The sequence below is a fragment of the Oryx dammah genome, unplaced genomic scaffold, assembly GCF_014754425.2.
Source record: "Oryx dammah isolate SB20612 unplaced genomic scaffold, SCBI_Odam_1.1 HiC_scaffold_21, whole genome shotgun sequence".
In the NCBI taxonomy this organism is placed as follows: Eukaryota; Metazoa; Chordata; class Mammalia; order Artiodactyla; family Bovidae; genus Oryx; species Oryx dammah.
This window is the reverse complement of record NW_024070205.1, coordinates 57,752,751-57,824,839: the sequence shown is the minus strand read 5'-3', so window position 1 is coordinate 57,824,839 and position 72,089 is coordinate 57,752,751. Positions and strand designations below refer to the sequence as shown.

The 72,089-nt window shown below is 37.7% G+C and overlaps 1 protein-coding gene and 1 long non-coding RNA gene across 2 annotated transcripts; one reads left to right on the top strand and one right to left on the bottom strand.

The window, feature by feature from the left end:
- Positions 1 to 20,704: 20,704 nt before the first annotated feature.
- On the bottom strand, positions 20,705 to 39,164 carry LOC120880129. The gene is made up of 3 exons (XR_005724963.1): positions 39,077 to 39,164; positions 37,904 to 37,994; positions 20,705 to 22,498 (listed from the first exon to the last, which is right to left on the bottom strand). It is a non-coding gene; the product is annotated as an uncharacterized LOC120880129 (long non-coding RNA).
- On the top strand, positions 38,669 to 70,112 carry LYPLAL1 (lysophospholipase like 1). Its single transcript, XM_040263263.1, has 5 exons — positions 38,669 to 39,375; positions 44,212 to 44,311; positions 58,395 to 58,564; positions 67,148 to 67,263; positions 68,056 to 70,112. The coding sequence occupies exons 1-5, from the start codon at positions 39,093 to 39,095 to the stop codon at positions 68,272 to 68,274; spliced, it is 888 nt and encodes a 295-aa protein (XP_040119197.1). The 5' UTR covers positions 38,669 to 39,092; the 3' UTR covers positions 68,275 to 70,112.
- The last annotated feature ends 1,977 nt before the right edge of the window (positions 70,113 to 72,089 follow it).

Genomic DNA, 72,089 nt, shown 5'->3' with positions numbered 1-72,089 from the left:
GATAACAGTGAACACACCAGTGCCTAATAAGTGCCAGGCACTCTTTTAGCCACTGTGAGTGTATAAACAAAGTGGCTAAATATACACACACACACACATACACAGGCTCATTTGCTCTTCATGCAAGCATTGTGCATAGACACTTATTGGCCACCTTTTATAGACAAAGGAACACAAATACCATGAAGTAACTTGCCTGGTCTCACACAGTTCACAAGTAGGAACTCAAGGCCAGGCAGTCCCCAAGCTCATAAGGGCCTTCACCCAACCTGCCTCTCAGCAGAGCCTGCTATAGCAATGTACATGTCTCCTGGACTGCCAACAGCTGAGGGGTTTTCTCTGCTGGTTTTCCTTTAATGATAGACTAGCTCTCATCCGCTGCATGGAGGAAATGTGGTGGTTTCCTCTCTTCCCAAGACCAGGAGGGAGGCAAGGTCACAAGTATGGCCCCCCTTGGAGCTGTGACTGCAGAATTAAAACCAGCATTGATACTGCTGAGCCCTTGCTTCCCCTAAATCCCTCTCTCCCTCTGTTCTCAAAGACTGCGGAAGCATCAGAGGAACTAGAAGAGCAGTTGTAAGTTGTTAAATCCCCATTCTAGTGGCCAAAAAAGTTACTGGTTGATGTGCAGTGTAGATTCAGAGGTCTAGCTCAAAGGAGGCTCACAGAGCTGCTGAATTCATTCATACACTGACTAGTGTGCCAGGTACTAGACTGGCTGTTGGCGTTCAGCAGGCTTGTATGTTTCATTCCATGACAATCTTTAGTTCTTCTTTTATTCCTCTTGGGTTATTGACTCAATAATTCATTTGACTGTCATTAAACACCTATTGGATAGCATCAGGTAAGTTTCTAAGTTGGAAGATATGAAGTTGAAATATAATCTCTAGGCTACAGTTGCTCAGGTCAACTGAGGAATCATTGCATGATGCCTCTCACTGTACTCAATATCCTTTTTTATGGTAATGTATGTGTCTTTGTTCATCAGTTCAGTACAGTCGCTCAGTCGTGTCCGACTCTTTGCAACCCCATGAATCGCAGCATGCCAGGCCTCCCTGTCCATCACCAACTCCCGGAGTTCACTCAGACTCACATCCATCGAGTCAGTGACTCCATCCAGCCATCTCATCCTCTGTCGTCCCCTTCTCCTTCTGCCCCCAATCCCTCCCAGCATCAGAGTCTTTTCCAATGAGTCAACTCTTCGCGTGAGGTGGCCAAAGTACTGGAGCTTCAGCTTTAGCATCATTCCTTACAAAGAAATCCCAGGGTTGATCTCCTTCAGAATGGACTGGTTGGATCTCCTTGCAGTCCAAGGGACTCTCAAGAGTCTTCTCCAACACCACAGTTCAAAACCATCAATTCTTCGGTGCTCAGCCTTCTTCACAGTCCAACTCTCATATCCATACATGACCACAGGAAAAACCATAGCCTTGACTTAGTCAGCAAAGTAATGTCTCTGCTTTTGAATATACCATCTAGGTTGGTCATAACTTTTCTTCCAAGGAGTAAGCGTCTTTTAATTTTATGGCTGCAGTCACCATCTGCAGTGATTTTGGAGCCCCCCAAAATAAAGTCTGACACTGTTTCCACTGTTTCCCCATCTATTTCCCATGAAGTGATGGGACCGGATGCCATGGTCTTCACTTTCTGAATGTTGAGTTTTAAGCCAAATTTTTGGCTCTCCTCTTTCACTTTCATCAAGAGGCTTTTTACCTCCTCTTTACTTTCTGCCATAAGGGTGGTGTCATCTGCATATCTGAGATTATTGATATTTCTCCCGGCAATCTTGATTCCAGCTTGTGTTTTTTCCAGTCCAGCGTTTGTTCATACAGCCTCAAAAAAAAAAAAAAAAAAGAGTAACTTCTTGAATACCAAAGCTTTGAACATTAAGAAGCCCTTTTAATACTAAACTATAGCCAAGGCTTGTATGATTTATCACTTGGGCGCTTTCACCTCTCTGACATTTTGCAGAACTCTCTATTTAAACTTATTGAACTTATTTGCAGGGCAGCAATGGAGATGCAGACATAAAGCACAGACTTGTAGACACAGTTGGGGAAGGAGAGGGTGGGACGAACTGAGAGTGGAACTGAAACATATGCGTTACCATAAGTAAAACAGAGAGCTGGAGGGAATTTGCTGCATGATGTAGGGAGTTCAAATCTGGTGCTCTGAGACAACCTAGAGAGGTGGGACAGGGTGGGAGATGGGATGGAGGTTCAGGAGGGAGGGGACATATGTATACCTATGGCCGATTCATGTTGATATATGACAGAACCCAACCAACACGATATTATAAAGCAACTATCTTTAAGTAAAAAATAGATAAATTTTTAAAATAAAATAATTTTATTGTTACTGAAGCAAAACAGAAGAAAGAGTATCTGTGTATATATATGTTTTAATGCTTATCCCAAACCAGTATCTCGTGGAATCAGTTTGAGAAACTAACCTTTCAAGCTGCAATTTCCTCATTTGAAAAATGGTATAATGATGTCTAATTTGAAGACTGTAGTGAAGTTTAAATGGAATAATGTGCATCAGGGCCTGTATGGAATAGATACTGAAAAGGCAGTGGGAGAAGAGGAGTGAAAGGAGGAAGGAAGCACAGTTTATGCCATGTGATTTCTATAGGAGTAAAATAATAGTAGAGAGTAAGCTCTTTGAAAAATAAAGTACCAGGATGATGACTTTCTTAAAGAAATAAAGTTTCTATCTTTGTTTTATTTTTGGTTTGTTTACTTCAGAGGTCTTTTTAATGAAGTATAAGAATCTTTATTATATTTGTAAGTTCTTTAATTAAACTCTTTCTTGGTTTTCTATTTTCTTTTAGCCTAAATCTGATCCCCCTCCCTATTATTTGGGAAATTTTCTGTAGCCATTGTGTAACAGGAGGGAAAGGGGCAAGGCACAACTTTGAAAGAATGACATAGCCCAAGGAGACCACGAAAACAGATTAAAATCAAATGGGACCAAGATGACAGACAAGACTAGAACTTGATCTTCAATCAACAAGTGAAATGACATACCCAGAGATGCCATGACAGTTCCAAGGCACTGTCAAAAGACCAAGAAGTGAGTGGTGGCCCAAATTCTGGAAATCTGCACCCCTTTCCAAAAATAGTTTGGAAGCATCACTACAAACAAAGCTAGTGGAGGCCATGGAATTCCAGTTGAGCTATTTCAAATCCTAAAAGATGATGCTCTGAAAGTGCTGCACTCAATATGCCAGCAAATTTGGAAAACTCAGCAGTGGCCACAGGACTGGAAAATGGCAGTTTTCATTCCAATCCCAAAGAAAGGCAATGCCAAAGAATGCTCAAACTACTGCACAACTGCACTCATCTCACACGCTAGTAAACTGATGATCAAAATTCTCCAAGCCAGGCTTCAACAACACATGAACCATGAACTTCCAGATGTTCAAGCTGGTTTTAGAAAAGGCAGAGAAACCAGAGATCAAATTGCCAATATCCGCTGGATCATCGAAAAAGCAAGAGAGTTCCAGAAAATCATCTATTTCTGCTTTTTTGACTATGCCAAAGCCTTTGATTGTGTGGATCACAATAAACTGTGGAAAATTCTGAAAGAGATGGGAATCCCAGACCACCTGACCTGCCTCTTGAGAAATCTGTATACAGTTCAAGAAGCAACAGTTAGAACTGGACATGTAACAACACAGTGGTTCCAGATAGGAAAAGGAGTATGTCAAGGCTATATATTGTCACCCTCCTTATTTAACTTATATGCAGAGTACATCATGAGAAATGCTGGGCTGGAAGAAGCACAAGCTGGAATCAAGATTGCCGGGAGAAATATCAATAAACTCAGATATGCAGACGACACCACTCTTATGGCAGAAAGTGAAGAACTAAAAAGCCTCTTGATGAAAGTGAAAGTGGAGAGTGAAAAAGTTGGCCTAAAGCTCAACATTCAGAAAACTAAGCTCATGGCATCTGGTCCCATCACTTCATGGGAAATAGATGGAGAAACAATGGAAAGAGTGGCAGACTTTATTTTTGTGGGGCTCTGAAATCACTGCAGATGGTGACTGCAGCCATGAAATAAAAAGATGTGTATTCCTTGGAAGAAAAGTTATGACCAACCTAGATAGCATATTAAAAAGCAGAGACAATACTTGTCAACAAAGGTCCGTCTAGTCAAGGCTATGGTTTTTCCAGTAGTCATGTATGGATGTGAGAATTGGACCATAAAGAAAGCTGAGTGCCAAAGAACTGATGCTTTTGAACTATGGTGTTGGAGAAGACTCTTGACTGTCCCTTGGACTGCAAGGAGATCCAACCAGTCCATCCTAAAGGAGATCAGTCCTTGGTGTTCATTTGAAGGACTGATGCTAAAGCTGAAGCTCCAATACCTTGGCTACCTGATGTGAAGAACTGACTCACTGGAAAAGACCCTGATGCTGGGAAAGATTGAAGGTGAGAGGAGAAGGGGACGACAGAGGATGAGATGGTTGGATGGCATCACCAACTCAATGGACATGAGTTTGAGTGAACTCTAGAAGTTGGTGATGGACAGGGAGGCCTGGAGTGCTGCAGTCCATGGGGTCACAAAGAGTTGGACAGGACTGAGCAACTGAACTGAACTGAACTGAATCCTCTCACTCATTAGCGTATGAAATTACCCTGCCTATAAAAACTGACCACAGCACATTTTGAGACCACACTCGCCCTCTGTGGTGGCCCACATTCTGTCTGTGGAGTGCACTTCTCTCTGAATCTGAATAAATCCATATCTTACCTATCACTTTGTCTTTGAATTCTTTCTGTGATGAGACATCAAGAACTCAAGCTTCATTAGGCCCTGAAACCAGGTACTGTGGGTTTGGGCTGGGTTCAAGTCCCAGCCATGTGGGTTTTAAGTCTCAAGCAGGATTTTGACTGGGTTTGAGTCCTAGCCACGTGGGTTCGAGTCCCAAACTGGGTTTCAGCTGGGCTTGAGTTTCAGCATGTGGATTCAAGTCCAAATCTGAAGTAAATGGTTTCAACTGGCCTCTCAATTCCCTCACAGGAATATAGCGCTTACTTTTAGCATGTAGTAATTTTTTTTCATTTTAAAGTATCCCTGGGTAAGAATCAGCTCATTTCAGTTCAGTTCAGTCACTCAGTCGTGTCTGACTCTTTGCGACCCTATGGACTGCAGCACTCCAGGCTTCCCTGTCCAGCACCAACTCCTGGAGCTTTCTCAAACTCATGATGAGCCCACATATTTCTGCTCACTAGAAAAAGCATTTCAAAAAGCCATGGTAACAGCTAGACTGAGAAAATGCAAGCTTCAGAGGCCCAATTTTACATTATGTTAAAAAGTATTTGAGGTCAAGAAACCACAAGAAAAGAGAAACATAAATATATTTTATCCAACTTATAGGAAAATATACATAAGATAACTAAGTATGTGTCCAATAGCCCCTTCCAAATATGTTGGGAATATTTAGAGAACTGACTTTTAAAGAAAGACAGAAGACCCCGATCTGGTTTTCTGAGGGTTCCTGGAAAGCCTACTATATAAAGATGAAGTACATTTAAGAAACTGTTAAAGATCCAGCATTTGAAAATGTTTCAAGCTAAAACTAACCAGAGTAAGAATAATACAGGCCACTACAGTAACGTGGGGAAAGGGATATAAAATTTTTATATGCAGAAAGCCTTCAAAAAATGTATAGAAAGCTAGTACAAGGGTCTGGAGGTGCCATATGTAAAAATAAGTAGAAGCAAAGCAAAAGATTTTTCTTTAGCAGTGAGTGAAAGGATTATATGCCAAACCACAGGAAAATATTTCAGTGAAAAATAATGGGCTCTTGAAATAAATTTTCAGAATAAAGGAGTAAAGGTAAAAGCTGTTTTCCTGACAAAATATTAATGAGAAATTAGAGACAGGAGAAAAAAAATAATAACATGAATACCAATTCCAGTGATCGTTACTTCCTTGAGGAGGAGGATCAAGGAAAAAGGGAGTTGGCCAGCACTGGGAACTTATTTCCTGGAACAACTGGAAAAATGTTTTAAAGTGAGATGATGGAAATTAAAACAGCAGTGAAAAGGCCAGAAACAGATAAGGCAAAATAGACACCAGGTCTTAATACGATACCCTTATTATTACTAGATCAATAGCATACTGTTCTACTATGTCAACATCTTTTGGAGCAAAGGGGTCATATAAAAGGATCAATAAAACAACCCTTTAAAACAATAAAGTAAACATATTCCATGTGTTTTAGAGGAAATGAAGAAAAAATTAGTTTAGATGTAAGCTTGTTTAGGTATCTTATGCCAGATTAGATTAGTAAAAATTCAAACCAGAAGTAAACACTATTTTTCTAAAGAGAATCTAAAATCAAAGGAGGCACCCAGGCAGTGTGTACCAAAGATCTGGTAATTTTCTGGTAATTAATTTGTTTAATGTGGGTAGCTTCCAAGTCCTTTTTTTTTTTTTAACTTGTACTATTAAAATTATCTTTCTATAGTATTAACTGTGTAATACCAGGTTCCTCTTTGATATAGCACAAGAAGTACAGGTATTTGATTAAGACTTTTCAGCAATATTTATATACCAGTAAGTTATGAAATAAACTGTACAAATATATGTATTAAATTCATACAATGATAAATCCGAGAAAATACATACAGATCTACATCCTATATATATATATATATATATTGACTCAGTTATTCCTTACAAAAAGCCTGTAAGTAGATTTCTTATCATCCCAATCTTATAAGTTGAAAACACAACGGCTCCAAGATTTGAGTGACTTGCCCAAGATCACAGAGCCAGTCACTCTGATTTGAATTTAGGCTACTTGAGGCCATGGTCACTCAGCCACTATGTTATGTAGCTATCAAAGAAACAGGGAGGTACACAGCCTTATGAAGTTGAGCTGTTAAAAGTATGAAAAACGTGGTGTGAGAGCAAAGGAAGGCATCTCTAACTCTGGTGGGAAGCAGGTTTAGGAAATTCCTTGAAAGGTAAGCAGGAATTCACTTAGGTAGTATTGATAAATTGGAGGCCATCTCTTACAGAGATGGTGTGAGAAAACATTCATCTGAGGAAGGGTGAGATAACTAACAGGTAAACGTCAGTGGCACACAAAACAGAAGCATGTACATTCACTAACGCTTATTAACTTCTTTTTGCAACTTCACTGCAAAGCAAGTCTTCATATGCCAAATGTATCTTTCTTAATCTAAAGCCAAAGATGTATTTCCTTATGGAGGTAAAGTAAACTTCCATATTAACGTCAGGAGATAACTAAGCAATTGTTTGGTGCACTTGAGGTAAATTTCATTTCATCAGGATGGCTTAAGTGACTGGCTGATCATTATAAATTCCAAGTATTGTGACTTTACTGAACAAAAGTCACAGGAAACTAGATAAAATATTTGATTCAATTGTTGGCAAGTCTAAACTGTATGGAGACAGAGAATTCAGAAAAATCATTTTTTTACACCCTCTTCTGTAGAATCCAACCTTAGAAATATTTTGTCTTCCTACAGAACACAGCTCTCCTTGTTTCTATTAGCATTAACTGGTTCTACAATCCCTGTTTTTAAGTTGAGAAAATTTTTAAATGCCACACTATGGTCTGTTTTCTCACAGAATCTTTAGTGAAATGAGTAAGAATACAAATATATACAATGCTATAATGAAGCAGCTTCATCTATTATAAAGACAGACCAGCCTGTTAACAATTAGAACATCTTTCTGTTAGTCCCTCCCATCCTTAAAATCACTGAGATCTTTTTTATTGTATTCTCAATGAAATATTAATAGGTTTCTTAAAATGCTTTAGAATTTTCTCGGAGTTAATGTTTAACATTTTATTGGGTAATTCACATCTTAAATAAACAGAATTAGACAATTTTGCAACTGACCAAATTTCACATTCACTTCTTACTACTATCCCGATACTCTAATCCTATTTGAATTCCTTGCCATTTTCTTGGAATGAAACTAGACCTTAATTTTGAAACTATGGTTGGGCCACTACATTCCCATCACTATTTCTAGCACTCCCCCAATCCTGCCATACCACAACTCTTTTGCTTTCAATGATTCACACAGTTCTTCCTAATTGATAACCAAAGCTCCATGAAGATTCAGCTCTCCTGTACTTACTCATACCTACTGCTGAGATTGCCTACTGATGCCAGACAAGCCAGAATCAGAGTTAGTCATGTTTTTTAAAAGCCCACAGTTCCTGCTGCACTGTGGATTTTCCAGGCAAGAGTACTGGAGTGGGTTGCCATTGCCTTCTCCGCCATTCCCCACAACTCCCCCTAAACATCATTCTCATAAGTCCTGCAAATGACACACTTTGTAGCTAAAAACATACTAATCATGAAAAACACCCAACACCCTGCCTGATTCCCACCACAGACTGGGAGTTCTGGTACTCCACTCCTCTACTCTTCAGGTCTACTCACAGCAATACAAGTTGCTCACTAACTTCCTAGCACACACATGCTCCCAGATGCCAGCCATAACATTGAGATTTCCCTGACACGTCCATCTCTCCAATGGGATTGAACTCAATCAGAACATCTATTTCAGGGACCCTACCTACCTAGCCACTGCCTAATGGCAGGGACCCTAAATTACCATAGCTCCAGGATAAGTTCAGATGGAGGGAGTTGCCTCTATCAAGGACCATTTGTAATGGGGAAGAACAAATCTAACTCTATATTAGATCTGTTCCTTTTGCTTTAATCTTTCTGCTCTGTTGCCCGAGCTTCTTCATGCTGGCTCTGTATCTTTTATAAACAATGTTGCCTACAGCCTGAAATATACAGGATAGTCTATTCTCATGACTCTGACCTTTAAAAGTCCATTCTATAGAGATGAAAAGTTGCAGAACAAATAATGTTTGTCTTGCTGAAGGTTTACAGGAACATTTGTGAGCTGACCTACAAGGACAAAGCAAGAACAAAGGATTCCTACACCAAGAAGTTTGCAACAACTCACCACGCCCCTCCTTCACCTTGCATTTAAAAATGCTTGTGGGGTTTTACGGAGAAGGCAATGGCACCCCACTCCAGTACTCTTGCCTGGAAAATCCCATGGACGGAGGAGCCTGGTAGGCTGCAATCCATGGGGTCTCGAAGAGTCGGACACCACTGAGTGACTTCACTTTCACTTTTCACTTTCATGCATTGGAGAAGGAAATGGCAATCCACTCCAGTGTTCTTGCCTGGAGAATCCCAGGGACGGGGGAGCCTGGTGGGCTGCTGTCTATAGGGTGGCGCAGAGTCGGACACAACTGAGGCAACTTAGCAGCAGCAGCAGTGGGTTTTAGAAATCAGTGTGGGGTTTAAAACTGAGTATGGGGTTTTGGGGGCATGAGCCACCTGTTTCCTTGCATGGCCCTGCTTAAATAAACCTTTCTCAGCTACAAACTCTGATGTTTTGGTTTATTTGGCCTCACTGTGTATGGGGCACACAAATCTGTGTTCAGTAACACATTGACTGATGGATATTGTCAGCCTAAGATGTTGCCTTTTCCAAAAAAAAAAAAAAATGAGGAAGAAGGAAAATGGTCTCTCCAAGGCATCTGGAAAGTCTGAAAATGATGAACACCATAACAACTGTATTTTTACGTGAAGGTAAGTCCTTCAGTTGCAGCCATGAACTTAAAAGATGCTTACCTCTTGGAAAGAAAGTTATGACCAACCTAGACAGCATCTTAAAAAGCAGAGACATTACTTTGTCAATAAAGGTCCATCTAGTCAAGGCTATGGTTTTTCCAGTGGTCATGTATGGATGTGAAAGTTGGACTATAAAGAAAGCTGAGTGCCGAAGAATTGATGCTTTTGAACTGTGGTGTTGGAGAAGACTCTTGAGAGTCCCTTGGACTGCAAGGAGATCCAACCAGTCCATCCTAAAGGAGATCAGTCCTGGGTGTTCACTGGTAGGATTGATGTGGAAGCTGAAACTCCAATACTTTAGCCACCTGATGTGAAGAGCTGACTCATTTGAAAAGACCCTGATGCTGGGAAAGATTGAGGGCAGGAGGAGAAGGGGACGACAGAGGATGAAATGGTTGGATGGCATCACCGACTCAATGGACATGGGTTTGGGTGGACTCTGGGAGTTGGTGATGGACAGGGAGGCCTGGTGTGCTGCAGTTCATGGGGTCACAGAGAGTCTGATGTGACTGCAACTGAACTGAACTGAAGTCCCTCAATGGATACACCTACATAAAATTTAAATAAAAAATATAGCTTGATGAGATTCTTTTTTAGAAGTATCTTGTATTAATTTCTGATACCTAAATGAAGATTTCCTTTTCTTTTTATGGTTTGGATAAAACATGGTTCTGAGTGATTTTACATTGTGTGTGTGTTAGTCGCTCAGTCGTGCCCGACTCTTTGTGATCCCATGGACTGCAGTCCACCAAGTTCTTCTGTCCATGAGATTTTCCAGGCAAGGATACTGGAGTGGGTTGCCATTTCCTTCTCCAGGGGATCTTCCCAACCCAGGGATCGAACCCGGGTCTCCTGCACTGCAGGCGGATCCTTTACCGACTGAGCTACAAGGGAAGCTTGCTTCGGCAGCACATATACTAAAACTGGAACGATTTTACGTTAGTGTTAGAAAATAGATAAGAAGTTAAGTTGCCCTCTCCTCACCATGTATTCATTTCTGCATTATTAAATGCTTTAGTGGAATTAGAGACTTTCATTCAGGATTACTCTAAAATGCCAGTGACAAGAATAAAATGTAATTGATCCAATCTTCCCTTTCACTCAGATGACTATTACTTGAAAATTCAAACCATCTTTAAGAATTTTATATAGAGGATAATTTCCACTTATGTTTAAAATGAGAAAAGATACCTTTTAGAATATGCTAGATTACAAAAATATTAATTATATGAAAGTTTGTCACTTCTGCACAAACTTCTTCTGGATAAGATTCTTCCTCACTTTAGAAGAATCACTTTACAAAGAAATCCTACAATATTGCTTTAGCTGTGTAGTAGGAATACCATGTACAGCACAGACTAAGTCTTGTATATTCCTTGAGAGCATGATCCATGTCTGATTTATTTACTTTTTAAAATTTTCCTGGTCCCAAAATACCTAGGGACAGTGCCTTAAACACTGCTAAATACTGATGTTGAATTAAAATAGTAAAGGTACTTGAAATGATTTAAGTTCAATATATTAAATTACTTTGACTTTACCATTTCACAATGTAGCCTCTTTGCAATTGACCCAAATTCCCCAGAGTTTTCAATATACTTGAATTATGTCCAACTACCACATCATTAGCTGAGATAAATTTCATTACATGGGATTAATATAAGGAAGTAGATGGGTAAATTCACTGTAAGATATTTATTTGCAGATTTATCACATCACATGAAAATGTGAGTTTAAGGCAATTGAGAAAATCCACTATTAAAGAAGAAGAATAAACTGGAACAGACTCACCAGAAAATGTTAAACTATTTTGGTGGATTTTGGTTTTGTCAAATTCTTAAATATGTTTGGCCTAACACATTTCCCTTTAATTCCCTTAATATACCCTGTGGATTTCCACAGAAATGTGAACCGTATGTTTCTGATTCATTTATACTTAACTCATCAACATGTTTAGTAAGAATGATTTGAAGCACAAAGCCTCATGAACAGTTTCTGTGGGCTCTTTCACTTTACTTAGTAAACAATGAGAATCTGAACCCAGAAATCTTGGGGCCTCATTTAATACTCAGATTCCATAAAGAATGAGAGAGTTCTTAACTGGATCAGGCACACTTTGCCTTTGACAGCACCTCGCTCCAAATCTTGCAGCTGGGAGGAATTATTTTGATAGCTGGCTCTATTTTTTGTCACTTTTATTTTAGAGACTATAAGCCTTTGATGGTGCAAAACTTGTTGGAGTTGGGACCAGCTGACACCCAATCAGCTCTGTTTGTTTACGCAGGATGAGGCTCCAACTGCCAGGGAAGTCTGTTCATCCACAGAGTCTGAAAAGAAGGCTTTCCTCTACCAGTAGTAAATTAAAAGGATCAAGCAGTATAATCTTATAATCTCTCATGACCCAACCACTACAGTTATTACAGTTTGCTTATCTATATATAGAGAGACAAATTTTTACCTGATTCTCTATAGGATATGAGTGAACAAGTACAAAATTATCTATTTAATGACTTCATCAAGCTGATAATTCCTTGGTTTTTCTCATCTAATCCCAGTATATTAGATAAAGCATGGGGACACATACATTTTCTTTCTTTACCAACTTGGAAAAACATACACTAAAGGTCTATGTCTGAGTAATTAATGAGAGATATTTTGCTCCCCCATTGGCTAGTATGTCTCTTAGCCTACCATCACATGGGATTTTATTTTTCTCATTAAAATGGCTCACATCTGGGTTTAGGAAATTAGCAACCATACCTCCTGTTCCTCCTCCTCCTTCATGGGCATTCCTCCAACAGCTTGTCAGATTCCAGTTTCCCTGTGGTTTGTGTTTATAAAAACCCTTATGGCTCTGTAATATATTAGAGATAATCTGCTTGTACTGATATCTACTTTTCCCTCCACCTACCCCTGCTATGTCCTTCTTCACCAAACCCCTTGTTTCCCTATTCCATCTAAGGACTCTTTTGGAGACAAAATCTTGGTCTAGAGGCATTCCTTTCTTCTGCTCCTCATTGAAAAACAGAAATAAAAGTCCTCTGGCTATGAGATATATGTAATTTCTGTAGAAGAAACTTAAAAACAAAGGATTAGCATACTGAAATAAGAATAATCTGAAGGAAATTCCTAGGGAGAAAAACAGCTCTCTTTCATCAACTTTCTCTGGAATTAGAGAGAGATGAAAGAGATATGTGTGGTATTTGCAGGGGGAAAAAAAGTGTTCTTTTCAATACAGAGCACAAAATGTACCTCCTGAGTTTCATAAATGAAGGTCCTGAGCTTTTCTTTTATCAAATGAAAGAGTGGAAAAAAATTTTATCAGGAAAAAAATACAGTGAAAGAAAATCGTGCACAGTGGGTCCTAAGCCACTCGTTTAATAAAACATTCTTGGACAAAGGTGTTGTGGAAAATAAGGCACTAGGGATGGAAGTGTGTTACCCTTCATTTATAATCATTAAGAACTTTTTATTTCACCATTTACATAAATCATTCTGCCTTATTAAAATTAAAGTCTGCCTTATTAAGATCAAAGTCCAAAGTAGGGAGAAGAAAAAATTCCTAGAACTTCTAAATATTTTATTTTTTAACCTCCTTTATTCTGAAAGAGATGGGAATACCAGACCACCTGACCTGCCTCTTGAGAAACCTATATGCAGGTCAGGAAGCAACAGTTAGAACTGCACATGGAACAACAGATTGGTTCCAAATAGGAAAAGGCTGTATATTGTCACCCTGCTTATTTAACTTCTATGCAGAGTACATCATGAGAAACACTGGGCTGGAAGAAGCACAAGCTGGAATCAAGATTGCTGGGAGAAATATTAATAACCTCAGATATGCAGATGACACCACCCTTATGGCAGAGAGTGAAGAAGAACTAAAAAGCCTCTTGATGAAAGTAAAAGAGGAGAGTGAAAAAGTTGGCTTCAAGCTCAACATTCAGAAAACAAAAATCATGGCATCCGGTCCCATCACTTCATGGGAAATAGATGAGGAAACAGTGGAAACAGTGTCAGACTTTATTTTGGGGGGCTCCAAAATCACTGCAGATGGTGATTGCAGCCATGAAATTAAAAGATGCTTACTCCTTGGAAGGAAAGTTATGACCAACCTAGATAGCATATTAAAAAGCAGAGACATTACTTTGCCAACAAAGGTCCGTCTAGTCAAGGCTATGGTTTTTCCAGTGGTCATGTATGGATGTAAGAGTTGGACTGTGAAGAAAGCTGAGTGCCGAAGAATTGATGCTTTTGAACTGTGGTGTTGGAGAAGACTCTTGAGAGTCCCTTGGACTGCAAGGAGATCCAACCAGTCCATCCTAAAGGAGATCAGTCCTGGGTGTTCATTGGAAGGACTGATGCTGAAGCTGAAACTCTAATACTTTGGCGACCTCATGCAAAGAGTTGACTCATTGGAAAAGACTCTGATGCTGGGAGGGATTGGGGGCAGGAGGAGAAGGGGACGACAGAGGATGAGATGGCTGGATGGCATCATGGACTTGATGGACGTGAGTTTGAGTGAACTCCAAGAGCTGGTGATGGACAGGGAGGCCTGGCGTGCTGCGATTCATGGCGTTGCAAAGAGTTGGACATGACTGAGTGACTGAACTGAACTGAAGTGAACTGAAATGTTCTTTTAAAAATAGAGTGTATAATGTGAATATACTAGTTGAATAGTACATGTATACATTTCACAGATACACTGGTATTAAAAAAAGAGGTTCTAAATGCCCTTTGTTTTGTTTTACTAACAGAGATGCAAAATCAAAAATAGGTTTGGGGTCTACTAACTTATGAAAATAAATCCTATCTGACAGAGATGAATAAATACTGTAAGATATCACTTGTATATGGAATCTTAAAAATACAATAAACTAGTGAATATAACAAAAAAGAAGCAGAGTCACAGAGAACAAACTCAAGGTTACCAGTGAGGAGAGGGAGGGGAAGGGGCAATTTAGGGGTAGAGGAGTAAAAGGTACAAATTATTAGGTATAATAAGCTACAAGGATATGTTATACAACATGGAGAATATAACAAATATTTTATAATAACGATAAATGCAGTATAACCTATAAAAATTGTGACACTATATTGTACACCTGTGACTTTGATAACATTGTACAGCAACTATATTTAGCCTATCAATCAATCAATCAAATCAAATACCAGGCTGGTAATTCTGGACCTGAGGCACAGTTTCTGACCTGTGACTATTCAGCTGCTTTCCCTTGGACAACTTACATAGGTCTCTGAATTTCCATTTAAAAGGTCCACAATTAAATTAGGTACTGCCTGTGGTCCCTATTGGCAAAATGCCACCTGTACATTGTACACGTTAGAACCAGGGACTTGAAATTCACAGTGACTTGCCACTGAACAGGTGAATAAGACTGGGAGTCTAAGAGCAGAAGAAAATTTAAAAGCTTAATAAAGTTTCTGATTCTGCTACAATCTTTATAATGAGGGTACCAAAACAGCTTGTGCTACTTCCTAGACAGGGACACGTTGGACATGGCCGTGTCTCCTTTTCAAGAGAAGTTTTCGAGTTTAAAGACACAGTTGAATAAAGTGGCTTCAAACTGAGAGCAAATAAAGGCTCAAGGTCAAAACTGAAGAAAGAAAGAAAATAATTAACAATTTAGAGTCAGCTTTTGTAAGTATTCCTCTAAACCTTCCATAGTTATATCTTCATATTTCTACCACAGAGAACTTCCTGGGTTGTATGGTTTATTCAAGACCCATTTTCTTAATATATTATGATTCATAGTCTTAAATTAAGATTCTTGGATGTGTCCCTTTGGAGTTTAGAGAGTCAGTTTTTATGTTCATCCAACTAACAAGTTCAACCAGTTAATTACACTGCTCAACTGCAAACAATATGGAGTATTTTTATTAAATTTCCTTTCAAAATTAAAATATCTTTATGGGACATACCTTCCTTAGTATAGTTTTGGTTTCTTGAAAAAAACAGAAGTAGTTTTTAACTCATCTTGGATCCCACAAAGCACCAAGCACGATTTTTTTTTACCACAGAGCAAGTGCTCAAAACATATATTGAATGAATGAAGGTACATGAGAGAGAAAGGTGGTAGTAACTTACCAAAATCAAGAAGAGTTTTCCAAAATGCAATTGGTAGACTGTTTATATCATTCACTCTTTTGAGGCTTTGTTTAAACACACTGTATTGGGCTCCACTTCAAACCTATTGAATCTCCCATATTTTCATAAGCTCACCAAGAGATTTTGGGCATGCAAAGTTTGAGAACCACTGCCCAAGAAGAACGTCAATTCCTCGCTCTTTTCAATTTCTGGTAACTATCAGGGGCATGAAGGATAGTTTCTATTTTGAAATTTCTTGAGACCTAACCTTTCCTTTTGCTTCTTAGTTTGTTTTGTTCAGAATCCATTCTGAATCCCAAGACTGCATATTTGTCATAATTTGACAGTAGGGATCTTATTATAGAGGTAGGAGGTAGGGGGACTGCAACTAATGACTACAATGTATTGAGTACTTGAAAAATGCCAGGTTTTGTTTTAAGCATGTTTTATATAGATTTCTTTATTTAATACTCGTATTAGTTCCTATTGATTAGGTATTCTTATTAGGTCCATTTTACAGATAAGAAAACTGATACACCTAAACAAATAAGTAATTTCCCTATGGCCACACAATTAGTAAATGGTAGAGCTTGGGTTCAAAGCCAGGCAACGTGGTTCTAAAGTCTGCACACTTAGCCACTAGGCTAAACTGCTTGACAAGAACAAGTGATAAAGAACAAGGTTCTAAGGAGTTCAAAGAAAGAGATGATTGTATTGCCATAAAAAGAAGACTTCTAACTGAGAAAATATGAATGTTGCGTGTCTCTGACTCTCAGTTATGAAAGCCATTGTGAAGATATAATTTGATAGTCTTTTCCTGAACAATAGTAACTTAGCTACAAGCTTCCTTGGTGGCACAATGGGTAAAGAATTTGCCTACAATGCAGGAAACCTGGGTTGGGAAGATCCCTTGGAGAAGGAAACTGCAATCCACTCCAGTATGCTTGCCTGGGAAATCCCATGGACAGAGGAGCCTGGCAGACCACAGTCCATGGAGTTGCAAGAGTCAGACACAACTTAGCGACTGAACAACAACGGAAGTTTAGCTGCTCTCAAACCTGCTACAGCACAGCCACAGATGTCATTCTTGAAGCTGGTGGCTCTGGTTGATCTTAGTATTAGCTGTCACCCAGGAGACTTGCGTTCTCAGTGTGGGGGAAGTCTCAGAGTTATAGGGAAGTTTAGATAATGGAGTAGATATCCAAGTGGAACTGAAGATCCCATATAGGGCATCAATAAAAATACAAATTTAAGGGAGCATAAATTAACATATTCTTTGTGGACACACTAGAAAGTGGAAGCAAGGAATTTCTTACATGCCTTGATGCCAGCCCAGGATATATGAGACTTCTCAGAATCAAAGGAATATGGAAGTACAGACTCCAGACCAAGTCATTCTCACCAGCCTGAAGTCATTGTCTTAGAGAATCTGGTTTCCTTGGGGTTGGGAAAAGTCACCCCCTTAGATTTAGAATAATTGTACAGTCAGAGTAGGTGATGACAAGCACTTGACATTTGTGTGTGTTAGTCACTGAGTCATGTCTGACTCTGCAACCCCACAGGCTGTAGCCTGCTAAGATTCTCTGTCCATAGGTTTCTCCAGGGAAGAATACTGAAGGGATTGCCATCCCCTTCTCCAGAGGATCTTCCTGAACCAGGGGTTGAACCCAGGTCTCCTGTACTGCAGGCAGATTCCTTACCATCTGAGCTACAGGGAAGCCCTACTTTACATTTCAGTACTTTTGGAAGAGGAAGGATGTGGTCCATTCACTTTCTTCGCAGATTAAGACAAGACAGAGCTAGTTGTGACACCAAGTTGTCATCAACAAGAAGAATATAATGTTAGATATGTCTTTCTGAGACAGCTTCCTAATGCTCTGCTTGTTCCCCAGAAGACATGGGAAACATGATCTTAGCAGTAAGGGGAACGGGTTAGTTTAAAAGGAAGCCGAGACCCAGAGCTACCTGTGTTAGTGAGATGGACACACGTCAGGTGTTTATCAAGCACATTCTGAATGCCCACTACATGCTGGGCATAACGCTAGTCTCTCATGGGAGAATATCCTGCAGATCATATGGAAGGGTCTGTCATATGGCAAAGAGTCATGGGAATAAGACAGATCCTAGTCACTAGATCTGGTGAACAAACTCAGGAAAAAAACAAAGTAGATCATTCTTCTGAAGGATCACTTTGAACATTGATTAAAATCCCATGATAAGGTTAAGAAAAGAATAAAAGAATTTTTCTCTCCCTCAACAAGATAGGATAATTTTTCAAAGCAAATCCTAAACATAAAATTGACAAAAGATCTCTCAAAAAATATGCAACAAAAGTAGCTTTCAGCAGGAATATCATCACATATATAAAATGAAATGTGAGTTATTCACTATCGAGAAAGTTCAAAGCGCTTCAAATGAATTTGTTTAACAGCAAAATAAATATGATGGGTGGTCTGGTTCAGGCACCTGTCCAAGTCCAGTTGCATTACATTTTCATAGCACCAATACTTAAAAGCCTCCTCCTTGTTGCATCAACAGCAGTGCATGGGATCATCTCCAGAATGCATGGCAACCAACATGTTATACAAACACATTTGCTTCATGAGCTAGACTCTGTCATTTTCCAGGAAATACAAACTAAGCAAATAAAAAAGGGATTTGCCTGTTACAACTCAAAGCTCTACTACTTGAAATACATTACATGGGCTTGAGGGGTGAGAATTTATCTCATGAATAGTCAGGATACTTTGCAAAAGCATGAACATCATTTTCAGGCTCAAATGGCAAAGAAGAGGCTAAAATGCAAGTTTTCTGACTTTTAAACCAGTATATTTTCCATTCCACAGGATGCCTCTCAATTCAATTTTCCATATCACTGAAGCCTGGAACAGAGTTACTGAATATCCACCACCGTTTTTCCCCTCTTTTTAATATTTAAGGTGTGGCCAATAGGTCATTTAGATTTGAGTGCATACCTCTGCCATTAACTTGCTGTACTAAACAAGTCAACTAACTTCACACAAGTCCGCTTTTCTAGCCTATAACTATATTGACTAAATTGAAGGGGTTTTAAAGAATTGGAAGATTATACCAAGCTATAAGTACCATGTAAGTATGTTTGTATTAATAACAATAATCTCCCTAAAGTTGAGGATTATATAAACACTTGTTCAATTTAAGTACCTTGCATAGAGTAGTAAGAGTAATTGAACATTATTAAACACTTGCTATGTGTCAGGCACTGCTCTAAATACTTTACTCATATAAACTGATGGACTCTTTACTACAAGCCTATGAAGGAGTTCTTTTTCTTCTCATTCTGCATGTATAATATCCGAGGCTCAGAGAGGTAAGTGGAGGAACTGAGACTCCAGGCCCAGAATCTCTATTTCATGGCCAGTAATGCACAGCATGTTTGATATAATGTACAGCATTGGACCAGTGGCCAGCAAACCTTCACTATTCTACTTTAGGGACGTCCTAGCCAGAGCCTAGAACCAAACGCATGCTTAATAAAACACTTGCTGAACTCACTTGAGCAACATGGTCTTTCACAAGTCTGTGTCTCCTGCTTCAGCCACCTACCTCAGTGACCTGTGTGAGTCTCAAAGAGAAAACAAATTTCATACAAGTGTTAAGAGGCTACCTGATGGCTCAGCAGGTAAAGAATCTGCCTGCAATGCAGGAAACACAGGAGATGCAGGTTTGTTCCCTGGGTCAGGAAGACCCCCTGGAGGAGGCAATAGCAACCCACTCCAGTATTCTTGCCTGAAAAATTCCATGAATAGAGGAGCCTGGGGGACTACAGTCCAAAGAATCCCAAAGAGTTGGACACAATCGACTACGCATGCAAGATGCTACTAGCAATACTCGTTAAGAAAGAAATGATAGCCTTGCCTAGATAGCTAAACTGGTCTGCTCCATTATTTTCTTCTTGGTCTAACCCAGTATGTCGTGAATTAGGTTTAGACATCAGAGCAGAAGCTGCTGACTATGTGCTCATGTAGGGAAGAGCGATGAGAACTTGGAAGACTTTCACAAGGCCAAGGATCTTGCTGCAGCCCATTCAAATTCCATCATGGAACATGCAAGGCCTAAGGGACGGCTTGACTGCCAAATCACTTCCCGCGCTATATCCTGAGGCCTCCACGTTTTTGGCCACTCATTTCGGCAGGCCCTCCCCGCTACAGGTGGTCTGGCTGACCACTTTTAAGACATGAAATAATGCAAGCCTGAGACATGACTATTACCACTTATCACAGGTTTGAATATTATCCCCCCCAAATTAATGTCTATCCAAAACTTCAGAATATTAGTTTATTTGGAAAAAAGGTCTTACAAATATAACTAGTTAAGGGTCTTGAGATAAAATCCTAGTTTTTGGAATCCAATAACCGAGGTCCTTATAAAAGAAAGGAAAGGGAGATTCAGACCCAGAGACAAAGAAACAGAAATGAAGGCCATGACTCACCAAGGATGGTAGGAGCTACCAGATGCTGGAAGAATCAAGAAAGAATGACTCCCGAGAGTCTTAGGAGTGAGGGTGACTCTACCGACACTTCAGTGTCAGACTTCAGGCCTTCAAAACTGTGAGGGAATAAACTTGAGTCTTCTTATGCAATTCTGTTTATGATCATTTCTTAGAATAGCCCTAGAGAACTAATCCACCACTCACTGCTTATTCCATAAAGAATTAGAAAAGGTGTTTCAATGGCTTTAGAATTTACTGAATAATCAGATTCTAAATCTAGAACTAAATTTTAAAATTTATAAATTGCCCTCTATATGGGGAGAAAATTCTACTAATCACATTCCACATGGAAAAAACAGAAGTCATTACCGGGCAACATTTATTTTCACTCTTGATGGTTCAATAATGAGAACAAAATCTAGTTAAGAGTTGAGGGACTTTTTTCCCTTGTGTAGCATACTTCCCTGTAATTATAAAACAGCATGCTATTAAAAGACACAGTCTATTAAAAAACTTAAAGGAAATATATTAGAAAAAAATGAATTTCAAAAATATAATAAAATACTGTCATATTTCTGCCATTAAACAACCATTTCCAGAAATATTTTCATTACTCTCAGTTACTACTGATCTATCTAGCCCAGTTTTGCACTTATTACATGGTAAAGTTTATTTAAAATATTCATTAATCCACATTTTTCCACAACCTAAATAACTAGGGACCATCAAAGATGATATTTTAAAACATATTTTTAACTGGGCTCATTTATGCATTTTTGACTATTTTGTCCTAGATTATTACCCAAGTGTAACACAGAAGAGACCCTCAAATTTGAACTTAGTAGGAAAAAAAAAAACCTGTAAAAATTTTATGCTTTTCAATCAAAGGTAGTGCTCCCAGCATGGTGCTCACTATCCGTGTGCAGCTGTAACTGAAAAAACTCAAGGTGTGATTAAACAGTCTTTTCATATAATCCTCCCTTAAAGGTTTTTTAATTGGAACGCGGCCATCATTAACAGAGCCTGTTCACCAGAAGTCTTTGCTCCAAGTGACGAAAGGAGCCACCCAACTTCTGACTCCTTCATGCCAGGCTGATGCCTGCTACCGCCACCTCTCAACAGGGCACTGCTCCATCACACGTCAGTTTTAATAAAGCAAATAACATGATGATAGCTATGTTTATGAGCCTTTGACATCCAGTGGCTTCAGAAGGACCTTATTTTCTCACAGCACAAACAAGAAGCACTGGGGCAGGTCTTCCTGGATGGAAAACTCTCCTATGTACACATGCCCCCGTCTCTGCATCTCCATGCTGCCCTCCTTTCCAGTTTCCTGAGATCCCTCAGCTGTAGGGCTATTTTCTGGTGTCCTGGCCCAGGAACTTGAGGACCACTTGAACTCTTTCTTCCATATGTTCCCTGCCTCTAGTTTGTCACCAAATCCTTTCACTTCTTGGCTGAAGCCACCCCCTTTCGTGTCATGGTTCCAGCTTCTGTCTCCTGAGCCTGCTCAAGGACACCCTTGGGCACACACACCTCCCCTCTGAGATCCCTTCCACAGCCTCCATCCAGGCAAATGTGCCTAAATTACTCGCTTCACGGCATTTCTTTGCTTAATATTTTGTTATGGCTCCCAATTGTCCACTAGATCAAAGTGCTAATCCCATAATGGGTTTTCAAACTCTTCTATAATGTAATTCAGTGTATCTCTCAGTCCGGCTTGTTCTTGTAAACTCCAGGGCAGCAGTGGGCCTTTCTAGCTGGGGGAAGCATGATGACTCTCTCAGTCTGCCCCCAGTTCTTCTTGGATTTTGAGCACAGAATGTCCTCCTTCTTCCCCACTGTTGTGTCAAAAAAACAAATAAAAAAACTCTACTCATTCTTACAGATCCTGCTCAGTCTTAACTTCCTCAGGGAATCTTCTCACACTACTTTACTCCACATAATAATATTCCACCTCTGAAATAATTAACTCTCAAAGTCCTTAATTATATGTAACTGCCTGTCCTTCCATCTTTCTCGGTCCCTCATTCTCACTAAACTGGCTCAGAGACCTTGCTGGCACCTGTGGGCTTTATCCTCTCGTTATCTTCCCAGTCTACCTGCTCTTTCTCAGCTTGCTGCTGTCCCTACATACCTTATACAGTAGGACAGTCTCATTGGTTCAATCGATAGTCCCATCTCCCCTTGACCCTCTGCCTTGCCAACTCCAACACAAGGTTAATAAATCATTCCATTTCTTTGGTTTCTTTTCAGTAGCTACGGGTATAAATTTGATGACAATGTATATCAGCTCCTTTAAATTTTCTATATGCATTTATGACTACTTAGTAATTCTTCCCCATTCTTATACAGCTGAATTTTCCTTTCCTTTACAGATTTTCTTAAATCCTATTCTTTTCATTCTTAGAAAATGGCCATTATATGGTACAGTCAGGCACGGTTTCACGATCCCCACACTCCAAAGTGCCTATGCTCCTTTCCAGTCTTACAGGGAAGAGCATTCCTACTCTGTGAGGCTCTTCCCATCCTCTTCCATCTTCTTTGAGTTCTTGCTCAACCCATTGTTCTCCCTCTCCTGGCATCTCGTCAACTTGTATAATATGCTCAAACCACCCCCATATTTTCAAATACCCCTTTTTAAAGCTTTGTCTCCCTCTGGATGTGACAAGTAACCTTTTCAAAGACTACACTGGCTGTGTTCACTTTTCCAGTCCAGATTTCCAATCTGAGCAACCTGATCCCTAACCTCACTGCTTCATGGAAAATGCTGTCCAAAATGTATAAGTGTACATTAGAATACTATTTAACCACTAAAAGGAAGGAAAGCCTGACATTTGTGGACCTTCAAGACATGATACGAAGTGAAATAAGTCAGATAGAGAAAGACAAACACTGTATTATCTCACTTATGTGTGGAATCTAAAAACAAACACACACACAGGAACAGAGATTAGACTTGTGGTTACTGGAGTTATGAGCAGTGAGGGAATTGAGTGAAGGTGGTCAAAAAGGTACCAACTTTGAGTTGTGATTAAGTACTGGGGATGAAACATACAACATGATGACTATAGTTAACACTGCTGTGGACCATATTTAAAAGTTGCTGAGAGAGTAAATCCTAAAAGTTCTTACCATAGGGGAAAAACATTTTGTATCTATATGAGATGATGTATGTTAACTAAACTCATTGTGATAATCATTTTACAATACATGTAAGTCGGGTCATTATGCTGTATCCCCTAAACTTATATGGTGCTATTTGTCAACTATATCGCAATAAAACAGAAAAAAAATGTTCCTGGTCACCTCCCTTTTAACTATTAATTCAATGGCCTCATTTTCATTCTATAGCACCCACAGGTGTCTACCTACATTAACAGTCTCAAAATAATTGCCTTCTTTGCTTTCATGACATTGCTCCATATTTCCTTCTACCGTCATGATTTCTCCTGAGAACTTTTCACTGATTTCTCTTCCCTGGCCTAGTCTTTTAATATGGGTCTTTAAAAAGTGTTTTTTCCTAGTTTCTCTTCCCTCCTACTACCAATTTTCTCTAACAGTAATTTCTTCAATTCCCATGGTCTTATCTGATTCCTTGATATTGATGACTCCCAAAGTTTACTTCCACCCTCAGTCTAAGCTTTAGACACGTATTTCCAACAGTCATCAACTTCTGTTGACACCTCAAATAACCTGGGCAAAGGGGGACTCATTATCTTTACTCTTGGTCCTTCTTCTATGTTTTTTGCGCTTGTTATTGCTGTGTTTAATTGATCAGTTGTGTCCAACTCTCTACTGACCCATGGACTGTATGTAGCCCAATAGGCTCCTCTGTCCATGGAATTTTCTAGGCAAGAATACTGGAACAGTTGCCACTTCCTTCTCCAGGGCTTCCCAACCCAGAGATCGAACTAGCATCTCCTGGACTGCAGGCAGATTCTTTACAGCTGAGCCACCAGGGAAGACAAAATGTCAATAGCACTGATAGGTTGCCAGCTATATTCTGAACACTAAAACAAAGATAATTGACAAGTCTATATTCTTAAAGAACTTATGGTTCCTCTCTATAGCTTGGAGTATTAAGCAGGGTGATGAGAAAAAAATACATTTCAATGCCACCTACTTAATAGTTAGAACCTACTACAACTGACTACAATCCTTGTTTTTACCATTTCAGTGTATGTAATTGTAGATTCAGTAATAACTTATAGTAGTAACTAACACTGAGATTAATAACAGTGATGGGGAAATGTGTTCGTTCCTAGAAATCATCTGCATTTGCAGAATTTGCATTTGTTTGTGAGGAAATACTCCAGTGATGGATTTTATTAAATTATGAAATATAAAAATACATGTAACTGTAGTCTTTGGTTGGGTCCTATAAAGTATATTCAAAATCTTTGGGGAATTTGGGGAAAGTCACTTTTCAGTGACTTATTCATATAATTCCACATTTTAAAAACTATAGTCAGAGTTCCCTCATTTGTCCTGTTACTTATTAGTTAGCACATGATTTAGACTGCCTGAATGGTACTTCTCTCAATAGTAGTCATGCTTTTTAGTTTTCTCAATTAGTATTTATATTTTTGTCTTTATTTACTACTGTAGTATTATCTGACACTATATTAGATTATGTATGCTTGACTCCATTGAAGATACTTATTCAACCAAATGATAGAATATTCAGAATGCACTGTACTAAATACTGTGGGTGAATAAAGGATATATCAAACTTTAGTCCTACCGTTAGGAGTTTACATTTTGTAGGGAGACAAGAAGTATACATATCTATTATGTAAGGTAAATACTAGTAACTTCTTTAAGAAGGTTTCAGATACCATTTTAGCAAGTTTAGAGGAGAGACATTATATTTCTAGCTATGGAAAATCAGGGAAGGTAAATATAAAATAGATAATCATAGTTACTTAAATGTAATTGGGAATTCCCAGCTCCTGGAGCCCAGCAATATCTAGAAGCCTTAGAGGAGGGTCCTGAGTTGCTCTGTCACCTCCCTTCAGTGAAGTCCAGAGTTTCTCTATGGGGATGGAATGTACCCTGACTGTGCATGCTCTTGGCTCTTTCCTTGCTAACCTTGTTCTGGCTCTGTCAGGTGGGTTCTTAGCCCCTGCATAAAGGAATTTCTCCTCATGAAAAATGTGGGTCATCTTGCTTTAATGATGTCATTCTTGTGACTTCAGACATTTAAGTAGGCTTATGCACTTGGACATGGTAAGCCTGCACTAGAGTTTGCAGATTGAGTGCTGAAGGAATGGCTGATGAGTGAGAATGAGTGAATGGCCATCAGACAGGAAACAAAATCAATCCAGGAAGCTCAGTTGCGTCCTGATTTCAGTACTGAATGTAAATTACCTAAGAGGACTCAGCCTTACTTTCTGAATGCCATTATAGGTGTTTGATAAATGTTTGTTGTACCTGGTGTTCCTCAAAAACCTCAATGTGTGCATTCGTATTATAGCATGTACATTGTTAGGGGAAACTCAGTCTCCTTGTAAAAGGGATAATCCTGTTTCACTACTGGATAAATAGATCATTATTCAGTGTTTCCAACAGCTTTCCTAGAAATGACCCCTTTGGGGTTCAAAAATGGAACAAAAGTGATTAGATTTTATAAATGTTATGCCACTTCTTATTACATATAGTATTCAATAAAAAGAAAATCCCACAAGACTGTTCTGTTTGTCCCAGGGGCCTAATACCATAAAATTTCATTCTTACAGCATCTACATTTTGCCATTTGTTTGTCAAAAATGGGGTGGAGGTAAAAGTATTCTTTTTGCCAGTTTATGTGATGCCATAAAGCAGCATTTTTCATTTTTCAACACTTATTAGCTCAGCTCCCCAGCTGTGCAGCACCACGCCCTGGTGTGAAATTGAGAGCGAGAACTCTGACAAGTTTATATTGGCCTAAATTTATAACTTTTCTTTTAGATGGGGGAAGGGTTGTGTGTGTTTTTTTAAAAGAACATTATAATTGTGTGATTTTGTATCACAAAACTTCTATTATGTGGAGTAAATAGCTTATGAGAATGATTTTCAGGATATCATGTTTGGCTTCCCTAAACAAATATAAACAGCTATGAAAATAGAGAAAAAGTGAGGTGGGAAGTTAGTTAACTAGTTAATGAACTGATTGACCCATTTAATCTGGGTGTTTTTATATCCTGCAAAATATATATATATAACCTAGTGCCTTGCATGACAAATATGCTAGAAATTGTGAACCAGTATAGAAAAATATAAGTTCAAACTGTACTTAAATAGTTGGATTTTACTGTGATTATTCCTATAATCACTTCAAATCTATATTTTCCTTGTTTTTTGGAGAGAAATTTCAAAAGGAACAACTTTAAATTGATTTCACAGAAGGTTTGGTATGGTCAGCAGAAAATGGGTTAAAACAATTACTGTAGTATGATGTAGCACATTCAAATGAAATGATTGACGACAAGCTAAAAATTTTAAGATAAACAAACTTAATCCTTGGCTTTTTTTTTTTCTCCCTGCTCTCACACACACCCTAACACGTGACAAACAAGGGGGAGATTCTTAAAGCATTTTTAAGATCCATCTTGAGTGAGACAGTACAAGTAAACTCAGATAAAGCTTTTTATATTTATGTTGTGTGAAAGGCTTAAAAATCAACAGAAAATCAAGCTTTCAGTCTTCTATGAAATAATGCTTCACACTGAGAGGTAGAGTAGAAGAGCCTTTACAAATCCTATACAAGGCTTGAAAAATATGAGCATATTCTCCCAGCTATGATTGGTGGTGGCTGGAGTGGGGAGATCCATGCGTTAAGACTTGGATAATGCTCAAGCTGGCACTGATAGTGAATAAGAATGCTTATGTGCAGTCAGAGTAAATCAGAAACAACTTTAATTGGCTTCATAGCTTAGTTTGCGCATGTTTAATGCAAAATAACAATAGGAAATCTAAAATAATTTTTAAAATCCAGGGCCTTCTTCAATGTAGTGAGTCCTTTTCATCCTAATCCTAATTTTATTCCAGGTGGAAAGCCAGCACACTGGACATTTCAGTTTCAGCAAGCACTTAGAAAAGTGACATTAACTTTTATGCCAAGTGAAAAGATTATTCTATAGAAATAAACGAGGCATCTTTAAGAGAACTCACTAAAACCCAAATTCCATCATTTAACATGGCTTCCTTGAGATACAAGGAAACTGCAACAGCAGGCAAATGGGTCTAGGATGCGACCAGTTACATGGAGAAACCCGTTTTAGAGCAGAGGGAACTGCATCTGGAAAGAGGAAGAAATGGTTTTACATATATCACTTGGAACTTTGAACAACAGAAGAAAACAAGAACAATCTCTCAAGTAAAAACCACACGGCCAAAAGTTATACACTGGTCATCCCAACCAGCCTTTATACATAGACCATATTTTAACTTGGGAAGACACAAAGGACAAGCTAACTTTTAGAAACATTTCAGATCAGAGTTGATTCTTCTTTCTAAATAGAGGAGTGACATGGTCATGTATGTAACAAGGTAGCTCTGGCAACACAGAAATAACTTAAAGGACACTAATTGGGTAGATTGAAAGAGGCTATAGGGAGAGACTCATTAGGTCCTTCTTAATAGACTAGGGATAGACAAAGACTACCTGAATTTAGGTAGTGATTTTAAGGATGGAGGTGAGGGCAGATTGGGAAAGCATAATGGGTTAGGACTGGGTAACTCACTGGAATTGGAGATGAGGTGTAAGACATAATCTAAAAATGACTGCCTGCTGATGTTCTGGTGAAGTTATTCCCAGATGGTGCTAGTGATAAAGAATCCACCTGCCCATGGAGGAGACGCAAGAAACACAGGTTCGATCTCTGGGTTGGGAAGATCCCCTGGAGAAGGAAATGGCAACCCACCCAAGTATTCTTGCCTGTGAAATCTCATGGACAGTGGAGCCTGGCAGGCTACAGTCCATGGGGTCACAAGAGTAAGACAAAACAGCAACTAAACCATTGCCACCTAACTTGGCTAAACTTTGGAAAAGAAGATTATATATATTTATTATTATATATATTACTATATATGTTATAATAATATATGCATGTGTGTGTATGTGTATATATATTTAAAAGACTGACTTCATTTTGAGAAGTGGTGAATACTAGATAATTTTAAATTAATGAACCACATGGATATGTGAGTAATCCCTGATTTTGTATCACTTAGTATGAGACCTTTTTCCTCTACTTGAGTTCAAATGACGGCCATCGCAATGCAACTTCACTAGACTAGGCACAAAATAACCAAAAGGCTTAAGTGAGCTTAAGTAAATCAACGGCAAAACAGCCAGGCCTGACAAAAACCCTCTTAGGGATAAAATAAAGCACTTTTTTCAAACAATGTAGGAGGTAGTCAAGACAGCTGAGCAGAGCAGCCTGGGCTGTAGCCATGTGGCATGTGGTGACATCTTTTGAGGACTGGATTTAGTCAATCACTGGTTAAGAAAGAAAATAATTATAAACAATGACAGCCTTAGAGAACAACAGCCATAGCCAAAAATTAAAGTTCTCTTTTCAAAGGACTTCATTTTAAGGTTCAGAGCCCCAAATTATTGGCATGATGAGCATAGCCCTTGAATATAAAGAGAAACCTTTTCTCTAACTGGTGACATGGACCACTATAGAAAAGGGGGAAAATATTACTTGTTTCTTTACAGTACTCGTGTGTCTTTTCTTTCTTTCTTCTTTAGATCATGTGAATCTTTGAAATGAAATCCCTAGAGAGGCTTCTTGAATTGATCCTATTGAAAATGCCTTGGAGATCAGTGGGACGCAGTTAAGAAATGGCTGCCATTAGGTACAAAGAGTCTGGCTGATGTTTTAATGCCACACTCCCTGGTTTTCTTCTTTTCCTTACTCAGAAATGAACAAGCCCCTGAATGATATGATGAGGGAAACTGGTGCTTTGCACAATGCACAGCTTATAAGAAAAACTGCATGTACCTTGTGTTTATGACCAGGGCCATGGGTCAAAATGAAAAATCATGACCTGTGTGAACTGAAATAATCAAGACATTTCATTTGCAGTATGTTTTTATGTTTTCTGGAAGTTTAAGACAAGGAATATATTTATTGATAGTTCAGTCTTTTCTCTGGTCTAACGAATGGCTTAAAGATAATGATGAGATTTGAGTGTGTGTGTGTGGTTGACGGAAACACGAAATTTACTTTCTCTAGCCCCATTCTACCAAGTTTTCCCTGAATAAGGGACAAATTGGTGGTAGCTATTACCCCAAGTGGTTTCCAGATGTTAACCATGTGACTGAGCAGAAATGTTCTCTGACTAGAGAGGTAAGTGATGGGAATTGTTAGTATATGTGATGATTTTCATAACCATGAAGCACACTTTTTTGTCTATCAACTCCACCTGCACAATGTAAAAAACCTACATAAATGGGATACTTTTCGTGGAGAAGAGGAAGATTTAAATCTATATAGCATATGTGAATCTTTCTTTTTTAAAAACAGGAAATAAACTAACAATGAAAGCTGGTTATTCCTTATCTTTTAAACTTTTTTAGATTTAAAATTTTATGTTTGTGCTCTATAGAAAGGGGTATACATTCTTACAGTCTGTTATGACAAGCTTTTCTGATGTCTTACATAGTCTAGTTAAAATTTGCTGCTAAATTGTTTTCAGCTAACGTTGAACACTGATGTGCTTTATATTTTTTGTTAAGAAAAATAAATAATTCACACTTTTGCAAGTGGAAGGTATGTACTTTTTCTGGCTTTCATGAAATTATATTATTACTAGAAGCAAGTGCCAGCTAACTTTATGGGTGGCATTTCTCACAGAGAAGGAAGACATGAATCAATATTTTTATTAGAGTCAACCCACTTGTGTTCATAAACAAAATATTATTAACATTTTTCCATTTAGACTTCCATGCTAGTAAGAAGAATATACAAATTGTTAGAAGAAAGAAATAAACTACCCAGATAAACAGTTTTTCAAAGACCATCACTGTTGCAAATTGAAGCAAGAAGTTGTGATTTTTGCCAGTGAAAGTTCCAAAAGCTAGTGTTCAGTGTTTTTAAAAATGGAAATTATTAAGTAGATTGCTTATTTCTCTCTTGTGCTTTTCCTAATGACACAGCTGTAGAGAATGATATCTGTGAACATCCTTTGTCTATTACACATTCTATAATAATTGCGTAAATATAAACTAATGGGGGGAATAGGAGAAAAACTTAAACAACAGTTCTATCTCCACATGCGCGGATGTGTGTGCACATGCCCACACACACACACAAATACACAACTGCAGCCTGCCTTCAAGTGAGAGAATCATTGCACAGGTTTTAGCACAGTGGCAACATTAAATGGAAGCTCTTTATTTTTTGACTTAAAAATTACAGCTGTTTATTAAGTCAGAAGTCTAGGCACAGCATGGCTCAGCTGGCTCTTTGCTCTATGATTCAGACATCAAGGTTTTCTCAAGGTTCTGAGGATAAACTGGCTTTGAAACTCATTCAGGCTGTGGGGCAGAGTTCAGTTCCACGTGGTTGTAGCACTGAGTTTCCCAGTTTCATGTCCGCTATTTTCACATTCTGGAGGCTGCCTGCTTTCTCTGGCTTATAGTCCCCAGCCTCCAGCTCGAAAGCCAGCCATGGGGAGTCAAGTCATTCTCAAGCTTTGCATCATCCCTTCTGCATCATCCCTCCACCGGGTCTTTTGCCTTCCTTGTCTGCTTTCAAAGGCTCCTGTGATCACACAGCAACCAGGCTAGACAAGATCTTTATTTTTACTGGTATTTTAGGGCCATTGTGGGGGACTGGGAAGTGGGAGACAGGAAAGTAAATGGTTAAATGTGCAAATGCGGGGTTGTGGTGGCCGTGTGTACCAGAGGAGCAGGTAGGTGGGGCATTTGGGCTCCATAATGATCAGACAAAGGAAGACAAGATAAATTTGAGATTTGAAGAATGAATGAGCAAGTAAAGGTGGGGAGAGATATCCCTGGCTGAGAGATCAGAAGGTGAAAAGGGAAAGGGGCCCAGAGTGGGCACAGCACATTGGGAGAACTCTTGCTGTTCTACACGATGAAAAGAGCAGGACAGACTGGTTGTCTCCAGGAATCAACAGGGAGATAAACAGAGGGTGTTCCTGAAGAGTGTTTTGAAAACTGCTTTTGTAAAAGCAAACTTTATATTAGATGTGAAAGTACCTTTGAAAGAAAGAACTGTGAGGAATCTTTTTACTATCGAGGCACTGGGAATAGAAAGATGGAAAAAACCCAATGTGTCTTCCAAAAGGTCAAAGAAATAGACACTCATTGAAATACAAATTATACCATATTTAATTTGTCTGATATATATAGACTTGGAGATGTATATCATGCTTTCTTAAAATGAAGCATTCCCATAAAAATGACCTCATTTCCTTGTTCTTGCCATGCTCAGATATGCAAGTATCATCTTCCAGAAAAAGTTTTCTAAATAGGGTAACTTGATCTTAATAGTTTACAGGATAGTCCTTTGGATTGCAGAAAGAAGATATTAAAACTTGTTTATATCTTATTTTTATCCCAAGCTTTCAGATTTCTACTTTTATTTATGTTGCATATGCATATAATGAATGACTAAATAATACATTATATAACATACATAAATATAAGAGATATGCTAAAATCTTTTTAGTGATAGAGTACATATAATGAAAAAAATTCTGGAGACAATCTCTATAGAAGTTAATCATGTTTCTCCTACCAATGAAGCTGGATGATATGGTAGCTAGCGCAAGGCAGACAGTGCTAAGGTTTAGCTGAGGATTTAAGCAGAGGCTTCTTATAAGCCCTGCTTGTTGGGAACAGGATTGATATTATCAACATTAATCTCATAATTAAACACAGAAGAGCATGGAGCACCTGAGGTCCACACTTTTCTAGGGAGTCGTTTGGTGGATTCAGAAAACCCCCAAAGTGCACTGGGGTGTGTGTGTCTCCCTTTTACTTGAGGTGGCCCATAACTTTAAGCTGAATCACAATCTCTTAAAAGAGACCAGGACCATCCCCTCTCCAATATGACCATCACTTTAACGGCCTTGTCACAGGACCAGAACCTATCTTCACAGGCTGGTTGGCCTGTGTGCTCCAATCACATATGCCACATTTTCAGCAACCACCCTTCCTGGATTATGGCTCACCCTTTTCCTTGTCCTTATGACCTAGTTCTTCTTTTCACTCAGGTTCATATCCTAGGTTTTCTTTATTCCCACTACTGAATTTCTTGACAAGGCATTTTGTGATTTTTCAACAAATTCTGCTTTCCAAGTGAAGCTGGAAACTGGTCTTAATATTGTGATCCTGGCTTTGGCCTTGTCTGGTTGTCCACATTTCTGGCTCTTCCTGGCTACTGCCAACATGACCAACGTCAGGTATATTTCTACTGGGTTGTAGAGTTTTACCCTTCTTTCATACCTTTTCTTCAAAATATAACTCAATTAAAAGTATAATTCAATTCCAACGAGTAATATTTAGGATTCCATTCTAGGCATCTCAGGAAGATAACTAAAATAGGTCTTGCAAGTAAAACAGGTCTTGCACCTAAGGAAATTATGGTTTAGAAGGTAATAGGGCTGAGAGGAAAAGTATTTAAATTTAGGTTTTGTACCTCAAACCAAATGCACCTTTCACCATACAACACTGACAATTTGGTCTAAATTAGTTGAAATTGTGTGTGGGTTTGTAGATTTTCAACACTGTTTAATAAAAATGTATCTTTTCACATATATTCTCATATTCTCTTAAACTCTGTGAAGGCAAATGAAACAAAATGCATACAAATGAAAATACGTAATGAATGCCAAATTAACTTTCTGAATAATCACTGCCTTAAATTCCTGTTTTGTCCCTTGCATCTATTTACCTAAATAATGACAGTAGCACATAACATAAAATTTACCCTCTTAACCATTTTTAAGTGTACAGTTCAGAAGTGCTAAGTATAGTCACATTGCTGTGAAATAAATCTCCAGAGCTTTCTCATCTTTTAAATGTGAAATTCTATACACATTAAGGGTTCCCAGGTGGCGCTACTGGTAAAGAACCTGCCTGCCAATGCAGAAGACATAAGAACTGCAAGTTCCATCCCTGGGTTGGGAAGATCCCCTGGAGAAGGAAATGACACCCCACACCAGTAGTCTTGCCTAGAGAATTCCATGGTCAGAGAAGCCTGGTAGGCTACTGTCCATGGGGTCACAAAGAGTCGGACACGACTGAAGCGACTTAGCACAGCACAGGACATACACATTAAAACAGCAACACTTCTTTGCTCACTTGCCCTGGCCCCTGGTAACCATCATTCTAATTTCTGCTTCTATGAATTTGACCACTCTAGGTACTTCAAATGTGAAATCATAGAGTATGTATCTCTGTGTAACTGGCTTACTTCACTCACCGTAATGTCCTCAAGACTTCCCTGGTGGCTCAGATGGTAAAGCGTCTGCCTGCAATCCGGGAAACCCAGGTTCGATCCCTGGGTTGGGTTCTCTCATGTTATAGCATGTAACAGGATTTCTTTCCTTTTTAAGGCTGAATAATGTTCCATTGTATTATATACATTACTTTGTCTTTGCTCATCTCTTGATGGACATTTGGGCTGCTTCCCTCTTTTGACCATTTTGAATAGTACTACTATAAACATAGGAATACAACTATCTCTTCAAGATCCTGCTTTCAGTTATTTTTAATGTATTTACTGGTATCCATTTTTAACCTATACAAAGAAAAATTTTCACTTAAAGGCTCACATTTTGCCAGGATTTTGTTAAAAAATTCTCTGAAAGTATAATTAGACAAAGGAATGGTATTTGCCTTTAGAACATGAATTGAAGAGGATTTTACAGTTTCTGTATATTCTAATAAAATATAGATATGACAATAGAAAATCCATTGTCATACTTTTACATAAATATTTTCCATTGATCAATGATAGAGATAGATAACTAGAAAGTAGTTCACTTCAGAATAAATTGCACTTACTTAATAAATTACAAAGATGGATTGGTATGATCTGATTGTTTTTTTAAAAGATCCTTTAAACCCTCTTTTTCCTGGTTTTTAGAAACCGTCAGGAAGAAAGTAGAGACTAAAGGTACTAAAATCAGCCACACAAGGAAGAAGGAAAATTATATTTGCTGATATTTCTGATACTACTAAACAAAAGTGTGTGCAGTATAATAGAGTTTTGAGCCATAATATTAAAAGCATAATTGAATATATTTATAGAAGTGGCATGTGTCACAAATTTAAATTCCTTCATGATCGTAGAATCACAGAACTTGAGAGCTGACCAAGCCCTACTCCTTGATTTCACAGTTGGAAAAACTGGTCCAAAGAGACTAAATGGCCTGTATAATGTTACATAGCTTGTTACTCCTGAAGGTGGAATATCACTTCAATACTCTGCCCATTGCATGCTATTATGATTACATCTACATTTCATCTCTTCTTAAATGAATATGGCAGGATATAAACGTTCAGACTGTATTAATAGGGAAATTGCTCTTTTTACTTTCCCCTTTTTTTTTTCCCCCAAAAATATACATGAATGGCATGCATCTTCCCCCCAGCCCATGGGACAGTCTGAAGACTGAGCCTTCCCCACTCTCAAGGAAGTAGGATCTGGTTAGGCATTGCTAATAACTCTTTCTCTGAAATTGAAGAGCCATCAAGATCTGTCATGCAAGAGTAAAGAATGGATGGGAGAGTCCACAGACATTATGAAGATCAATAGAGGGATTCCCAAGAGGAGTATAAGAACTTAGAGGAAGTTGACTAGAAGGTGTCTCCAGAAAGTAGCTTAGAAATATGGAAACTCATCACGGAAAAAGTGCTCCAAAGGGAGATGATCCCTTTCCTAAAGAAGAGTCACATGGTAATGCAGAGAACACTGTTCCAGTGTCCAGTCACACAGACTGACACCCAGCCTATGTTTGAGGCAGAAACTTCCACTGTCCTCACCCAAGGCCTGCACACTGCTTTGATGTGAATCACTCTGACTGTCAATAATATAGCAGGAGTGATAAGTGCCCATACTCCAGGACTGTATTTAGTCCACATTTGAGTAAGTCATGTATCATCCCCACCATGCTGCCTCAGCCTAGCAGACAATGCCCCTGCTGACCTCCTGGTCTGCAAAGACCCCATGTATACATGCCATGTATATCTAGTAGGAATAGTGGGGTAAAGTAGGAGGACTCCTCACATCTGTGTCTAGAAGCACTGAACTGAAAAAATTTAAGGTCCCTAGAATTGAGAAGATAATTTTACTGAAGTTTATAATCTCATATAGCCATTCATTTCTAAAAAGTTCAGTTTTATTGTTTAGTAAGAATTCAGGACCTTTAAGTATTTTCCAGTTTTTCTTTCATAAAACATTTACTTTGCTAACTTACAAAATTTACAAAGTTACCTAATGCTGAGACATTCTATCCACTATGTATCAGGGGGGTGTGTGTGTGTGTGTGTGCGTGTGTGTGTGTGTGTGTGTGTGTTTCTCTGTCCCTTGGAATAATGCAACAGATAAAAACCAACCAATGGAGAGGGTAAGATTTGATGCTCTAGAATGATGAAAGCAAATATAAAAATTGTCTTGTCTTCATGACTAAAGTGATTCCATTTAACTGTGATCACTTGAAAGTACCAAATATACCACTTTCTAAATGGCTAATATTTCAATCTTTTTTAAAAAACTAATAAATATGTCCTTAAGGATTTCTAAATCTACAGCAGCAAACTAAATTCCAACACTACCATTTATATCTTTAGATCCAAATGGGGCTTAAAACCCTGCAAAAAGGGAGGGTTGGTTATTGGTTTTTTGTTTTTACTTTGTTTTTGCTTTTATTTACCTGCTCTGAGTTTAAACAATGAAGTTACCAAAAGAGTATCAGTAAAAGGCATATAGATTAGCTGAGAGGAAATGAGTAACAACAACAACAAAAGGAAGAGATACACAAAGAGTAAAAGAGTGTATGAACAAAAATCTCCCAAGGATAACTCTTCTCCCAAGGATAACTCTTCCCCCAAGTTCAAAAGGGCAAAAGATCCACCATAAAAAGAAGCAAACAACCATCCTGAAACTTAATTACATTTCAAAGTAATGGATAAAAAGACCATGAAAGTTACAAAACAAAGTTACATGAAAGGAACAAAACATTTTTTTTTTCAATAGTTGCCTACCAGATGGCATTTCTAAATACAGTAATCTAAAACCTTCTGTTTGTTCTATAAATAAAGATGAAAGGAATAGCAACAATAGCTAAGCATTGAAATCACTGGAAACAAAGGGGTATTTTGATTAGGTTTGGAAAAATCTGGCTTATTCCAATAATGATCCTAAATCTGGGAAGGCTCAAGTTTTAGGTGAAACTCAGAATCCTAGCATTCAGGTACCTGCTTAAACTAATGCTCCTTCAAGGTGAACTGATACTCATTCAAGGTATACGAGCAAATCAGGAATTAAAACCAGGAGATTTGAGGATATCTGAAGAAACACAGAACTCCTAATCGATTAAGACTCTGAAGAGCTATAGTTTAAATCCCAGAAACACTTTTTTTTTTCCTAAAATAAAATAGTTGGAACATACACTAATTTTTGTGAACTCATGTATAAAATGTATGTAACAGTTAAAGTCCTGGACTTTGGAGTCAGGTCGGGAAGATCTCCTGGAGAAGGAAATGGCAACCCACTCCGGTATTCTTGCCTGGAGAATCCCACTGACAGAGGAGCCTGCTGGGCTACAGTCCATGGGGTCTCAAATAGTTGGACATGACTGAGCGACTTCACCATTTATCTAGAACCAATATATGAATCCAGGCTCTACAAATGACTAGCAGTGTGACCTTGAGCCAAGTTCTTTAGCCCTCTGAGCCTCACTGGCCAAAACAGATAGTAATAATATGCAGTTTTGTTACCGACCAGGTTTTGTGGGCTCCTTAATCAATAGGAACTGATAAGAGGCTAGACAAAAAATTCAGACAAGGCTTTCTTGGAGTCCCTGCTGCAGCAGAGGGGAGGAAGAACAAGCAACAGGTTTCCTTACACCCTTGCTCACCTGGGGGTATGGGGAGGGTCGGTGGTGGTGAACTAGCTCTTTATATATGGAAAGGGTAGGGGTGTGCCCACAGGTTGGGCTGGAGGAGTGGTTTAACTGGCTTGCCTACTGCTTTGAAGGTGTTGTGTGCAGGAAGCATAAGCAGTCCCCTGCTTTAGCTCCTAGCTCTTCATAAGTGGCAATTGGTCTTTCTGTATCTTGTTTTCCATAATTTTCCCCAACTGCACATGCACACAGTTATTTTTAGTCCCTTATAGTTTCTTTGTATTAATATTTTGCTGCTAGTGGAGATATCTATCCAGGTGCAAGCACTGCAGCAAAGGGTCCCAGGCCCCAGGTTCCAGCTTGTCTCAGTTTTACAGGAATTTACTTATGACAGTGCTTCACACTTAGTAAGTCCCAATGAATTTCAGGAGTTTATTACTATTATTGGCAACAGTAATCATCATAATTATGTTTCTGATTTTTCTTGTCATTTCAAAAGCATGGGCGTAGGGCACAGCAAAGTCTTCCAGGCAGTAAATGGAGTTCTAAGAGTAGAACTCAAAGCCTTACCTGGCATATATCCAGTGGTCTCTCCTGTAACACCACCCTTTTCTCACCTGGCTCTTGAAAGTTATTCAGAATTCAAGTGGGGAAGGCAGTTCTAGAGACAGAACCAATTTCTGAGAATTGGCTATCAGAGCTCTCTGTCCATCCCAGCCTGTCCTCCTTAATTACTTTGTTCTCAGTATTCTCTGCTGAAGATCTAGAGACTTGAGAAATGACTCAGCTTCTTTTTGATCTTCTTAACTAATGGCATTTAGGGCCATTGCCATGGACAGCATTGGTATAACACTGTGATAGCTTAGAGCTTATCTTGGCATCTGATCCATGAAGATAAGCAGTTTAGTCAACTGGGAGTAACAAAACTACCTTGAGCAAATAAAAGTGGCAATTGCGTAAATATGGTGCAGTCTACAATGAACGGAAGGCTAGTGTTTAAGGGCACTTTAAAGTTCTACAGTTTCTTGTTGAATTTTACAGGAGGCAGGAGCCACCTGCCGGAGCTATATATGAACCTGCTCAGTCATGTTTGACTGTGTGGGTCCTGGACCCTAGCCGGCCAGGATCCTCTGTCCATGGGATTTCCCAGGCAAGAATACTGGAGTGGGTTGCCATTTCCTACTTCAGGGGATCTTCCCGACACAGGGATTGAACCTACGTCTCTTGAGTCTCCTGCATTGCAGGCAGATTCCTTACCCCTGGCACCTCCTGGCAAGCCCTTTCTGGGGCTGTAGCCATCAGTATTAAAAGATCTCTACTGTTAGGCCTTGATATAGAAAGCTTTTAAGCTTTTTTTTTTTTTTTTTGGTATTTTAAAAACTGTGATAAAATCTACACAACAAAATATTTACCATTTTTAAGTGATAAGTTTCAGTGGCATTAAATACAATACATTCACCATGTAGTATAACCATCACCACTATTTCCAGAAATTTTTCATCATTCCAAACAAAAACTCTGTACCCATCAAACAATATCTTCTCATTCCCTGCTCCCCTGAGCTCTTGGTAACCACTACTCTACTCGCCTTGATGAATCTGCCTATTTCAGATACATAGCGCTTCCCAAGTGGCCCAGTGGTAAATCATAACACCTCTATGTCTCCAAATGAAAAAGCAACCTTGAGTTTTAGAACTGCAGTTGGAAAATCCTACAGCAAATAAGTATATCCATTAGCCTTACCAAAGGAGTCACCTGTATGACACCAGTCTTAGCAAATCCAAACCCTCAGTACAGCCTAACCGGCCTCAGACTTCACCCAGAGGCAGGGCTGCGCAACCCCGCTGCGCAAGCGCGTCTCCAGGCGCGCCCCTTGCGCGCCTACGTGCGCGGGCCCGCAGGACGGCGTAGGGGCGGGGCCCGCGCAGCTCTGGTCCAGGCCGCAGTCATGGCGGCCCCGTCGGGCTCGACACGCCTGCGACGCTGCATGGTTTCGCCGGCTGGGAGGCACAGCGCCTCGCTGATCTTTCTGCATGGCTCAGGTGGATTACAGTTTTCCATCCAGGTTACTGCAGCATGGGAAACGCCCCCCTCTTCGGTTCCCTCAGTGTTGCCCCCGTGGAGGCACGCATGACCTTGCCTCCTTGCTAACCCCCGCGGATGTGGACACGGGAGCTAGTAACCTGTCCACAGCCGTATCCCCTTGTCTTCCTTTTTCTTGTCTTGCGGCCACTGCCCCGCGGTCCTCGCTTCTGGCCTTTGTGCCCCGTCACTTGGCCAGCCCTCTGTTCACATTCTCCATTGCAACCCTTGGCCACACACAACCCTACCTGCCACCCCCGCCCCTTCCCTTCCCACAAGTTTAAACAGAGCAAGTTAGATACGTTTTCTCCTGGAGACAAATACATTATCTAGTACTTTTCAGAGTCAGCTATTAGTGATTTGAGTTTTAGCCGCAGTGGATTAGTACTCCTTTCTGTGAGGCACTGAGACAGGGTTAAAGTACCCCCCCACCCCCACCCCCACCATTTCTCCTTACCCTTCCTTCCTTCTCCTCTTAACCCCTCTTGTCATTCAGCCCGCAAATAAAGCGGAGCCCCAGGGGCGGGTTCTCCCTCCTCTACCTGCCTTTCATAAAGGTACTCAATTCTGTATAGCGTTTCTTACACTCACCTGTAGTTACTCCTGTCTTCCCCGTTTCCCTCCTTTCTCTTCCAAACAACTCTTGTTTGAATTTTTGCATCCCTATTGCGGCCTGGGGTAAGTTCTTGGGGAATGTTTTTTAAAGAAATGAAACGCAGCCTATGTCCTCAGGGGGCCCACCGAAAGGTAAAAAACAATTCATTTAGTTTGACTCAGCAGTGGAGAGAGCCCAAGATGGCATGATTTACTGCCAAGTGAATTTTAATGGGGGAAAAAATGGTTAGGCGTTATCAAAGCTTTTGGAAGATGAAGAGCTTGTTAGGTTTGACAGAGGAATGGTCTTTGAGCCAAGACTTGTGTAGGCTTAGAGAGGACAGTGATTGGATGGGGGAGGGGATTGCAAAGGTACAGGATGAAAACCTGGAAATACTCATTTTAAAAATGAATCTTGGTAGATTGAATAGTTTGTCCAAGGTTTCTTGGCTATTACTATCAGTGGTGGTAGAATTGGAATTTGAATCTAGATCTCGGAGTCCAAAATCAGTGCTCTGGAGAGGTAAAATGAAAAAATTTTAATCTAGTGTGTATCATTTTGGAAATAGAGAAGAAAAGGGCCAAAGATATTTAAAGGGAAATTCTTGGCTGATGAAATATACTTAGAAGATGAGAGGCCTAAGATGACAGCAATGCTTATAACTCAGAGACTAATACTAATACTATGTGGGGCTGCAAGGGTGTTTATAAACACCCAGAAATTCCCCAGTGCTACAGCCCTTTTAATAAATAAATTATTCCACAATATCTTTAGGAAAAACTCTGAGACTTTTGTTTCCGCCTGGGCCACTGTGCTTAAAGTTACTTGCCTTACTCCTTTCAGGTTCAAATTACTGACATTTTTAAATTTGTGACTGTATGTATCTGAAACCCAGACTTACACCTGCAGTTTTTTTTTCCCCCTTTGTATTTTCAACAAAGAGTTTATCCAGAGAATCCTGCCACTTATACAAATATAATGCAATTCCTATGTATTTTGTGTTCCAGGTTACTGGGAATATGATTTTACATTAGACAATGATATATGTGGTTGTGTTACAGTATATGGTTGACTTCTGATTGATACAAATGTGACAAGCCAGTTTTAACAGTTTTTCCACTCTTAGAATCAGGTGCTGACTTTTTAAGGATTGGCCTTTGTGAATAGATGGATCCATGCTCTTTTGTAGCATTTAGTTTTGCTTTTCAAGGTAGAAAGGGTTTAGAGGCAGATTTTGTGTTTTTTTTTTTTAATTTTAAAAACTTGAGGTTCTCTTATAGGATATGACAAGCATAGAACATCATGTGTAAATGTGCTATATATAGCCAACTTAATTTGAGCATTTCCAGTTACTATAATACCAATACCTTCTTTTAAGATGATGAAAGCATGATAACTTAATTAGCTTTATTCACTTCTCAGGTTAGATTAATTCACGCTGTTATATGCTTCACCTAATTTAATGTCTGTATTTCACATTGAGCTCTAAGATTCACATAGGCCCAAACCCTGTATGACTTTCTTTCTCCCCATATAGTAAGTCTTAGTGAATTGACTGAGTTGGCTCTTAACTGAAGTCACGAGTAACCTCTGTGTTGCTAAATATAATGGGCATTTTTCAAGTCATCCTTTTATTTGGACTGTCAGCAGCATTCAGCTTTCTTCTTGAAACCCTCCTGGTTCTTTCTGCTGCTGTTTGCTCTTTGTGGCTTATTTTGCACGTTCATTTTCCTCTCCCTGGCCGTTGATGTTGACTTCCTCAAAATTCAGTCCTCGCTCCTCTTCTGTTATTCCCTCTACATTTTTCTCCCCAGGCTAAATTCCATGCAAGCCCACAGATTCTATTTTTATCTCCATTCATGTGAAACAAATATGCGTCTTCATTTTAGATCTCCTTTGAGCGCTAGACCTGTTTATCCAATTGCCTAATAGTCATGCATGGATGAATTCATTCACTGAAGAAATCCCTATTATGTGGTCACTGTGCAAAGCACTGTTCCTGACTCTGGGCATACAACAATGAACAAAACAACAGAAACCCTTGCTCTCAAGGGCCTTTCATTCTACTGGAAGAAGTATTAATGGTAAACGATAGTACATTCTTCGGAAAGAAAGAAACCAAGATTAGGAGAATGAGATGTATGATGGGATTACAGTTTTAAATAAGGTGATCAGAGTAGATTTCACTATATAGATGATATTTTAGCTGCTAGACTTGTGTGAATCATGTGAATATTGGATTAGACTGTGCAGACAAGGGAAAGACCAGAAGAGTCAAGGAATGGCAGTAAGGCTAGGATGCCTAGAGTGACAGGAGCAGGAAACGATACCTGAGGAGGATTCTGGCGGCAGATAGTGTGGGTCAGGTAGTAACCATTTTAAGTTTTGCAGGTTGCACAGATTCTCCTTCACATATTTTTCTTTTTCTCTTCTGTTTTCTCCATTTTCTTTCTTTCTTTTTTTTTTTTTTAATTCTTTAAAAACCCTTAGCTCTCAGCCCTTAGGGACCTGGATTTTGTCCTCCAGCTGGCTGTAGTTTGCTCAGCCCTTGGTACCTCATACTCGGTGTCTACAGACCTGCTGCTTCCTGTGTTTCCTCTCTGGCCAAAGACTTTTGCTGTCCCCCTCGAAACCTGTCACAATTGACCCCTCATAACTAATCTGTTTCCAGTTCTGTTAATTTCATCGACTTCCCTGGTGACTCAGTGGTAAAATCCACCTGCCAATCCAGGAGATGTTAATTTCGTCTCCTTATTGCGTCTAGTATCTATTTCTATTTACTCCATAGTCTAAGCCACTGTCATCTGAACAGCAGCCTTCCACATCTCTGTCCTCCTTCAGGCCTCTCCACACAGCTTGCAGAATAAGGATTCCAGAATAATCCTCAGAGGTGTGCCCCCTTTCTGCAAAAAGTTACCTTCTTGGCTTCTCCATGTTCTCACTGCTCTTCCTCTCATTTCTGCCTTTCAGTTCTTCGATGCCATACTGCTCCTTCCTGTGCAGGGTTTCAGCATCTGCCTTATGCTGTCTGAGCTGCTTTTCCTTCTGCACTTGACTCTTCACCACCCCATAGATCCCAGTTCAAACCATTCCACAACTACCTACTGGATGCCTAGTTTGTGTCAGTCCTGTTCTAGGCATCAGATGAACAAATAACTCACGGGCTAAACACAAAATGAACCTTTCCTTGTGGAGCTTATATTCTAGTTTAATCTAGCTTAAGATTCTATCTCTGAATCTTGTTAGGGGTAATTCTGAATATAAGAAATCCTTACAGCACCAAGTGTCTTTCTTTTGCAGTGGTTACATTTGCAGCCACTTTCTTTCACGTTTCTGTATATGGCTATTTGACTGATGTCTGTTTCTCACAATAAACTATACACTCCATGAGTGCAGGAACTTTCTCCCCATCACGTTTCCGTCACTGCCTCTTTAGCAGTAAGCATAGTGTCTCACTCATTAATAGCTATTCAGTAGGTACTTTTTAAATTGCTGTCTTAATGAATTGATTGATTACAAACTAACAGTTGTTAACTTGAAATTTTTCTCTTTAAGACTACACAAAATAGTTTAATTATTTTATGGAAATACATGTATATCCATTCTTGCATGAAGCTTGGTTATTTTTCAGCCATGAGATGTACGATCGTTATTTTAGACTATGTAAACATATTATCAAAATTAAATTTTCATTTCTTCAAGTTTGAAAATAAAAGTATGCTGAATACATCTTTTGAAGAAATTTACTGGTTTAATGAAGAAAATTGTTTTAGACTGTTCCAATTAGGAAAGTTTATAAGCACTTTAAGAATTTACTATTTTTAAGAATAAAATAAGAAATGACAGTGTTTAAAATCAGGTATGGAATATTTTTTAGAAAAATCAATTTAATTTATTTATTCCTATTATATCCTGTAAACAGATGGGGAAACTTAAAAACTCAAGCTTAAAGAGGGCTTTAAAGTGATCAATGGGTGGAGTCAGGAGTAAAATAATTAGAATTATTTCTAACTGTTGATGCTTGATCAGTTAGTCCACATTGATAAACTGGTTTCTGTACAGTTTATTTATGAAGAGTTTTTTATTTCTTGTTCCAGCTTATGTGATCTGAAAGTTATAGACTGCTTTTAAATACACTGTTCTGTCAAAACACTGTGCTGGCAAAATGTTTTAACTTAATCTAGATTTTGTGATTCATCAGGTGATTCTGGACAAGGATTGAGAACGTGGATCAAGCAAGTTTTAAACCAAGATTTAACATTCCAGCACATAAAAGTTATCTATCCAACAGCTCCTCCCAGGTATGCAATCATTTAAATCATTACACAGTATAACTCTGTGGCATCACACACACACACACACACACTCTCACACATACACACACATTCACACACACACACACACACACAGCAGCTGGATGGTTTTTCAGCTTAATTCTGTATTTATAATATTTTAAATTGAGGTCCTCTTTTTCCAGAACACTTTTTTAATTCAGAAATCCTTTATCTGAAATTAAAATGTAACTGTGTCCTATATTTTATCTGTAGTTCCACCTACTTGTTACCCCCAGGGTTTGACTCAATTAGTTTTGGATGTGGCCACAACAGAAAGACTTTTTTATATTTTCAAAGCTTCATTCTAGTATGAGTTCTAGTACAGAGCCAAAAGTGAGATCTGATAGTCTAGCCATCATGAAAGCCTGATCCAGGACATTTGTGAAAATGTAAGGCATGCAGTCAATTCAGTGTAGATATATAGAGCAGGTACTGGGAGAAACTGAAAATGAGGGGGAATGGGAAGGTGGTGATGTTGAGATAGGAAACCTAAAAAGAAGATTGTACATATAGTGATTGGTTATGCAGTGTTTTATATGAGGCATTTTTAATTTAGCACACTGGCATGATGTTTATGAAGTAGCATCAATTAGAAGGACTTCACAGAATTTGATATAATTAAGGATACTGTTCTAGGAATGTGTAACTATGGATATGTATATCAGTACTGATATTTTCACTGTGTAATGACTTAACTGCTGACATGAGTTTTTTTAAAGTATGTTTGTTGCAGTAAATGACATAAGAAGTGTAGTTCCTAAGAGTTTTCAGTTATTCCTTCTAGGACCTGTCCAGTAATAGGATTAATCTAGAGTGAGCATGAGGCCAGTGACTTGCTGTCTGTAAAGCATCATGGACCACTTTTCACCAGCAAGTCCCAAATTGAGGAAGCCTACAGTGCCACTAAGTGTGTAGTTTTCAGTTTGGATTCCACACCTTAGAAGGCTGTTTGACTGTATGTTATTAGAATAATCTGACGTTTATAGCGTACTCTGCTGTTTCAAGGTCTCTGACTGATACTCCAAACAGTCTACCCTGTTTAGGCAGGGAGTTTGGGCACAGATTTATTGACCTTGCTTTTGTAGCATAATATGGCTTCATTTGTTAGCACAAAGTAGCTGCTGCTTTACATCTATTGGAACACTTTTCTTGCACTGCCCATAGAAAGTCTTGTATCATCTCCTTTGTTTACTATCTTTTAAATAGCATCAGGAGGCAGTGGTAGATGCATGCCTTTCTTAACTCTCATTTTTAATGTAATTTGTACTTGATAAAAGTTTTAATAAACTCTAAAACTGCATTTTAATAAACTCTAAAACTGCAGCAAATTTTCATGCTTTGACATTTTCCTTCACACTTTCTGACGTTGTCCAAATTTTGTAGTATTTATTTTCTCTCCTGTTTTCCCTTCCATCACCTGCAAACCTGTAAGTTTTTCTCTACTGTAGTATTTTGTTGACTAAGTTATTCTTACCAGAATATGCTGAAAATATGATCTGGCTTTGTAAATCTTTCCACTGATGCCACCTAATTGGTATGCAGGGTTAAATGACCTGTTCACCACAGTTTTGTCCTAGAATGGATCTAGGCTCCCACCTTTGAAATGATGCTTCCTGTTATGTAACTTCACCCAAGCTAGATATTTATGGAAATGAGTAAGAATGAAATGTTGAAGCAGGTTTAGCTGTGTTGGCTCTGGTTTGGAATGCCAAACATATTTCCACAGAGGTTAGAGCAGTTTACACTGTTACCAGCAATGCTTGACAGTTCCATTCATCTCACATCCACATAAACAATTCCTACTGTCAGTCTTTTTAACTTTAGCCAGTCTAGTAGCTGTGTAGTAGTATCTTCTGCTTTTCATTTGTAGTTTTCTAATGCTAATGGTACTGAGTATTATTTCTTATATTTATTGAGCATTTGTATATCCTCAAAAGAAACATCCACTCATACTGTTTGCCCATGTTTTTATTTGTCTTTTACTTACTAATTTATGAAAGCTTTTATGTTTTTAAAACACAGATTCAAACATCTTGTCCCTGTCTGGTTTGCGTTTTCACTCTCATAAAGACATCTTATGACCAGAAGTCCTAGTATGTTTTTTACAAGTAAAATTTACAGTGAAATGCAAATGCCTTAAGCACACAAGTTGATCACTTTTTATGAATATATGCTCTTGTTTAATTGCTTCAATTACAAGAACGTTTCCATCACCCCAGAAAGTTTTCTTGTGCCTCCTTCCAGTCCATTCCTAGCACGCATAGGTTACCATTGTTCTGATTTGTATCACTGTAGGATAGTTTTCCCAGTTGTTGAATTTCAACTAAATGGAATAATTTAACCTTCTGTGTCTGTCTTCTTTCACTCAACATAGTGTTTATGTGCCTATCAGTAGTTCATTTAAAAATTTTTGAGTAGATGTTATGTGTGAATATACCATACATTTATTTATTCATTCTACTGTTGATAGACATTTGGATTATTTCCAGTTTTTAAAAACAATGATTATCATTGCTATAAACTCTTTCATGTAACATTTTGTGAACATATTTTAATGACTTCTTATCTAGAGTGTTCTGTTTCATTGGTCTGTTTATCTAGTTTTATGCCAATACAAAACTGTTTTGATTAATACAGCTTTATAGCAAATGTTGAAATCAAGTGATATAAGTTCATTTTCAGCATTCTTTCATTCTAGGTTCTTTGCATTTATATGTAAATTTTAGAATCCACTTACCAATTTTACAGAACACCTGTTTGGATTTTTATTAGAATTGCATGTAATCCATAGGAGGTTTATTTACAGGAAGTTAACATAGTATGTCACCATTTTAGATCTTTGTTCATTTCTTTCAGCAGTGATATAGAATTTTCAATAGAGAGATCTTTTGCTAAGTTTAGTCACAAATATTTCATGTTTTTTCATTGTATTGTAAATAGAATTTTTAAAAAGTTTAGACTTCTAATTTGATTGTTACAAGTACATAGAAACACCTTTTAAATTTTCTTTTATTAAAGTGTAGTTGATTTACAGTGCTGTAACAGTCTGTGCTGTACAGCATGGTGACTCAGTTATAGACATAAATACATTCTTTTTCTATAATTTTTTCCATTATGGTTTATCACATGATATTGAATACAGTTCTGTGTACTCTACATAAGAAACACATTTTTGGATCTTACTCTTGTATCTTGCTGTCTTCCTAAATTCACTTATTTCTAGTAGTTATCTAGCAGATTCGTTTTTTGTGTAAATGATAATACTGTCTGTAAATAAAGGCAGTGTTCCTTTTTCCTTCCCAATCTTCCTTTTACTTTATTGTCTTGCTTTATTGTGCTTATTTGAACATCTGATAAAGTGTTTAATAGAATCAAGGAATGTCTTCTTGTATAATCTTAGAAGGAAAGAATTCAGTATTTCACTGTTAAGTATGATGTTGTTACAGGTTTTTTTCTGTGCACCTTTTATTAAGGAAATTTATTTCTTTGCCTAATTAGCTGAGTTTTTTTTTTCTGAATTGGTTAAATCACTTTACTGTATTTTTTGAGATAATCATGGTTTTTATCTTTCATTTTGTTACATTGGTAGACATTCGAATGTTAAACCACCCTTTCATTCCTAGCTTAAACCCCCCGTGGTCATCATGTATTATTTGTTTTATGTATAGCTGAATTTGATTTGCTAGGATTTTGTTGAGAAATTTTAATCTGCATTCATGAGGGATATTGATCTGTAGTTTTCTCTTATAAAGTTTTGTCATCTAGATAATACTGTCTCTTTTTATTTATTTTTTTGGCCACGCCATATAACTTGCAGGATCTTAAGTTTCCCAACCAGAGATTGAACCCAGGCCCTCAACAGTGAAAGCGCTGAGTCCCAACCGCTGGACAGCCAGGGAATTCCCTAGATCTCTTAAAATGTGTTAGAAAACGTTACCTTCCCGTTTTCTGAGTTTGTATTAGTTTTTTTCCTTCAGTGTTTAGTAAAATTCACTAGTGAAATTATTTGGACCTGAAGTTTTCTTCTGTGAAGGTTTTGATAATAAATTCAGTTTCTTTCATATAATGAGAATATTCAGATTTTCTGTTTCTTTCTGAATCGGTTTCGATCATTTGTGTTTCTCATAGAGTTTGTATCTTTTATCTAACTTACCAGATTATTGATATAAAGTTGTTCATGATATTCTTTTTTAATGCCTTTAGAATTTGTGCCAATATTTTTTATTTCATTACCAATATCAATAATTTATATCTTTTTTTCTTTATCTTGTTGAAGGGTTATTAATCTTGTTAATCTTTTCATAGGGACAGTTTTGGCTTGGTTATTTTGTGCTCTTTGTCTGTTATTTATATTTGCTTTTACATTTGTTATTTCCTTCCATTAAAGCTCTAAATTTCTCACTAATCACTGCCTTAGATAATTCCCACTAATTTTCTCTTTTGTATTTTTAATATATTGAAATCTTTTCTAAGCTCCCATGAAAGCAAAAGTGTTAGTTGCTCAATAGCATCTGACTCTTTGCAACCCCATGGTCTGTAGCCCATCAGGTTCCTCTGTCCATGGAAGTCTCTAGGCAAGAATACTAGAGTGGGGTGCCATTTCCTTCTCTGAAATAATACTGGAGTCAGTTGCCATGCCCTCCTCCAGGGGAATCTTAAAGCACCCCAAACAACAGTTTTAGTGTGGTCATCCATCCGTGGGTTAGAAATTCAGAAAAGACACAGTGCTAATATCTTGATTCTGTTGGGCCTCTGCTGGGAAAACTTGAAGTCTGGGCATGACTAGAATCGTCTGAAGATTCACTCATATCTGGCACGTAATACTCGATAACAGCTGGGATCTTCCTTTGATCTTTTGGTCTTGTTACCATAACAACTACATGAGTTTTTACTATCTGATGTCTTGGACATCCTGGCAGCATGGAAGCTGATGTCCAAGAGCAGATACACTAGGGAGAGCCAGAAGGAAGCTGTATTGCCTTTTAAGACCTAGTCCTAGAAGAAGCTGCATAGTGCTATTTCCTCTCTAGTCAGAGGACCACTCAGAGTCAAGGAGAGAGACATTGATTCTGCCTCTTGATGGGAGTATCTGAGTCGCATTCTAAGAAGAGCGTGTGGGATGAAAGATACTTTTCTGGGCAGATATGGAAAACAACAGTTCTATAAGCTTCTTTAACCCATAGATTATTTAGAAGTATGTTGTCAGTGGCCCAGTAGTTGGGGTCTTTCTAGGTGTTTTACTGCTATTGATCCCTGATGTCGTTTCTGTTGCTGCCAGAGTTCTGTACAGTTTGATTCTTTTGCTCCCCACTGGCTTATATTATGGTTGTGCGTGTGGTCTCTCTTGGTGAGTCTTACTGTGTATAGAGTTCTACAGATGTCAGTAGTTCAAGGTGATTATACTAAATTTTATGTTTTTATTTTAAATTTTTATGTTTTCTTAGTGATTCCAAGTCATTTTACTAGTTACCACAGAATGGGTGTTGTTACCTCCAACTGTGATTTTAATTGTTCTCTTTCTCCCTTTAGTTCTGCCAGTTTTCCTCTCATGGTTTTTCAGCTATATGAGGTACATTCCCAGGCAGGTTTGCTGTCTTCCTCATTAAAAGCTACTTTTATCTTATAAAATGCTCATTTTTCAATCTCTGGTAATTCCTTGAACTGTACTTAATAATCATATAGGATTTATCAGCTTTTCTATGTTTACTGTTTGTATAGCATATCTTTTTAAAATTTTTTTACTTTTAATATCTATGCCATTATTTTTAAGATGTATTTCTTATATATAACATAATTTGGGCTTTGTTTTTTTCTTAATCAGTCTAGCAGTTTCTGTCTTTTAAGTGATTTATTTAGACCATTTGTGTTTATTGTAACTATTGCTATGTTTGCATTTAAATTTATTTTTTATTTCTCTTTTTCCCTTTTCTATCTTTTTTGGATTTAAGAAAATTAATACTTTTATTATTATTTATTGTTTTTTTTCTGATTGTTCTAAAGACTGTAGCATGTATATCACATCTTTTACCTACTTAGAGTTAGTTTTTTACCACTTTATACAAAATGTAGAAGCCTTATAACCATATAGATTCCTTTATCTTCCCCTCCTTAATGTTATACATGCTGCTTATTGTATGTGTTTTATCAACATACGTTGAAAACTCTATCAAACAAGGTTATAATTTTTGCTTCTAACAGTCATACATGCTTTAAAGAACTTAAGAGAACAGTAGTCTATTTTGCTTATACCCAGTTGTGGCCTATTACAGCAAATCAGTATGTTTCGATTAAACTGTGAATTGCCACTTTGGCTATAAGGTATTCCTTTTCTCAGCCCTATTTAATAGATGTTTTTAATCAGCTGAGTTAGAGCATATTCCGTAAAAGTCAGCATTTAGCTGCTGTGTTGATTTAAATGGAAAATAATGCTTCATTGTTTTATTATGTTAATTTAGACTATATTTAATTGAAGTGCTCAATAAAGATTTTTATTTCTGTGACATACTTTAGCTGTATTTGTAATTAGAGGTTCTGTTGGTTTGAGTTTACTAGTAGAATTTCTGTTTTAAAAATAATAATTTTTAATAAGCTATTAATAATTTATATGATATAGTTTCTTAGTGTTTATCGGTAGTGCCTCTACTATTTTTCCACGTGAAGTGCATGTTTATATTTTTCGGTAAACTTACATTCTGAAACAAGGTTAGGCACTTTTGATTTAGGTTTAGTAGTAATAGGTTCATCTTTACTCCATCACTTAGGATTCATACCTGAAACGTGATATTAGGAGATCTGTCTCCTGATAACAGTGGGTCTGTACTGCAAGTATACTTCACTGGCAAGGAACTGTCCTAAAAGAATGCTATTTTGAAGAAGTAGTTTACTTCTTTGTAAGTATTTTAAGTATTAAGTATCTATTAGTATGTTATTGGGCTTCCCTCATAGCTCAGTTGGTAAAGAATCTTCCTTCAATGCAGGAGCCCTGAGTTCCATTCCTGGGTTGGGAAGATCCCCTGGAGAAGGAAACGGCAACCCATTCCAGTATTCTTGCTTGGAGAATCCCATGGACAGAGGAGCCTGGCAGGCTACAGTCCATGGGATCATAAGAGTTAGACACATGTTCTAAGTATGTTATTCCTTAGAAATACATCCTTTTAAAAAATCAACAAAAGAAAACTTTGACCTTTTTCTAGAAATCACAGAATGGATTTTTACAAGAATTAAAGTCAAAAGATATTCAGAGCAAAGCTAAATAATTTTCAGTTCAGTTCAGTCTCTCAGTCATGTCCAACTCTATGCGACCCCATGAATTGCAGCTCGCCAGGCCTCCCTGTCCATCACCAACTTCCAGAGTTCACTCAAACTTACGTACATCGGGTCGGTGATGCCATCCAGCCATCTCATCCTTGGTCGTCCCCTTCTCCTCGTGCCCCCAGTCCCTCCCAGCATCAGAGTCTTTTCCAATGAGTCAACTCTTTGCATGAGGTGACCAAAGTATTGGAGTTTCAGCTTTAGCATCATTCCCTCCAAAGAAATCCCAGGGCTGATCTCCTGTAGGATGGACTGGTTGTATCTCCTTGCAGTGCAAGGGACTCTCAAGAGTCTTCTCCAACACCACAGTTCAAAAGCATCAATTCTTCGGCACTCAGCTTTCTTCACAGTCCACCTCTCACATCCATACATGACCACAGGAAAAACCATAGCCTTGACTAGATGGACCTTTGTTGACAAAGTAATGTCTCTGCTTAGGTATCATTATTTCTAACTGACAAAAATTATTCCCAAATCACAAATGCTTATTGACATGCATCGTTCAACAAATACTTGTTCTTGGCACTGGGGGTAATCACTGTGGAAAGGGGCATTCCAGGGAGAGGAAATGTCAGGTGCTAAGTCCTTGGATCAGTAGTGAGGCGGTTCTGAAGAAAACTGAGGGAGGTGTGACTGGAACCTAGGGAATCCTGGGGGAGGAACAGTGAAATGAGGCCAGAGAGGAAGCCTGGAACCTAGTGACAGCATCTGAAAGGTTGTGAATGACCTTTTGATTTTATGACTTTCAGGGAACAAAACTTGGTGACAAGCTGAATGGCAACGTCTTTTCTTTTCATAGACCTTGAACATTTATTCCTGCTTAATATTTTACCAGTGTGTAATGGTTTGATTGATCGATTGATTGAGAAGCCACACAGACATTCTTTGCCAAATATACTTATTTATGGTAATAATGTCTGAGCTATCTTATGCCAGCTAATGAAATGATTTATTTGAGGAAGAAGGCGAATGAGTATAACATATGTGCCAGTTTGTTTAGCTGCTTTAAAAAACAATCTTACTTTCATGCTTTACTGAAAGGCTATTCTACCATCTTAGGAGAATTATGCATTCTTGATTGTTAACAAAAAGATCTAAATTATTCTTTGTCTCATCACATTTTCCCTATTATCTTCCTTTGGACAGAATTAGTTTTGTTAGAGAACTGAGAGAACAAAAAGCTGCTAAATTGGTAAAAGTTACATTCTATGGAGCATCTATCTCTAATTAAATAAGGCACTGTCAAAGACAAAAAGTTAAGTAAGTGTCATTTTTTTCTATTAATGGCTGAGTTCCCAGAATGATTCATATTTTAGCCTATGATATCATCCTTTTTTAAGTGCTTAGACAGACAAGTAAACACTTAAGAGAAATAGAATAAAATGAAAAGGGAAGTAGAAATAAGTCACAAGAGTACCAGTCTAATTCAGGCTTTAGCCTGAGTGTTGTATGTTGTTTTCATTCAGAAGATCATTGTGGTTTTAGTGGCAATTTCATTGGTTTGGGATTTAATTTTGTCTAACAGTGGCATTAATGCTATATAGAAAGCACCTGCTTTCATTTTCTGAGTCCTGTTAAGAAAGTTAATCCGGAGAGAGGGTTCTGGGAGGAGGGGTGGATGGAATGCTTTCTCCCCTTCTGATTCCAATTTATCTCCCTGTCTTGAGCCAAGCAGCTTCTGAAGTCAGAAGGGCTACAGGAATGAGGGAGAATTTAGGCTCTGAAGGAGTCCCCATACAGAGCTGAGGCAGGATTTTATCTCACCCACTGAGAGCCCAGGGGATGATGCAGGAGAAGCCTTAGGTAAGGCCCAGAATGTGGCAGATCCTGGAAAGAGTGCAGTCTGCAAAAATCTTCATTCCTCTCAGATTCATGTCATAAAATGTTAATTCCCAGGCAGTAATGCAATATTAGTTAAAATCCCACAAAGGACTTTTAAAGGGGATTATTTGAAATTATTTTAAAATTTACTGAATATTGGATTACTATTTCTTAAAGAAGATTAGATACCTAAGAATAGGCAGGACAAGTCTTGAGAGACATGTGGTGGTAATGGTAGGGAGAGGGGACCACCTGACTCAACCTCAGAATTTACTCTAAAACCATTGTGATGTAGTTAGTGTGATCCTAACACAGGAGTAGACGAGTAAATCAGTGGAACAAAATAGAGCCTTTCTCAACCAGAATTCTTCCAGTGAGTCACAAAACAGTCATTTTCTCAGTTTTTGCCAAGGATAGAACTAGTACCATTCTAGATGCTTTGGAGAGAAGTCCATTCATTATATGTAGTAAATGTATTAGGCATTATGGTTTAGTTCTCTTATAGAACCTACGGCGAGAGATACTAGATTCTTCAGAACTATAATACGGCAGAGGTAAATTCTTGTAAAGGTGAATTTCACCTTTATGAGAAAAGGTGTTTTGTTTTTGTAGCAGTGCAGGCACAATTGGCACATAGGGAAGAAAATGAATTTCAACCCTTAGGTCACATCATGCAGGAAATAAATTCCAGAAAAATTCAAAACTTAGATGTAAAACTGAAAGCAAAAATCTTAGACGATAATCTTGGATTCTACATGTAATAATCTCTGAATTGCAAATAAAATAAATCAGAATACCCCAAAATTTAATTTAAATTAATTTAGTTTAATTTAAAATTATACCTCTCAGAGTACATCAACTGTAAAGTCTTTGATTTGGCTTAAAAAAAGACACTTTATATACATATGTCAATATGCAGAAATCTATTTGGAAAAAATACTTGGAATACAAGTGAACAATATTTAGATGAATAGTATACAGATACACTTTGAAACTAGTGAGAAAAAATCAAAATTCCAATAGGAAAAAATAGCCAATGATACAAATAAGTAATTCCTTCACGTAGAGTTGTGAAAAGGCAGCACTAATCTATAGTGGCTGTGTTGGAAGTGAATGGGATTTGCTTGCAAGTGGACAGGATGGAATTTTCTGAAGTAAAGAAAATATTCTGTATCACTATGGAAATACTTTGTCAAAAGTCTTTGAACTGTGTATTTAAAAGGTGTACATTTATATATGTAAATTATATCTCAGTAAAGTTGATTTTAAAGCGGTAGTTACTGCCTTTCAGTGGTAATGTTTTAAAGTATGTTACTATCGTAATTAAAGCTGTTGGGCCAAAAGATGTTCTCTGACTTTTCTTGTAGAAAGATGAATTTTTATAGCCTTCATGGAAGCAGCTCTGAAACCTCTATTAAGATAAAATTATCAGATTATACCTTTCAGTCCAGTAGGCCTGTTCCACAAACTCTGTTCCATAGAATAAAAGTCTAAGTATGTAAAAACATGTATGTAAATATGTTTAATGCAGAACTGTCCTTAGTGGCTAAAACTTAGGTACCAAATAAATGCTCATTTGTAAGCAAATGGCCAGTTAAATTATGGAGCATCTTAATTACAAGATACTATATAGCTATTTAAAAAGATGGGTAAGAACTACATCCCATGAAAGGGTTTCCATGAGGTATTGTTAAAGGAGAAAAGTATAATGCACATAAGAAAACCAAATAGGCTTATTTCATTTTTGAAAAGCATATAGTGCTGTTAAAAAATAAATATAGTGTAAAGAAACATCTTTTAATATATGTGCAGGAAAAACACTGAAGGATATATTCAAGAAGGTTGACATCGTTTACCTAGTGTGAAGGGCAAGATATGTGAGGGGGTGGGAGAGGAGAAGAGGAATGGAGAGATAAGCAAAAACAATCAAAAAAAGTAGGACAGTCAACATTGAAGTACACATGCAGACAAAGTATTCCATATTTGCAGCATTTCACATGTGTGCATAAATTAGGCCTCCATGGCTCAGTGGGTCCACCCGCAATGCTGGAGACACAGGAGGTGTGGCTTTGGTCCCTGGAAAGGAAATGGCAACCCACTCCTGTATTCTTGCCTGAAAAATCCCATGGACAGAAGAGCCTGGTGGGCTATAGTCCACGGGGCTGCAAAGAGCTGGATAGCACTTAAGCGACTGAGCACAGCACAGCATAAGCTAGGAGAGGATGTTAGGGTTTTATGTACTGGCATATAGATACTGGTAATATACATTCAAATTTTAGAAAGTGTGTTACAGAGTAAAGTTTATAACAGTTATATTTTAGTAAGTGAAAGAATCTCTTCAGATGAGTTCTTGTTAAATCTGAGTCAGAGCAACTTTCTTGTTTCTAGACTTCTTTCACTTTCTCTGAGAAAGTTTCCAGAATATTTCTCTTGACTTTTAGGTTCCTCAAGTGGATATCCTTTTATTTTGGAGAGTTAAGACTAAAACAGAACAACAGTTGTATAGTTCTCCTGTTTCCTTCTACACCACACCTTGATAGTATTAACTGGATGTTTCCCACAGTCAGATCTGCATAGACTGCAGAGTCCTTTTGCTACCGTGGATGACAGAATGAAAATTGAATAGCTCTAGCTCCTTGGGTTTGCAGGGATTCCACTTGGCTTTTCACTAAAGAATATGCAAGGAAGCGCAATCAGATCTCAGCTGGTGTCTTTTAGCTGTCCATTTTTTTGTTCTGGCTATAAATTTTGTGCTTTTATTTCACTGACTCTGGAGGGTGAGAATATATAGCTAATTTGAGTTGGGGCTAACCCTTATAGCAAAAAGTGAAGAGGAACTAAAAAGCCTCTTGATGAAAGGGAAAGAGGAGAGTGAAAAAATTGGCTTCAAGCTCAACATTCAGAAAACGAAGATCATGGCATCTGGTCCTATCACTTCATGGAAATAGATGGGGAAACAGTGGAAACCGTGTCAGACTTTATTTTAGGGAGCTCCAAAATCACTGTAGATGGTGACTGAAGCCATGAAATTAAAAGATGCTTACTCCTTGGAAGGAAAGTTATGACCAACCTAGACAGCATATTCAAAAGCAGAGACATTACTTTGCCAACAAAGGTCTGTCTAGTCAAGGCTATGGTTTTTCCAGTAGTCATGTATGGCTGTGAGAGTTGGACTGTGAAGAAAGCTGAGCACCGAAGAATTGATGCTTTTGAACTGTGGTGTTGGAGAAGACTCTTGAGAGTCCCTTGGACTGCAAGGAGATCCAACCAGTCCATCCTAAAGGAGATCAGTCCTGGGTGTTCATCTGAAGGACTGATGCTGAAGCTGAAACTCCAATACTTTGGCCACTAGATGTGGAGAGTTGACTCACTGGAAAAAGTCCCTGATGCGGGGAGGGATTGGGGGCAGGAGGAGAAGGGGACGACAGAGGATGAGACGGCTGGATGGCATCACCGACTCAATGGACATGAATTTGGGTGGACTCCAGGAGGTGGTGATGGACAGGGAGGCCTGGCGTGCTGCAATTCATGGGGTCGCAAAGAGTCGGACACGACTGAGCAACTGAACTGAACTGAAAGCAACAGAAGTGTTATCTAGAAGAAACCGTGCATCTGTGGTCAGCATTGCTTTAGATTTCTTTCAAATTATAGTGCATACTTCTGTCACTGTTTGAGTTTTCTGTGGCCTTCTTACTTAGAACATAAAACCCATCTTTCACTGTCTGATAAATAGAAAGCAAGGTTTGCTAAGTGAAGATCCGTATCTTGTTGAGCTGTCCCATTCCTCATCTTCAAGAAACCATTGGTTCTCCATGTGTGTGTCATATATATATATATCTCCCCATAAACCTCTCCATGTCTGCTACAGGAGACTGAAAGAGTGTTTCAGTTCCCTTCATTTACCTTTACCAACATAGGACTTGTCTCCAGACTGCTTAACCCCTTTGTAATTAAGACAGAGTATTTTGAATACCTTGGGATACACGTGCATGTGTGTGTGTGCGCGCGCACACACACACACACACACACACACACACATATACTTAAAAGAATCCAAAGCAAGATTCACTAATACTGTAGCCATCCTACCTGATATTTAAATGTAAAGCATCTTATAAGATCAATCTTATTCAACAAGACACCCAGTTCAGGGAATCTTATCACATAGAATGTTTTGTAAGTCCAACAAAGCACTCAATTTGAGACCTAAATTGAGTGTTGCAGACAGTGTTGGGATATCTGTATGAAGAGCACTTCCAATGAATATTTATATCCCATTAAATTCTTTCATTTCAAGGTTCCCGAGAAGATTTAAAAATAAAATAGCTCCAACTCCTGATTAAAAAAACAACCTGAAGACCCCTATTCTAAAGACAGTCTGCCTGGATGTAATCAAGAAACCTTTAAATTATTAACTCAGCTTTCAAACTTCTGTGCTACAAACTAACCATCGTTTAAAAGCACTTTAGTGAATCATATTTTCTGCTCTTGAGGCCTGACTTTTTGCATGGACAGCCATTATTTATTTAGCTGTGAATGCTTAACTATTGATCCTTACACTTTTAAAGTATATCAAGGCAGAAGTTTAAAGAACTAGTAGCTGATTAATTAATCATTTAAATTGAGTGGAAATAAATACCATGCACACACAGTATACCAAATATAATTATCCTTTTTTCATTGGGACTTTCTGGAGAGTATGAAACTCAAAAGATGGAGAAACTATGGTGAACTGGCATTAATAAGTGTTAATAGAACCGATGTAAGTATAGGAGAGTTAAGACACGCATGGGAATGTCTTTAGTGTGAATTCTTTAGCTTTTAAAACATTAAAGAAATTGTAATTAATTCAAGGCACTAATATTTTAGAAATTAAAAAGTGTCTTAATTTTTTTTTTTCTTTTTTGGTTTTAAACAGGCCATATACTCCTTTGAAAGGAGGAACCTCCAATGTATGGTTTGACAGACTTAAGATATCAAATGACTGCCCAGAGCACCTTGAATCAATTGACGTAATGTGCCGGGTGCTTACAGATCTGATTGATGATGAAGTAAAAACCGGCATCAAGAAGAACAGAATATTAGTAGGTAAGATTTTTAGATGTTGGCAATTTAAATATTTTGATTCACTTGTTTAATTCTATACTTTGCATTTTACTTGGAACATTATTTGGGAGCACTTGATATATCATATGAGACCTATTCATAGTTCCCCAGACAGTGCAGTGGGTAAGAATCTACCTGCCATTGCAGGAGATGCAAGAGATGTGGGCTTCTTTTCTGGGTCGGGAAAGTTCCTAAAGGAGGAGATGGCAACCCACTCCAGTATTCTTGCCTGGGAAATGCCATGGACAGAGGAGCCTGGTGGGCTATAGTCTGTGGGCCTGCAAGAGTCGGCACGGCTTAGTGACTAAACCACCACCATCGTGTTGTAAATAAGTGTAGAATGCACTTTGAAATCCTGTATAGACAGGATTTGAGCACATTAATAAACTGCCTTTGTGTTTAATGAAGTACTAAGCTATTCATTAAGAAGCAATGTGATATAATGGATGGAATCCATTCTTTTCTGTCTTGGCTTCAGTATTCACTTTGTTAGTTAAAAGCAACCAGCCCTCCAGCCCAGTAACATCACCTTACTGGGCCTTTGTTTCCTCATCGGTGTTTAACTGTATTTCTGTGTTTAACACCATGTCACAGAGATGAATATAGAACATTATAGGAGTACTGTGAAGAACCTAGTAAAGGGTACCAACTCAGTCTAGGGCATCATGAAACAGTTACAGGCCAGAACTCAAGATACATGAGTGTATAACGGATTCTGTCATTCGATCATTTAGCAAACATTTTCTAAGTACTGTGTGTCAGGCAATAAGTCGAATGCTCAAAGAGACACAGGTAAATACAACAGGATCTATGTGCCCCAATTGCTTACAACCTAGAAGAGCCCATGAGGTACTTGTAGTAACTGTCCTGCCAACTAGCCTCGACAAGCGTCCTAAAGCTATATAACGGGCCGCTCTTCAAATGGAATGATCACGTATATTTATTTTTATTTCTCAGCACCCATTGCAACGTCTGGCACAGAACTGAATATTTATAATCTGTGGCATGATCTGATCAGTAAACTGATGATTTAAGTAATTGGAATTTAGATGAAGAAGTCATAAGTATTTGGAGCTATTAGGGAACAATTTAAGAAAAAAGTGTCAAAGATATATGAGATTTTAAGATGTGCAAATAAAATTTTAACTATTGTAGTATGGATATCTAGATAGAGAGAGTGATATGAATGGTAAGAAGTAGAAAAAGTAGTGCTTGTTGTCTGACTGGACGTTAGATAATTTTAGCAGAAAGTTTGTTGTGTGACTGGAAAATGCCTATTGATCTCATAGTTCAACTAACAGCTAGAAGAGCATGATGGCATAGTGACAAAAATAGTTCAAATCTGAAGTCCACCATTGCTTAGCTGGTTCATCACTTAATAACCTGCACTGATTTTCTTTTGCCTCATCTGTTAAGTGGGAATAATGATACAGTATCCATTTTACTGGGAGACTGAGTGAGTAAGTGAAGTTGCTCAGTGGTGTCTGACTTTTTTGCGACCCTATGTACTCTAGCCTGCCAGGCTCCTCAATCCATTTTCCAGGCAGGAATACTGGAGTGGGTTGCCATTTGCTTCTCCCAGAGATCTTCCCCACCTAGCAATCAAACCCGGGTCTCCTGCATTGCAGGCAGACTCCTTACCGTCTGAGCCACCAGGGAAGCCCCTTACTGGAAGATGATGTCTGTCAAATACTTGGCTCATTTTACAATAAAATAAATTCTTTCTAAGTCCCCTTTTATCCTGTATTCTATAGGATAGTAAGATCCTGAAGTAATGCGATGACAGTGTGAGTAAGTAGAAAATACACTTAGTACTCTTAATGTGCATGTGTTAAAGAATATATCACATTGAGTTGTAACTATCGATACTTATCTGCTTGTCTTTTCCCCCATCCCTATTCTTTGCCCTTCCCCATATCCATCAGTCATTTCATCTTATTCATTTTTGAAAAGAGACTATGTATGGATTGTTACAGGGTCAGAGAATTGATAAGAATTTTGAATCTAGGTTTACTTCATTTTAAAACCCATGATTCTTCTGTTTAACTGAATGTTTGTATGAATATTTGTAAAACTCTTAATACATGCTGTCATTCTTTTCATGAAAACACTGTACCTGTTGGTACTTCTCCCACCTTTATTAGAATATCTGTCTTATTATACCTTGCTGAATGATACTGTCTTGAAAAATCTTTGCTAAAAATAAGTAAAAAGTGGCAGTTAATTTACACTTAATTTATTTTCCTTTTAATTCTGTTTGTTATGTTCTGACATGAGAAAGCTGTTTTTAGTTATCTGGTTTTTCCAAATAACATCTCAGATTAAGAAGTTATTCTAGAATTTGAGTAGAATATTCTTCTAGAATATTCAAGTAGATTTTCTACTGACTTTTCCAAAATGTTTTTTAAATTTGTAATTCTTTGATTCATCTAGAATTTATTTTAGTTTCTTTCTACTATATCATGAAAGGTTTTAATTATTTTCTGAAGTTCCAAGAAAACCTTGTTAAAAGATGATCTTATTTATTAAGCAGTCCGTATTGTGATCGATATTTTATCATAGCTCCATTGAATTTTTAACAACAAATTTCATTTTAGAAGAGTTATAAACTACTAAAGTATGAAATTTGAAATTTATTACAAAATATATATGTAATAGGAAATTTATATGCACTTATATGAATATAAAATAATCGGGAAAGAAAATTTTTCTTAGAATTTATGAGGTGAGCCTATCAACTCTTATACCGCCTCTTTCATAGCTTGAGATATGAAAGAGACACAGAAGTGTAGATTCAAGGTTGCTTGTCTTTGTTACCTGTACTGTTATTTATTTAACCATTCAATGAAAATACATCTTTGAGGCATTTCTATAGAGTTAAACATGTGTGTCAAAATATATGTGATTCTTAACCTTCTTTATTAAAACAAAACACCTGTTACTGCCTCCTTTTCATATGCTGGATTCTTCATATGGGTTGGCTGTTGGTGCTTAGAGAAATGGCATTCTAGTCCTATCAGATTTTCTCTTGTAGTTATTATTATTTTTCTTTTTGTCTTATTGATCTGACTGAACTCTCAATTCACCTTAAAATGTGGTACACGAGGCAGTATCGTTATGTATTTGAATGTTTGTACATGCACTTCCCAAGTTATAAATATCATAATTGCAAACACGGCAGTGGAGCTGACAGCACTTTAACATGGTTAAGAACTTGGGCTCTGCACTCAAACTGCAAGTGTCTAATCCTAGATCCAGTGCCTATTTCTGTGTATGTGAGTGTCCTTAACCTCTGGGCTTGGGTGATAATAATAGAACTTAGAGAGTTGTGGTAATTCAATTATTCAATTCCGGTGGAGGGCTTAGAAACATGCCTGGCGTGTGGTGATGATGCTGTTAGCCACTCTCTATCCCACCTGCCCTGCTGTCTGTCCACACAGCAGGAAGCCTGTCCTGGGCCGCTGCTGCCCTTGGGAGATTCTCAAGGAGCTCCGTGTCCCTTCCCTACCAGCTGTTTTCTTTCCCTAATGGTATACATGCTGTTTTTCATTGCTCATAGATTGTTTAAGATTTTTAACATTTTGATCAAGGAGGTATTCAATGAGAAGTCAAAGAAAAGTGCATTTGAGATGCTGTCATTTTTATTAAAAGAACAATACATTTGAGATACAGGAAACACATTTATGAACAACACAGTGAGGTTAGGTTATTTTCTTTAATGAATTCTAAGAGAAAAAACTTGAAAATTAAAGGATTAAAAAGGAAAACATGAGATAATAAGTACAAAATTATTGCTCATTAATTTTGTTTAGTATGTGATAAAATTTCAGATTTAATATCATATACTGTGTCCTCATAGAACCCTTGTCTCTGAGATTGTGGTTTTAACCAGTATAGTTTTGTAAACAAAACTATTCTCTATATTTGAATAATTGGCAGCCCATTCTTTTTTTCTGGTTTTATCTTAATTACTGATATTTTATTATATTAAACTTAGTTTAAAAACAATGTTTTTATGGTATATGGTATAACCCTTTTCCAGTAGTTTACACAGCTTGCTACTGCTGCTAAGTCACTTCAGTCGTGTCCGACTCTGTGTGACCACATAGACAGCAGCCCACCAGGCTCCCCCGTCCCTGGGATTCTCCAGGCAAGAACACTGGAGTGGGTTGCCATTTCCTTCTCCAGTGCATGAAAGTGAAAAGTGAAAGTGAAGTCGCTCAGTCGTGTCCAACTCTTAGCGACCCCATGGACTGCAGCCTACCAGGCTCCTCTGTCCATGGGATTTTCCAGGCAAGAGTACTGGAGTGGGGTGTCATTGCCTTCTCCGTTACACAGCTTAGTCAGGTCAAAAATGATGCTTCTCATACTAAATTTCCAAATTATTCATAGAAGTTTTAAGTACTGGAGTTCCAAAAAAAAAAAAAAACTACCAAAAGGTTTACATTATAATGAGGGAGATAACAAAATAAAGTGTCTTATACAATCCAAGTATTACTGTAAAAGTATTTACAAGGTATATAGTGTGAACAGTGAAGAATGAACATACAGATTTTGCAGGGTGGGGGAAGCTGAAAAGTTCTTCTTAGAAGAGATAATTTCCAACTGAGTTTTAAAGAATGAATGAGAATATGGCTGGTAAACAAGGGAAACACATTCATGAAAGAAAACAAGGGACACACTAAAATGTCTCAGGAACTACTAGTTTGGTGTACATTCTACTGCTAGGATTATTGAATTACATACAGAGAATGAGTCAGTCGGGTGAGCATTTTAAAAGGAATACACTGACAACACTGTGGAGGCTGAAGGCCAGGGGAAGAGGCAGTAGATCCAGTAGAATGAGGGACCAATACATGCAGTGTTTCAAGACTTTGGAAACACAAGGCTGTAAGGTTACACTTGAGGACCCTGCACTCAACTGTAGGTTTTAGCTGAGAAAAGAAATTCTTTGTTTGCTTATTTTCGTCAGTGGGAATATATTTCTTTCTTAATGGAAAGAATAAACTTTGGTTTGATAGGAGGATCTGGGCCAAATCTTTAAATGTGTTCCTTAGAGACACTCATGAATCCTCAGCCTGTACATTAAGAATATCAGATATAAGAAAGTGTATTTTTATATATTTATATATTTATACCATACGTAATTCTTCAGAGTGTGTGATAAAAATTAGGGGAAACACAAGCAGTAATTAGTGACTTTTAAATTGCTTTCTGAATTTGGTATCATAGCTGTTCCTGGATTCAGGAAACCTGGACTCAGATCCTGCATTCTGAGAAAATTATTAAAATACAGTTTAACACTAAAAAGTATTTAAATTATACTCATTTTCATATAGTATCTTTCTTGATCCTTCTAATAGGTAAGATAGAAAATGATTACTCACCCTTCGGATAAGAAGAAAGTAAAATTCAGAGAGATTACTGGCTAAAATGGAGTTGGGACTAGAACCCAGATCTATTGATTAAGTCAGAAACTTTGTCCCATAATGAGATTCCTTTTTTAGCCACTAGGTGGTGATAATTTGTTGTTAAGAGAAAATGACATAATTTAGGTTTAATTTTGGTCTGGGATGTATAGAATCTGACAAATGATAATGACCAGATTATAAAAATTTTAATAATATGAGTGTATTAGCAGAATTGAAGCATGGATAATCATGTGCTTCTGGAATTACACCTAAATATTTTACATGGATGCTGTAAATACCCATCATGAGGAAAGTGGTTAAGGGAATAATGGTTAGTTAATACAACTGAATGTTATGTGACTGATATATACTGTATATACACATTTAGAAGGCACTTGGTATATTTAGTATGTGCTCGATGAGTAAAAGAAAATAATTATAGAATTTCATAACTGTTTAAAGACATTCAAATCAGTATTACAAGAAAGTAAGGTATAAAATTGTCCATATAGAGTGAGTTTAACTGCTAAAATAAATTTTTAAAACATGTCATAGTTATATATGAGTAGTGATATTTTGGGTAACCCATTTTTTTTATTTTTGTATGATGGAAACACTTTATTCAGTGGACATGTATTAGCATATTAATTTTAAAAAAAGATTTAAAATTAAAATGAAGGGATGGTTGCAGTTACCAAGATGAAACCTAGCTCTACAATTTCCAGGCTCACTTTCCTGACATTATATATGTTTCTTCGGACGATCTTAGAGGTAAAACTGGAAAGTGATAGCATCTTTCTACCTTCTTTCAACATAGATATGTCTTAAATAACTTGCGTTTCTTCAACAACAATCATCAGAACTTTTAAGACTTGGGATTGCTGTTTTAATAGCTTTCCATAGAAGATGATAAATACTCTATTTATCCTATAAACCTTATATAAGAGAAAATATACAAATATGGTTGGCATAATTTATATGTTCCCAAATTTTTGAAACTTTATCACGATTCAGTCTGAAGAATAATTACATATAAATCAAATGAGAAAATTGTTGAAATTTGAATGTAGAGTGGATTTTATTGCATTTTAAAAATCCTATTCAACTGATGATAAACGTGAATTATAAGTTCCCCATCCCCTTGCCCCCAATTTTGTTTTCAGATAGATTAGCTTGGTTTTCCCAGTGTAGTTTTTATACATTGTTACTGTTTTATTTCATTTAAGGAGTTCATAAAAGCTAGGTTTATTATTTTTTAACATGTTTTATTCAGCCTGTTAATCTTAAATGTATGTTGAAATGTTAACTCTTGACGTTTTAATACTTTGCCAGCAACTATAAATATACATTATAAGTATTACCTACAATGAGTTTTCTATTTGGTATTTACTCATTGAACAGTATATTTTATATTGCATTTTAGACACTTAGATGGAAAATGAATTCAGATAACTAGTCCTTTGTGTTAAATTTTCTTCTGTCAGAAGGAAAAAATGCATAAAGTCCCTTTTCCTACCGGTGTCCACAATGTTAAAGGTGACTGTATTGTCAGAGATCACTGGTGAGGAATTGCAGACTACCTCACAAGATTATAAATGGATAAGGGACTTAGATTGAATCTTAAAATAATAAATTTTCAGTGAGTTCATTTTTCTTCATTATAAATTATGAGAATTGAACTTGAGGTTAAATGTCTTTGGATGCCTTTGTTAATAATGACATTTCATATGTGAGAAAGTGTTTTCTTTTTAGTTTTTGTTGTTATTGCTGTTAGATTGGACCCATCAAGGAACTCTGAAATCACATAAAGTTTGATTAGTTAATAAAAATGAAGTGATGGGCTGGTTGCATTGAAGGTGTAAAATTTTCTCAGTAGGTGTACTTTTATAATAATTTTTAAATATGCTTTTGCTTACAAACCTCTTTTTGTTCACATTTTGTCTTTGTATGACTTTTTTAAGATCTTTACCACTTTAGATTTAAATATCAAATTTAATTATCTTAGCTACATTATTTTCTTAATGAAACATTAGTTTAATTTTTGCTCAATTTATGAATTTTGAAGCTTTTTTCCTAATCATTGGTATGCAGCTTAGGTTATCTAGAACGTCATTGTCCAATAGCATAGCCCCTAGCCACATGTGAGTATTCAAACTCCAAATCTAACTAGGTAAAATTAAATTAACATTTAGTTCCTCAGTCACACTAGTCACATTCAATATTTTGCTTAGGTACATTTGGCAAAAGTATTATTTACGCTCTTGAATTTCTCCAAAAATATAAACGGTGTTCCTGCAGGCTTACTTTCTATAACATGCGGATTTCTTTTAAAGCATGAGATGTCTTTTAATTCTCAGTCAAGCTAGGGAATGTCACACTACGTCTCCAAGCTGGGCCACTCTCTCTTCTGGGTCCTGTCATGTCCCCATCTCCACATTTTGTGATGTGTCTCTTTTCTCCTCGAACAGAACGATCCATGTATTTTAATTTGTATATCTCCAATGACTAGTGTCACGCCAATGACAGTGATTGGCTCATAAAAGACAATATAATTTTGTTAAGTGAATAAATTTTTTCCAAGCTTTTTTAAAAGTACATATAAGTATATGTTTTAATTGTACCATCACAAGTTAGTTTCCAAAATAATATGATAATACAAAGATATTTTAACTAGCTCACCAAATTTTTGATCATCCTTCCTAATTCAAAGATCACTAAGCATATATGAAAAACTCTAGCTTATAGTTTGGCAACTAAGACAAAAAGGTGCATGTTATTAATTGTAGTGTGAGTACTCCTATAAGTATAAACAAAATATAAGTAGACATTAGACGTTTAAGTAAATAACACTTGTGTTATGTCTCATATATTTTGAATTATGATAAATATTTTTACTTGATGACCAAGATTTATTTCTTTGTGTAATTCTAGTTCCTTTGATAACAAATTATTTTACTAGTGATGACATAGATGGAATAGTGTTATTTACTCATGGCAGGTCTTTTTCCGTGAGATCTAAAGTAGACTAAATTTTTCTTTTGCGTTGTATCTCTTTTAGGTCTCCAGATATTTATGGAAGATTGGCATAGCTATATCTTGTTCCAAATTAGCATTATTCTGATTTTACTGACAAGTGAATTTTTGCTTCTTTTAGGAGGATTTTCTATGGGAGGGTGCATGGCAATGCATTTAGCATATAGAAATCATCAAGATGTGGCAGGAGTATTTGCTCTTTCTAGTTTTCTGAATAAAACATCTGCTGTTTACCAGGTAAGTTTCAGATTTTAAAGGCAAAACAGAAGAAAAAAAGTGAGACATTCACACATTGAAACTAAAACAACATTGATAATTACACAATAACAGTTGCTTCACAGAGCATTCCTGGGAATTCATGGGCAAATTAGCTGTATTGATTAATTCCAGCTGGTCATTCTTGTTTAAGAAATGCCTTGTACAAAGAATATTGTTAATCAAAGTCTCAAAGGGGAAAGGATAAAAAGTATGTATATAATATATATGCATCCTGTATACATATTAAAAACATAGATGATTTTAACTAGGTTTGCTAATTATAACTTAATCAAACCAAAGAATAAGTTACATGGCTGACACCTCTTTTGCAGCATTATTCCCAATTTATGAATGGAATGTAATAGTGATAAGCCTCATTACCAGGAGTAGAACCAGCAGGTACAGAAACGAGAACAAGAATGCCATTTTTCCCCTGTGTTCCTCCCTCTCTCCACTCTATGTGAAAAGGGTTGTCTTGCCAGGACACGAGGTTTCTTCAGGAAATGCTTTGACTGTTTTTGAAACAGCCCTCTTTGGAGTAAATGCAGGTCCCACACAACTGCAGTTCCTGTAGTGCTATCAACCAGCTAAGCTCCTGAGCTGAGTCAATCAATGTATACCTCGGACATCACCGCCACTACTGCTTTTTCCCCTTTAAATATTGAAGCTTTGGTTAAATTGAAATTTTTCTGCCCTCCCTGACTTCCAAGAATATATACTGTTCTTAAATGAATTTCTTAAACTTCTCCATGTTTATATCCTCTTCTCTAGGCTCTGCAGAAAAGTGACGGTGTTCTTCCTGAATTATTTCAGTGTCATGGTACTGCAGATGAGTTAGTTCTTCATTCTTGGGGTGAAGAGACAAATTCAGTGTTAAAATCTCTAGGAGTGAGCACAAAGTTTCATAGTTTCCCAGGTGTTTACCATGAGTTAAGCAAAGAGGAACTAGAGAAACTAAAGTCGTGGATTCTTACAAAGCTACCGGACTAAATCAAGATTGATGTGTTAATATACAAGTAATGTCTTTATGAAAAGTGTTTTTTACTGTCTAGTTCTGATTTGATGAATAATTATTAAAATATTAAGAAATATCAACAGTTTACTTACTTGTTTTTGATATACTGAGCACCATAGATAGGAGTGCAATCTTATTAATGGTCAACATTAATTTAGGCAAACATCTGTGTATTATTTGTCAAATCCTTTGTAAATATTTGGAGGCCTTGTAAGTAATTGAATATTTAAATTTTACAATAATTAAACTAGCTTAACAGCAATGCGAAATCATGAAAAGATTTTAGCATGATATTATTTTCATCATCATTTTCTTTAAATTGCCTTTTAAAAAATATATTTATGTATGTATTCACATTAATTTTATTTTTGAAAGAATAACAGTGTGTGTGTGCTCAGTCGATCAGTTGTGTCTAGCTCTTTGTCATGCTTATGGGATTCTCCAGGCAAGAATACTGAAGCTAGTTGCCATTTCTTCCTCCAGGGGATCTTCCCAACCCAGGAATCGAACCCGGAGCTCCTGCATTGGCAGGCAGATTTTTTACCACTGAGCCAACAGGGAAGCCCAAATAACATTGTACCCCATGTTTACAAAGTGGTTTCCCATTATCTCACCTGATCATCACTAGAGCTTGATGAAGTAAACAGAACCAGTTGTTACTGGTATTTGATAATAGTGATAGAAGGAATACAGACTTTCCCAAAGCCTCAAGAGCAAAGACTAAAATCCAGGCTGTCTGGTCTCAGCAGAGCTCCCCTTCTATGAACCCAGACTGCTGCTCTGCTCCAGTCCTAGGGTTCCAGTGCTCTCCAGATCCTAGTCAGCACTCAGTATGGCCAGTCCTTTTCAAAAATTTTGTCCATTCTAGTGGGTATATAGTATAACACTTTGTGTTTCTAAAAGCAATTTTTAGATGCTCATTTGCAGTCTATATAAATTGATGATATCTTTGTTCAAATATTTCATGTGAGTTTGATTAGGCTGTTTTTCTTATTGCATTGTAAGAGCTGTTTATATATGCTGGATAAAAATCCTTTGTTAGATAGATGTTTTACCAATATTTTCTTAATTCATGGCTTGCCTTATTTAGAGTGTAATTCAAAGAGCAGAAGTTTTTAATTTGATGAAGTCCAGTTTATTCATTTTTTAAAATTTATACTCTGTGCTTTTGAAGTCATATTTAAGCAGTCTTAAGAAAGCCAAGGTCACTAAAATTTTCTCATATTTTCTTCAACTAAAACACTCCTTTAGTGCTATAAATCTTCCAAGTTTTATATTAGAAGCATCTCACAATTTTTATATTTTGTGTTTTCACTTTCATTCAGGTCACATCTTTCTAAATTCCCTTTTGATTTCTTTAACCTTTGGGTTGTTTAACATTGTGTTATTTTGTCTTAATATACTGGGAATTTTCTAAAGATCTTTGCTGTTCATTTCTAATGTATGGTTAAGAAAGTATTCTTTATATGAATTGAAACCTTTTAAATTCATTGTGCCTTTTTTTATAGCCGAGAATATGGTCTGTCTTGGTAAATGTTTTTTGTACCCCTGAAAGCAGTACATGCTGCTCAGGTTAGGTGGCATGTTCTATACATATCAGTCAGGTCAAGTTGGTTGATATTTTTGTTCAAATATACTGTATCCTTACCTATTTCTGCCTCTTTATTTTATAAATTATTGAGAGAGGAGGATTGAAAGTTCCTACTGTAACTGTGAATTTGTTTCATTTGGCAGTTGCTTCAAGTTTTGCTTTATGTATTTTGAGACTGTTATTAAATGCATAAACATGTAATGTTTATGTTCCTCTGATGAATTGGCCTCTTTTTCTTTGTGAAATGATCATCATTATCCCTGATAGATTTTTTTGAGGGGGAGGGGGCTCTGAAATATTCATTGTGTGATATTGTTATAGCCCCTCTAGCTTCCTTTAGACCCTAGCTGATAACTGGTTTATGAGGTTGTACACACTGACTAGTGGGAATTCAGACTTTTCCCAGCCTTCTCTGAGCCTCAGTGATTGTTCTTTTAGGTGGCTCTTACTTTTCCTACACATATCTGATGGTGAACACTCTGCTAAAGATTTGAGAGGGCCTTCTGCAGAGCCCTGGCAATCTTGCAACTCTCTAATACTCTGTCCTGTAACTCTAAGCCTCTCAATCTTCTGGACTCCCTCAGCTCCCTCTGAGTCTGCTCTCCACGCTGTGGCCTAAAAAACTCTTCACACAATAAGCTGGGCACTTAATCCTTCCTAAAAGATGACTGTCCTGTAGTACCAGTGCCCAGTATCTGAAAATACAAACGTGGCCCAGCTTCTTAGTTGTTTCAGGTCAAAAACTAAACCTGGTCCCTCTTATTCCATCTTGGCTATCAGTTATAAGCAGAAGTCCCTTATTCTCCTTTTATTTGAGGCTATAAACTGTAAATTTGAAGAGGGAGGGATTGAGGAAGAAATGGAAGGAGAGAGAAAGACTGAGACTGAGAAGTCCAGAATTCCCTCAGAGGAGACTCTGCAGTGGTTTAATTATCTTAAGCCTTTAATGAACTTCAGCTTCTTGAAATTTTAAATGCTCTGCCTTGAATATACATGGTATCACTCGTGTTCTCATGTTGAAAGCCCTTAATGGCTGCAGTTTCCTCTAAGAGTAACATATGTACATGTCATAGATCAGGGTGTCAGGCTTATATATGTTGAATATATACATGCCAAATACAGTATAAAAGAAAGGGATCTAGATTTTTTTTTTGGTGAATGTTTGGAACTGAATTATGTGCATGTGTACTTAGTGGCTTCAGTTGTGCTGACTCTTTGCGACCCTATGAACTGTAGCCCACCAGGTTCTTCTGTCCGAGGGATTCTCTAGGCAAGAATACCAGAGTGGGTTGCTGTGCCCTCCTCCAGAGGATCTTCCTGACTCAGGTATTGAACCCACGTATCTTTACGTCTCCTGCGTTGGCAGGCGGATTCTTTACCTCTAGCACCACCTGGGAAGCCCTTAATAATTAAGTATTTGGGAATAAATCTCAGCCTCTGCCACAGTATACTCCTTTGTAAAAGTGTTGGAGGATCAAGTTTTACAGCATAGGTAAAAACCTTTAAAATAAAGTTACAGAAGGAAGGTATTGCTAGACTTGTTTTACCAGAGGTAGAGGGATGTGTGCATGTAATGGTTATAAATCTGTCTTCACAGTTTGATCTACACATAGAAGGTATATCTAAATATTTTATATAGATAATCTTCCATCCAGTTCTAGTCCCCTACCCATTAGGCTGATAGGATATTCAGCCTTAGTTATCTTTTACTGTTTTACCTCGTTCCAAATTATGCCAGTCTGGGGCCCCTTTGCATAGAGCAGTATCTTCAGGGGAGTCCCTCCAATATCCAGTGCTCACTCACCTTGAGATAACTATTACCCATATGGTGGTCTCTTAAAGCCAAGTGGTCTCTTAAAACCGCTCAGCCATTTTCTTCCTGCTCTGTTGCTTCACCCACATAAACATTTCCTAAGGCAAGAGAGTTGAAATAGTCTTGATACTTTCTTACCTGGGAGAGGAAGAATGGCAACAAGAGGAAAGCATAAATCAGTATCACAGTAAATTATGTGTGTTTATCTGTTGGAGAGATTGGAATTTTGCAAAAGAGGAGAGAGAAAGCTAGTATGTAAGTGAAGGAAGACATTCACTTTTTACTCTATACTTCTAATGTTTGAATTTTTATAATGGGCTTTATTGGTTTTGTATCCTTAAAGTGAAGTGAAATGTTTATTAATGGCATTTTTCCTCAACTAAAGA

Coding starts and splice junctions, on each gene's coding strand:
- LYPLAL1 (XM_040263263.1), top strand. CDS start 39,093: ATGACACCAGTCTTAGCAAATCCAAACCCTCAGTACAGCCTAACCGGC. Junction 44,312..58,394: donor TATCCAACAGCTCCTCCCAG/GTATGCAATCAT, acceptor GGTTTTAAACAG/GCCATATACTCCTTTGAAAG. Junction 67,264..68,055: donor AAACATCTGCTGTTTACCAG/GTAAGTTTCAGA, acceptor CCTCTTCTCTAG/GCTCTGCAGAAAAGTGACGG.